The 69,920-nt window shown below is 51.8% G+C and overlaps 2 protein-coding genes across 2 annotated transcripts; both read left to right on the top strand.

The window, feature by feature from the left end:
• Positions 1-11,293: 11,293 nt before the first annotated feature.
• Positions 11,294-38,006, top strand: LOC138061810 (MAP7 domain-containing protein 1-like). The gene is made up of 16 exons (XM_068915830.1): positions 11,294-11,363; positions 13,067-13,125; positions 30,535-30,596; positions 31,184-31,331; positions 32,161-32,417; positions 32,861-32,946; positions 34,025-34,095; positions 34,200-34,317; positions 34,530-34,706; positions 34,908-35,008; positions 35,426-35,543; positions 35,785-35,899; positions 36,293-36,430; positions 36,979-37,059; positions 37,274-37,398; positions 37,697-38,006. The coding sequence occupies exons 3-16, from the start codon at positions 30,570-30,572 to the stop codon at positions 37,944-37,946; spliced, it is 1,812 nt and encodes a 603-aa protein (XP_068771931.1). The 5' UTR covers positions 11,294-11,363; positions 13,067-13,125; positions 30,535-30,569; the 3' UTR covers positions 37,947-38,006.
• A 10,318-nt stretch (positions 38,007-48,324) lies between these two features.
• LOC104153649 (guanylin) lies at positions 48,325-53,296 on the top strand. The gene is made up of 3 exons (XM_009689613.2): positions 48,325-48,550; positions 51,261-51,441; positions 52,313-53,296. The coding sequence occupies exons 1-3, from the start codon at positions 48,476-48,478 to the stop codon at positions 52,378-52,380; spliced, it is 324 nt and encodes a 107-aa protein (XP_009687908.1). The 5' UTR covers positions 48,325-48,475; the 3' UTR covers positions 52,381-53,296.
• The last annotated feature ends 16,624 nt before the right edge of the window (positions 53,297-69,920 follow it).

The raw sequence follows: 69,920 nt of genomic DNA on the forward strand, positions 1-69,920 counted from the left end.
GAGTACTCTCCTTTGCTCCAGTGTGCCCAGATCCATCCATGTGTGAATTCACATCTTGCCCTCCAGCTCGCTGGCACACCCTCCCAGATTCACGCTGTAGTGCTTGTAAAGAGGCCGCTCTGTACCCTCGGGTCATCAGGGGATGTGCTGCTCAGCAGTGCGCAGGACACTGTGCCAGGACCGAGCTCTGCAGAGCCCTGCTAGACACAGCCTCCCACTGGGCCAAGAAGTCCCTCCTCTTCCTCTCCGCCTTGCTCCCAGAAGGTGGCCTTTAGGACACCTTTCCTTCCCTGGAGTCTCCCAACAGACAGGGCAATGCCCCACACGGGACCTGCATAGGTCAGGTCTTGGACCCACCACTGCAGAGAGGCTGTGGCCACGCCCAGGACAACACACAGCCAAAAGCAGACACAGTCTTGACTTCACAGCTTTTGGCCATGTCTTGCCAAAGACAGGGAATGAGGAGGTGAAGCTTGATGAGAAAGGATGCCGACATTCCTCTCTCGGTCCAGTCTATGCTGCGAGTGAAAAACCACAGCACTCTTCCGCGTTGATCCAGGGGAGGCCTCTCCGAGGCCAAAAGAAGAAAGAGCAAGCAAGGAGTTGGCTGGGAGCCCTTCCGTTGGACCAGCTAGTCTTGAACGAGCTCACGAGCGGGCAAGCTCTGGCAATGCAGCACCACCAAGCAGGAGCTGAGAAGCTGCTCGCTTGCTCAGCCACGGGCTACACAAGCAAACATACTCACGTTGGCAGCACACGGATCCCCCCAGGACGCACAGGAAACGCAGCAGCGTCTTTGCCTGATAACACCCAATATTGTGTGCTTGGGTTCTGCAAAAAGGACAGAGACACGGGAGGTGAGGCCAAGGAAGGGATCGCATTACTCACAAAGGCCACAAAGCTTTCTGAGGGTGAGAGAGGCTGCCTCTGCCTCAGGGAAACTCTGCCCCAGGGATGTCTTTCACAAACAGGAGCCCTGCATTGCAACGGAGAGAAGCTGCGCAGCTGTGCAGGAAACTAGCCTCTTTCCCCAGGCCTTTGGGAACAGGACGCTAGGCTGCAAAGAGCTTGGGCTTCACCGCAGACAGCTCTTCCCAGCTTCTGCTACGCTGCCGAGAGCACCAAAGGCAAAGAGCAAGGAGCTCTACAGGGAGCTTGCATTGCTCTAGGTCACGTCTCTCCCAAGTGCTCCGCAGCAGGTCGAGAGACATCACCTTGAGAGTCCTCTGAGAGGAGCTTGGAAGGACTCTCGGGAGCCCGGGAGACAAATCTCAACTTACAGAGAGGAGACATTTCAATACAATTCCAGGGCCATCCACGGCAAGGAGAAACTCCTTGGAATATCTCATTGTGAGGCTCTTGTTTCGGCTCATCAGAAGACCGATGCCCTTGAAAACAAGGTCGTAATCCTCTCCGAGTCCCGCGCCCCAGCTGAACAGCACCACAATGTCATTCACGCACTCCTTCACTAGCTTCTCGGGAAGGGACGTCGCTGATGACAGCAGAGCATAGTCCAGGGGGACAATTTCAAGATCGTCTAGGAAACAGCAAAAGAGGAAGCCAGTTGGGTAGGGAGCAGCTGAAATACAGCTGGCGACAAGGGGAGACGTGGCCAGCTCCCATGGCCACGGGGAGGCTGCTGGGCCCACGCTGCATGCGTAAGAAGACTGCACAGCAGCCCTCAGGGTTAGTCTGGCCACCGCCAGCCCGTCCCCATGGAGCTGACCGTCAGATGTGCCAGCTTTGGCTGACCCCGCTCACAACCCCTGCACACTCCAACGCAAGGCCTCTGTGGCACACAGCCATCAACCAAGTCTAACTACAGCCACAGCCATGGCAGCAGGGAGCAGAAGGCCCAGGGAAATCTGGCCAGGGAAGGGCTTTGCACACACTCTTGCTCCCAGCTCGGGTGCAAGGCGCCTTACAGCTGACTTACACCCCCTTGGAACTGGCAGGAGGCTGTGAGAGCCAGCAGCAACACTGGCGTTTGCCTGCACAAGCTCTGGTGCAGTCTGCAGGGGCAGCACTGCTTTCCTCTCAGCTGGGGTAGAAACAGCCGCTCCAAAACATTTCCGTCAGACTGCAGTCATCCAACATGGCCTAAGAGTGACTGGTATGGAGGCAGCTCCAAAGCAGGACAGGGGCAGACAGTCTACGTGCATGCAGTGCTAGTAAACAAAAGAATACCCCAACGCCCTCTCGAGAGGTCACTACGTGGTGGGCAACAGTTGGGCTGGGACAAGGTGAAGTTGCTCTCAGGCCCTTTGGGAGGAATTTGCGATGCCTCTCCGTCAGTTCTGCATTGCGTTCAGCTCCCACCCCAGACATGTCCCAAGGGGAAGCAACGGCTTTGCTCTGCCGCCTTACCAGGAATGTCTCTGTTGACATAGCTGAGCCCATGAGTCTGTGCAACTCTCGGAGACAGGTGAAAGCGCGGGATAATCACCTCCCTGTTCACCTCACTGCAGTGCTTCCTCAGGACATAGAAAATGCCAAGCACATCGAGGGCCACGCCCTGGCACCCGGCGAGAAAAAAGGAACAAAGTGCTTTCAGGTGGGCAAATGGACTGAGGAGTCAGCAGGGCCAGAAGATGGTGCCTTGTTCCTCAGGAGATGGTGCCTTGTTCCTCTGGAGGAACAAGGGGGCTGGAGGGGCACTTGCAAAGCTTTGGAGAAGACGCCTTTGGGAGAAGGCCAGATTTTGTCCTCTCCCTCCTCTGCACCCTCTCAATGGTATGCAAAGTAAAAGCTGAACAAACGTTCCTGAGGGAAGAGACCTTCTCATCTACGTAAGGGCCAAGGGGTGGCCTGCAGTGGAGTCAGCCCTGCGGAGCGGCCCAGGCTTTGTGTCTGGTCTTTCCTTTGCAGCAGTGAGGACTGCAAATGCCCCAGAAAGGGGTGAAGCCTCTCTTCTCCCACAGCTGCCCTGGACCCTTTGGACCAGTGGACAAAGGAGCTGCTCTGTCACACCCTTGTGCACTTTGGGGACCTTCTCTCTTCTTCCCAAGGAGGGGACGCACAGCGCCACTGTGCATGGGGCCCGGGGCTGAGATGAGCAGGATGACAACCCACCTTGTTCAGCACAATCTGCTGTAGCATGTACTCCGACACGCTCTCCCAGATTCTCACGACCTCTGAAAAGCAAGGGAAAGACACATCAGGCTCTGAGCCAGCCAGCTCACCACGTTCGGCACGTACCCAGCCAGGACAGTGACAGATGCAGGTGTAATCACGCATGCAGCAGAATAAGCACAAGCAGGACGGGCTGCAGAGGCCAGGTTTTGGCTGCCTCTGGCCGCAGAGCGAGCACAGGAGAGGGCTGGAGCTCAAAGAGAGACAGCGGAAGGGTTTTGGACAAGGCCATGCCACCATCTCACATCTGCAGGGGGAGGGTGTGCCCCAGCTCCAAGCAGTGGCTGGACTCCCAGAAGAGAAGCCAGGCAGGGCTGGTCGAAAGGGAAGCGGCTGATTTCCAGCGCGGGCGTTTCAGGCGGTCTCCCAAGCCCCAAGAGAGGTGCACAACCCCTCCGCCTTCTTCGGACAGGAGTCCCCTTGCCTCCCACTTTCAGGTGCTGGTCTCGAAGGGCAGCCCCTCTCTCTGGGGAAAGGTGGCCATGGATTTCCCCATGGCCAGAGGACAGTGCTGTGCTCCACGGCAACCTTGGGCACCAAGAGCATCCCCAGGGGTCTCCCCACAGGGCCCAGCTCCCCCGTATTCGGTGCCTGCTTCCACAGGCTGCTCACGGCCACCTGAGCACCTCCAGCTCCTTGGCCCAGCCACGACTGCGGGTGGCCAGTGACCCTCAGTGGCCGGGACTCCTGCCTGGGGAACCAGGAGGGCAGGGGCAGAGCCAGGCCCTGCACCCAGGAGTCCTGGGCGGCCACCTCGATCCCTGATCCGCATGGGGCACTCAAGCAGGCTCCCATGGCAGCCACCAGCCCTCCCCACACAACGCTGGTTTGGGAGTTGGTGCCTACACGATCGCGCTCCTGGAAGAGCCCCTAAGGCCTCACCATCATGGCTGAGGAGCCTGAGCGCTGGCAGCTTCACAAACGGGAACCGCATGGTTGTGCCTGTAGTTCCCGCCTGGAAACTTCTCCTCCACTCTCCTCCTCCACTGCCTCCTCCTCCTCCTCCGCACTCCAGCGCAGTGTGGGGAGGGCTGGGCACACCCTGGGCAGAGGGGAGGTGTCACTGTGAGGCGGGATGTGCCACAGTGACCTCAGACCGTGTCACTGAGCGTGTCACAGAGGGGCTGCAGGGATCCCACCCCCAGACCTTGCTGGTGTGGGATCCCTAAAGCAGTGAGGGCAGCTGCCCTGGGTGGTTTAGGGTGCTGTCCCCACCCCACCACCCCCTGCCCCAGGGAGCTCTTTGCTAAGCCAGCAAGGATCAGCGCCAGCATCGGCCTTCAAGTCTTCCCTCACAGGCATCACATGGGGCATCTGAATGCTTGCGGGTTGCAAACATAGACATGGGTTCAAGGGGGTCCAACAAATGGGTACCGTGATGGTTCAGACACAGCTTCATGGCCCAGCTCCCATAACCGCAAAGTGCTGCAAATAAGGACAGTGTGTCAGAGGGGAAAAAAAAAATCATCATTCTCGGCTTTCCTTGCTTCTCTCACACCTTCCCTGAGCATCTGCTACAGGTCACTACTGAAGACAGGGCACTGGCTCAGGGGCACCGTCACTTGCACAAGGACGCAAGTGCCCCAAAGGGTAGAGGTCAGAGGTGGGACCTACAACAGAGAAACTCTATTTACCACGAGCCCGGGCCTACTTTGGATCCCAAAAGCCCAGGCAGCACAGGTTGCCTTCCGGCCAGGCAAATGCCACTTGAAGAGGAGATAACTTAAAAAAAACAAATTCTGTGTCTATTTGTCTACATGACTAAGAGTTCCAGCTTGTCCTTTGATGGACAGCAGGAGAGAGAACAACAGGGTACAATGTCCTTCCTCTACACGCACACACATACACACACACACACACACACAGACACTTCTTTTCTCTCACTGCACACCACCCTCCTCACCCAAGAAGCTGCGCAGGAAAGAAGGAGGCATTCCGGAGAAATGCTCTAACATGCAGAATCTCAGGACTGAGCTGGCAGCAACTGCAGGATGGTTCACAGCAGCAGCATGGCCACTCCTGCCACTTTGGGACCATCAGCCACTCTGTCCCCTCATCCAGGTCATTGATGAGTAAGTTAAACAGCATTGGAGCCAGTGTTGGGGTGCACCGCTAGTCACTGGCCTCCAGCTAAGACGCTGTGCTACTGATGACAACCTTCTGAGCTTGGCTGCTCAGCCAGTTTTCTGTCCACCTCACTGTCTGCTCAGCTAGCCTGTACTTCATCAGCTTGCTTGTGAGGATGTTAGGAGAGCCAGTGTCAAAAGCTTCCTTTTGCTGCTACTCACAATCTTATCTTTTGCAGCTACACAGTCCCATTCACAGGCTGGCTATGCTGCATACCCAGGCGTGGCATTGTCTGCTGGTGCTCTGCTAATAGCGGTCACTCTTCAGCATAGGGGGAATGGCCATCCTCAGCAAGGGAAACCGGGCTTCTCTTGTTTGGAGATGAAGACCCCTTTAAATTGGATCCATTCTTTCCTCAGGAACGTGGTTTCCTCATGCCTTTCTCTTGTTTGACTTTCAGCCACAGCAACTGGTCTGAAAAAGGAGATTATACTCTTCCCGCCCTCATTCCCAACCCAATAGCTGCTGGAGGGACGGCACCGCAGGGCACAAGCAAGCCCAGGCCGTCCCTGGAGACCATCGATGACAACCTCCTGATACAAGTTGAGAAAGGAGCCCCTGGGGAGAGCGGCTCTGCTTGACCTTGCACTTACCAACAGTGAAGGGCTCATTGGGGATGGGAAGGTCAAGGGCAACCTTGGCTGCAGTGGCCATGAGATGGTGGATGGGGTTCAGGATACTGAGAGGAGGGAGCAGGGCAAAAAAGCAGGATCACAACCCTGCACTTGAGGAGAGCAGACTTGGGCCTCTCCAGGGACCTGCCTGGAAGAATCCCATGGTGTGACTGCAAGGTGGGAAAGGGAGGGTCGGATACTGGCGTAGAGAGACAGTCAAGGTTCACGAGGGGTTAAGCAGCACAGATTTAAGAAAGAATTTACCCTCCAAACTGCGCGGGGAGCCCTGGGAACTGTGGACAAGGTGCGTACCTGCCTTTCACTCATTACCTTAATTAACAGCTGAGGAGTACAAGCAGCTACGTTGTACTACATCTATAGAGTACATTATAACATATAGGCACACAAAACTAGTCAGCCCAGAAGACCAGGAGTACAATGCGCTTTCCCCATAGTGCAAAATTTGACAGCCGTGATGACAGTCACTGCCACACTGATTCTTTGCACTTTCCGTCGTGCAGTACTTGGAGTAGGCTCATTAGCTTGTAGACGTTGGGTTTGATGCAATGATTTCCCCTCCCGACTGTCCGGGTTTAGTCAGATCAGGCACCCACACAGCACACCCTGTAGACCCCAAACCACCTGGCTGCTGGGTGGGCCGCAAGGAATCTCCTTCCGGGATTGTGAGGACCCCTATCCGCTCATACATCCGTTGGGCTATTTGGTCTCCCTGTGTACATCACAGGGCTTAGGATCCAGTGTAATGGATCACAACCTTCACCACCTCAAGCCAATTCAAGACAATGACCCCCTGCAATGATATCCACCCCCCTGGACAGCTACACTATTGCAGGGCACCAAGCAACCATACTAACCTTTATGTATGGCGACCGCCATCCCCATGCTCACAAGGTGACAGCTGTCTGGTTCCAGGGTTATTTCTTTGCGTGGCAATCGCAGAGCCAACCCTGAACTCCCGGGCATGGCTCGCATGGGGAGGTAGGCTTGGGGGCGCAGCCAGTGCACTCTAAGCACCTGTGGCCCCCTTGGCACATTTGAGCATATCGGGTAGAGCCATGGGGTGGGCGGTCCCTGAGGCAGACACCTGCCTGACAAATGTTTTTCCTCCAACCCCTGAGGGTACCAGGAGGGGACAGTTGGCACAGTTGCTCTCTGAGCAGTCTGTTCATTTGCCCCTTGCGGGTGGTGGGGTATGTGATAGGTCCAGGCTAGTCCTTGCTCTCCAGCCCAATTTTGAATGCCGTTCCCTGTTAAAGGAGTGCCCCGATCCCTTTGGATTTCCACCAGCAGCCACGTAACCCAATCACATCTTCTAACACTTTAATGGTGTGAGGCTGGGTAGCTGCAGAGCAAGAGTGGGTGCACAAGAGACCAGAGCAGGTTTCTCCAGTGGTCAGGACATATCTATGCTGCTGGCTTTCCAAGAAGGGTCCAATATAATCAACTTGCCACACCTCCCCAGGCTTTTGTCCTCTGTGGATAAACCCCTTTTGGGTCCGCAACTGCTGTGGAGCTAAGCGGGTGCAATGCTGCCTGGCCCCATTTGTGCCACTGGCAGATCCCCCTCCGTGCACACTGCTGGCCGGGCAGTGGGTGCCGCTGGTCCCCACCGCCCTCTCCAGGCTGCCTGCTGTGCTCCCCCACCCTCGAGGGCTGTGCATGCTGCTCTGGCTGAAGCTACAGCTACTGCTCGAGCAGCTTTGTCCACCTCCGCTCGCCGTCCACCTCCCACCATGGTATGCCGGCTTGCAGCAGGTCTCGGAACATAGTGCCGCAACTCGCCCTGTCTCTGTTTCATGTTTACCTGCCTCTTTCCTGACTTCCCATCTCTGCTCACAGAGGACACCGCTGCTAGCAGAGACAGCGGCACTGCCACTTCCCCCACGGTCACCGGCCCCCGTCCCTCACCCCCCAAAACAGGGAGCACCATCGCTTCAAAAGGTTGTTTCACAGCACCTGACTTTGGACCTAAGGTTTTGCTCATGGGGATCCAATCCAGTCAACTCGGCGGAATAAATGCCAGACAACATTCCGAACTGTCACAGCTAGTTTATGCCTGCTGCAATAGTAGTCCACTTGGTGAGCCAGCCATCAATGCCTGTGGCAGTCGGCCAAGTTAAACGTGCTGCACCCAGCACCCAGTCCATTAGGGAGGGGGAAACGCTTCAGTTTTGCTGCTGCGGGGTATGGAGGGTGTTGCACAGCCTAGGATCCTGGGGCAGAGCCCCCAGCCTATCAAGCTCCTCTCTAGTAAAGTAAAAGGCATCTGCCCCATCACCCCACAACCTTAACAGGCACTCAAAGAACCCTTCACAGGGCTGCTACCTGTAGCACCCTGCATATCCTGCACCTCTCATGCTTTACAATTGCAAACAGTTGTGGGCCCTTGCCAGTTGGCTGCATTTGCTCCGGTAAGCTGCTGCTCTGCCACCAGCCAGGCAGCTACCTTCCTCTCAGGCTCTGTGTCTGACTCTGAACTGTGGGCCTTGTCAGGGTCCCACATATTGCCACCCCAGGTTTCTGGATCCCCATCTGCTTTTTGCACCAGTGCCCGCACCACTAGGGGACAGACATCTCGCCGCCCCCTCTGTCACCACCAGCGATGTGCAATGCAGGCAGCCACAAGCAGCACATTGGTGCTCGAGCTTCTCAGCTCGATCCATGGTTGCAGTAGGCACATGGGTGCTCCAGCTTCTCAGCTTGAGCCGTGGTTGCATTTGCAACCTCTGGGGTCAGCTGGCGAGCGTCCTTAGCAGCTTCAGGAGCACTTTCCAACGGCCCAAGTCGCTGGACACAGCAGTATCCTGCCGACTACACCAAAGGTGTCCGCAAGGCAGGAAAGGGAGGGTCGGATACCAGCGCAGACAAACACTCAAGGGTGGCGAGGGGTTAAACAGGATAGATTTAATAAAGGATTTGCACTCCAAACTGCACAGGGAACCCTGGGGACCACACGGAGGGGTTGCTCATGGGACGTTGCTGGATGTACGGCTCGGACACCCAGGCGGGACTCACCTCGTACCCAAAGGCCCCCTCTTATCGACTACAACTATTTCCTTATCTCAGCTGTGCTAACTTTGAGGAGCTACCGGCCGGGAAGCAGCTAGACATTGTTGACAAAATGGAACACGCACGTCTGGCCTTGACAGGAATTCGGTCAGCGCGCAGAGAGCACACTCTGGCACTGCTCTCACCTACTCTGTCAGTCCCCTGACTCATTGCCACATCTTCCACAGGGGTTCTTGCTCCCCATGCTAAATGCAAATCTATTCCGATACAAATATATTGGCATTCGGCATGGTCTGGTATAGCAGAAGGTAAAACTCCGGAGGGCAACAAATGGCCTTCTCCTCCAGGTCAGCTTTTAGCACAACATAAGTCTCCATCGAGCTGTCTTCAGTCACTGCTTGCCAGCAGCAGCCTGCCAGCAGGACTTCCCCAGGCCCTTCTCCGCAGAGCTACCTTCCAGCAGGTCAGCCCCCAGCCTCTACTGGACCATGGGGTGTTTCCTCCCTAGCTGCAGGACTCTGCACTTGCCTTTCTTGCATTTCATGAGGCTCCTCTCCACCCATCTCTCCAGCATGTCCAGGTCCCTCTGAATGGAAGCACAGCCTTCTGCTGTGTCAGCCACTCCTCCCAGTTTAGTATCATCAGCCAACTTGCTGAGGGTGCACTCTGTCCCTACATCCAAGTCACTGATGTGCAAGTTAAACCATACTGGGCGCAGTATTGACCCCTGGGGGACACCGCTAGCTACAGGCCTCCAACTTGACTCTGCGCCATTGATGACAGCCCTCTGAGCTTTGCCATGCAGCCAGCTCTCAGTCCACCTCACCAGCCACTCATCCGTTCCGCACGTCCTGAGCTTACCTAGCAGGATGTGAATGCCTGGGGACCTTTGTAACAATTTGGTCCGAGACAACCAGAGGAGGAGGAAACTCCATATTAGTGCTGCTTAACCCTTGGCAGCGAGAATTACACTATGCTGCACCGACCACGGCCCTGTGGGGAAAAGCTAGCGCTAATTTGGGAAAGCATAGCCAATCCTACTCGTGAGGCTGTGCAAGCCCTTACCGCTGAACTATCAGCAATACAGCAAATGGCATTGTAAAATCAGGGGCACTCAGCTTCCTCCTAGCTGCCACAGGCACCTTTTGTACCCTGACTGGGGAAGACCGTTGTACCTTTATACCCCAAAATGACAATCAAGTGTTCCATGAGATTCAGAAAACACTTGGCGCTGTCAACACACTACATCACAGCGACCATTAGTCCCTGCGGACGTGGTTTTCTGGAAAGCTTGGGACACGGAGCTTCTCTTATTTCACAATGTATAATGTGTGTTGTCATCATTTTACTGTGTGCGGAGGGAACAGTTGTGTGCTCGTATGCTGATCTTGTTATGCAGTAAACAAGCTGTAAGACTGTAAGACTGCCATGTAGGAGCAAGCACTAAACACTTATAAGGGGGCAGCCGTGCTGCACCGGGAGTCCTTGCTCTTTACAGGTCCCTCAAGTTAGCGAACATCTGACAGCATGCTGGGCACGAGGCCATCCCTGGTGCAACGCCACATGGCCGTGCCCACCTCCCCGGTGCCGATAATGCGAGGGAGGGCAGGAGCCAGCATGGCCGGCCCCCGCGCACCCTGCGCATCCTCCCGTGTGTGCTGCTGCTCCCTGCCTGAAAGCACCACTCGGGCTCCCCTGGGGGCTCTCCGACAGCCCCTGCCCCCTGCCACAGCCCAGGCTTCGGGGCCCAGTCCCCTCCAGAGAGCCTCACAGGCCCCCCAGCAGAGCGGCCCAGCAGCAGCCGCTCCCAGGCAGGAGCCTTTCCCAGCAGAGGCTGCCCTGGCGGACAACTGCTCCCGGCCGGCCCAGCCCCGCCGCCCCCCACGCCCTCCCCACCCTCGGGCCCAGCGCCCAGGGAGCAGTCGCTGCCTCCCCGGCACACGAGCACGCCACAGGCTGCGGCATCGCTCGCGGCTCCCTGCGCGGCCGCCGGGAACGGCGCTTTCGGCCGCCGCGGCTTCTCCCGAGCCCCGAGAGCGGAGGCGCCGCCGGCCGGGGCCAGGGCCGAGCCAGCGGCAGCCGTGGCCGCCCAGGCCCCGCCCCCACGGCCTGGACGGGACGCCTCCCCCCCACAGACCCCGCCCCCTTCCGCCGCGCGCTCCCCATTGGCTCCCGCGGCTCGTGGGCTCCCGGGGCGGGACACGCCCCAGGGGGAGGGCGGCACTGCGCCTGCGCCTGCCCCGCGGGAGAGGGGGAGAGGGGGGGTGGGCGGGGGGAGCGGGGCTCTGGGCAGGCGGGGCTCTGGGCATGCGTGCTGGCGCGGAGGAGGGGCACTGAGGGCCGGGGCGGGGCCGGCTCTGCGCAGGCGCTGTGGCGGCACGGCCAGGCGGGGCCGGAGCGTGCGGCCCGCGGCTGCCCCGGCCCCGGCGCCGGCGCCGGCCAGGCGGCGTGTGCAGCCCGGTCAGGCCGCGCGCGGCGGGAGCCGATGGGGGAGCGCGGTGGGGCTGGGGGGAAGGGCCGTGGGGCGGGAGGCGTCACTTCCGGCGCAGGCGGGCGGGGGAGCAGGTGTGGCAATGGCTGCCGCCCGGCTGGGCCTGGCTGGGCCCGGTTCCCCCCCGCCGTCCCTCGGCCCCCTCCGCCGACGCCGACCCGCGTGGCGGCTGCCGAGCCGTCCCGCCGCCTGCCCCCGCCCCGCTGCCTGGCGGCGCCCCCGGCGCGGGGCGGGGGCGCTGCTGCCGGGGCTGCTGCGCAGCCTCGCCCCGGTGTCGCGGCTCGGGCACTGCGTGGTGCCCGCTGGTGGCCCTGGGCCCTCTGGGTCGCTGGGAGGAGTTTTGGAAGTAAACCCTGGGCTGTGGCGGGGGGCAGGGGCTGTCTGTGAGGCGCCCGGTGAGCCCGAGTGGTGCTTTCAGGCAGTGGTGCAGAAGTGCAGCGCTCAGTTGTTTGGATGGCTGTGCTGTGTGAGGAGTGCCCTGCTTCTTGTGCAGCTTGAAGTTGTGGGCCTGAAGAAGCTGTCCTGTCGGGGAAAGGGGAGAGGAGAGGGCTGTGAAAAGGGCAGGGCCGGAGCTTGGGGACGTAGGTGTAGAAGGAGAGTGTTTTCTTAAGGGCCCAGTGAGTGTGGGATAGCCAGAGAGTGTGTTGCAGGTGTGCCCTGTGAAAAGGGGTCTCTTTGGTGACAATGCAGATACTCCTTGGTGGAGGAGAAGGGATGTCTCGACAGGCAGCTTCAATGTCTGTGTAGTTTTAAGGAGGTGTCAACGCAGGGCAGCCCGAGCAGCCTGTAATACCTGTGTGTCTGGTGAGCTGGTGCGTAGAGCTCTGTGGGCACTGCCTCTTTGCCTGTCCTACCATGGAAGGAGCACCTGAGTAAGCTTGTGCTGATGCCCAGTGTTGCCGTAGCTGTGGGGGACCTGAGCGTCTTGTGTGCGTCCTCAGGAGCGCACAGAGACACGCGTGCGGTGGCCAAGGTTAGCCTGCGTACAAGAGAGGTCACGTGAGGCAGCTTGCTAGCTCCGTTGAGCAAGGAGTGGGGGTTGTCGGTCACGTGGCTTGGAAAGGGCTAAGGAAAGAAGGGTCTAGTGAAGCCTGGCGACTAATGCTGCAGAGTGAGGGAAACGGGTGTTGTTTGTACTTTGTTAGGCCAGCTTCAGCCAAGAAGGAGCTGCTGTGATGGTGAGAGGCGCTGCGGTTTCTTTGCCTTCCTTAAGGAGCCTGGGATGCCGGGAGGCCTGTTGCAGTGAGTCAGCTGCTCAGCACGGAGTTCTGATTGCCTGACTCCAGTGTGGTCACGTGCAGTTCCCCCTGTGTTGTCCAACTCCAGGTCAGCCGTGAGGAGCTCCACCCGCTAAGGAAGGTCGCCTGGGTCGAGGCTAAGGTATAACTTGCTGCAGCGCAGTGGTGTTCTCGTGCAGTGTGTATTGAAAAATACCCCTTGCCCAAGTATGTGAGGTCTCTTTTCCAAGTTGTGTGCTGACCCTTTTATGTGCCCCCAAGTCTCCAAAGCATCTGAGTGTGGGTTCTGTTTTTTCAGCCTTGAAGGGTTTGGTATTTCTGAAGGCAGGAGTCAGTCATGCTTTCTGCAGTGGCTCTGTGAGCACCTTCCTGCTGGCTGTTGCAAGGGCCTTTGTTGCCGCTTACTGAAGCCAGTGTCACCTTTTTGTTTCCAGGTTTGTGCATAAAGATGAGCAATCGGAAGAAGAATTCGCTGAGAAGGCCTGCCTAAAAGGTACTGTGGCAATGTGCTGATCCAGTGTAGAGATGCCAGAAGTGTGTTGGCCTCATAGGAACGTATCTTTCAGTCCTCCAGAGCTTGGAGAATGACAGCAGCCCCCAGGTGCGCTACCAGGGGGTGCAGACAATCTTCATCCTCCAAGCGCCCAGGAAAGTGCCCCCATCGGGCTTCTCCTGCTGAGGCCTGTGTGCCCGCCTGCCGAGAGCCTGGCAGCGATGGCACGCAGCTGTGGGCCCTGGGTCACCCTGAGCATCTGCAAATTGGGTGTCTCCAACTCTCCGATCCACCCGCTGTGCAGAGGACATGAAGTGAAGCAGGTGGCTCGGGGGCCACGTCCCGCTGGGCTTGCCCAAGGATGGAGACAGTGCAACCTGCCTGGGAAAGTTGTTCCCATGCCTGCCTACCCCCCTAGTCCTTTTTTTCCTCCCGTTTACCTGGAAGGCTGGGGCAGATAGGGCTGGCAAGGTGAGTGTATTGCGGGGAGCATGGGTGCCCGAGTTGGGCCCCGGAGAGGAGCTGCCTGCAGCTGGGAGCGCAAGTGGTGAGGTAGGGCATGGGAGCATGTGTGCGCTGTGGGGCCTGGCAGCGAATGCGAAGGCAAAGCTAGTGGCTGTTGCCCTCACAGTGACATTGCAGGCATTCCAAGGCCCACTGTTTGCCTGACTTCCTGTCTTCCTTTTGGTGGGCCCCAAGGCTCTCTGTGTCCTTCCTGGTGCATCCCAGCTGCCCCCATGTGCTTTTCCATGTGCTCAGGCCACTCGGGGTGCCTTTTGGTGCTCCCCAGTAGCCTGAGGACAGCATGTGCCCCCTCAGTGCGCTCGGTGCTGTGTGGGAGCTCTGTGGGGCCACATTCAGGGCATAGGGATGGCATGGCCAGTCCCCAGCACCCCAGTGAGCAGTAGCACACACAGAAGGATGGGCAGAGTGTGTGTGTGCCAGCCATGCTGACTCCTGCCCTCCCTCGCATTATCGGCACCGGGGAGGTGGGGAGGTGGGCACGGCCATGTGGCGTTGCACCAGGGATGGCCTCATGTCCAGCATGCTGTCAGATGTTTACTAACTTAAGGGGGCCTGTAAAGAGCAAGGACTCCCGGTGCAGCACGGCTGCCCCCTTATAAGTGTTTATTGCTTGCTCCTACATGGTAATCTTACAGGCTGCTTTGCTTTGGCCAAGCACTAAACTGTTATCCTTCACTCACCTTGGGCTCAAAACTAAGTTGCTGTCTTGGGGCTCCCGATGTCTCGATGCCTTGTCAGTCACGGAGGAATGGCAGTGTGGGCATCCCCTTCTCACCGACTGGTGTCCAGGGGGCAGTCCGGAGCAGGGTCTTTACCATATAGGGTGGCATTAACCTTTCATAATTCTCCCTGTTGTTCCCCCTGAAAGCAGCAGCTTAAACCCCTCCCCAGCTGTGTTTTATCCAACAACTTCCACTCCCTACAACTCCCTTTTCTACTTTTTGATCCCTAATTTCCCCACTGTTCCCCGGAAGTGGTGAGAGTTTCTGCGGTGTCATCCCCTTTTGCATCACTATGTTCCCCCACGGCTCTGCAGTGAGGTGCCTCAGGCCGGGGACACGCCAGGGGGTTGCCAACTGGAGGTAGGCACCAGCGCATGCTGCTGGCATGGGGGCTGTGCTCTCCAGGAGGCCCCGTCTTGCCTGCAGGCTGTGAGATTGTCCACCCTTTGACACTGTTGGAAACCTTTGTGATTTGAAATATGTAGAGCTCAGTTTTGCCCAAACCATTTTTCCAGGATTCATATGCAGGATACATTGGGATGGGAGGGGTGTGTGATGCAGCCTCAGCGTGTCTGAGTTGTGACAGTTGTTGTGTACTGCAGGACAAGATTAGCACATGAGCACACACCTGTTCCCTCCACACACAGTAAAATGATGACAACAAACATTATATGTTGTGAAGTAAGCTGCATGTCCCAAGCTTTCCAGAAAACCATGTCCACAGGGATTAATGTGCTTTATATTGTTACAAAGGTCCCCAGGCATTCACCGCTAAGTCCGAATCAGACTCTTATACAATGGTTTATTTCAGCTCGAGCTGGGTGCCTCCAAAGAGGGACCGAGAACAAAGAAATGTGGGGGTGATTATACTCCTTACAGTCTTATTTCCCCGCCTGCCAGTGACAGTCTCTTCCAGGCTTCTTTCCTGAGTGGGTGGTCTCTATCCTTTTGATTGGTTCGTGTCTACATCCCAGGACAGTTGCTGCTGTTCCTGCTTCACAGCGCCTTATCTTATCCGGAGGTTAACCGAGACCTCTGTCCATTGTGTGCTGTGTCTTTGAGGGCTGATTTGAGCTGGTTCTGCAGTTGTTCTGTCAGCAGTATGCCACAGGTTTGGTTAAAGTTCAAGCTTAGGCCTGCAGGCTTCACTGCTCCAAGCACTGATGCTAAGTTGAATCAAGGTTATGCCAATGGAAATGACAGTGGTTTTCTTACAAACCCCCCATTTGTTTTTCTGGCTGTTCGTCTTCGTAATCTATCCATTTTCCAAGGCGAGCAGCCCGCCTCCGAAATTTGATATACAATGCCAAGGTGAGTGCAAAGCACACGATGCCTAGACAGAGCAGAATCACTACAGGATGCAGCAAACAATTATGGAAGGCAGAAGCGGTGGGAGACCACCCAAACAAAGTTTCCCACCATTGACGTGCCGCGTCTTTTTTGACTCTTTCAAGTCTCATTTGAATTTGTTGTGTGTCATGCTCTACGGTCATCAGTGTGCTTTTCCCTGTTTCTTTGACCTTGTGGAGCATTGTCCGCATTGGTCATGGTGTAGTACTTCCTTCACTAGATGGAGATTCGTTCCAGTAGGTACTGGTGATCTCACAATTCATGACTCAATGAATAATTTTCCTGGAGTAACTGAGGAGTTGTTACTGGGCTTGGATAATTGCAGCCACGTGCCTTTAGCATTGTGAAGTTACACACGCGCAAATTTAAACTCTTATTGTGATCTAACATTACCCCATGCTTGTTGAATAGTGAGGACAAAAGCAGTTATCACTTTTTGCTCCTTACTGAATGTAAACTTAGGCATTTGCCACCCAGCTTGATATTTCCGTTCCGATACGGCACTCTTTTCCCATATTAATGTTTGGATTTCTGCTGGAAGCATACCATTCTCCCCTTCCCTTATTCCTGAGGCAGCTATTGTTTGTAGCCAAAGTTGGGCTTGAATGCAGCTAAGGGCAAGTGAGGTGTTTCCTTGAAGTACCCCTAACGTGTCTATTGTTAATCGGTGGTCTTGCTCATTAATCTCCTCCGTCCGAGGTAACAGGTCTGGTATCAGCCATTGTACTTTCCCTGCTGCGGTCAACGACGATGGCAACGGATGTTGCAGCTTAAACAAATCTGTTGTGGGTGCGCCCGATTTATTCATCAGCACTTCTGCATCGATACCATTTAATACACCTAGGCCAGTCCCCATCAGGCCCGTGATGTGTCGTTTTCTTAGGTTTTGTTCCCTGCTGTTTAACCATGTCTCCCATGCAACATATACGTTTTGCAAGAAAGGCGCACGTTGGGGCTTGAGCCCTGTGATGTTTACTTGCAAGCTGAGTTCTACTTGTTTGAAGGACCAAGTTGGATTAAGCAGCACGGTTTGTTGACCTCCTTTCTTCATCACGTACGGTCCTATTAGATATGTCCAAAGTTTTAGTTTAGGGGTGGGAGGTTGAGTAGTGGGAGTAATGCTACTAGTGATCGTAGGAGTAGTTAAGTCATGTTTTACCTGACACACAATGTGACCGTCCATAGAAATGTCATCAAGACTCGCATGAGCGTTCACAGGAACCTCTGTACAACATTGTTCAGCATGACAGGTCTTACTACAACAACGGCCCATTTCTTCTTCTCTTTCCAAAGTAACCGTTTTATCAGCAAAACAGCAAAAGATGTGCTTCTCTCTGCGACCCCTTGTCGAGGCTACCATAGTTACCCATGCAGTACGTGTGGCATTCTTGGTAGCAGCCTGTTGCCGTACCTAAGGATCTGTGGTGAGAGCCTCCCAGCGAATTGCTCTCCATCCTTCCATCGCTTCCAAACAACATCCTCTAATGAAGAAGACTCTTCCGATAAGCATTCTGGTGGATTGTGTGTTTTAGCATGCGAATGAGGAGCCCAGGATTGCCGCTCAGCAATTTTAACTGCAAAATAGGAAGACACAAGTACAGTGTACGCTCCTTCCCACTTTGGTTCCCATGTATGCTTTCGGATGTACCTTTTTATCAGTACCAAATCTCCTGGTACATAGGTATGGACTTGTAAGTCTAGAGATACAGGTAAATGGTTAATCGTGTTCTGAAGGTACATTACATTCCTCGTTACACGGTCATCCCCATCCACCAGTTCTTCTGATACAGGTAAATAAGTCCCTGGGACAGCCAAACGTCTACCAAATAGTATTTCTGCTGGGGTAAGACCAACGCTTTTCCGAGGTGTGTTTCTAATGTCCCATAGCACTAAACTTAAAACCTGTGGCCATTTTGGGTTAGGTTAGTTTCTGCACACACCTTTGCTCATTTTGTTTTTGCTGTCCTATTCATTGTGACATTGATCACAGCTGGATACTATTTACTTTGAAGCTGCATATCTCTCTGGAGCTGCCCAGGAGTCTTTTTATTTGTGCCGCAACACCTTCAATTCCGCCTTGTCCTTTTTCATGGAGCCATGGTGCCACAGGTAGCAGATCTTTCCTAGGCAATACAGGCTTACCTCCGATTGTCCAAATTCCAGTTTCGCCTCGTTCCCCTCCAAGCTGTTCCCACCTCTCCTTTTCTTCCTTGGTACATTCTTTGTCATGTATGTTGGATAGCTGGGACACGTCCATCCATCGCAGTGGGGCATAACAAAACACCCCATTGCAAGGCAGCTGCTCGGGCAGCTGAATCAGCAGAATTGTTCCCTTTTTCTACGGTGGGCCTACCTTGGTGATGTGCAGGGCAATGAGGAATAGCACTGTGTTTAGGATCTTGAATAGCATCCAGCAGTTTGCGGACTTGTGGGCCCTTTGCGATGTTCTTTCCGCCGGAGGTTAAGAACCCTCGCTCTTTCCATAGTGCCCCTACTGCATGACAAACTCCAAAAGCATACTTTGAATCAGTATAAATATTAACAGTTTTACCTGTAGAAAGCCTTGCTGCTCTTGCCAAAGCAACCAGTTCGGCCCCTCGCGCGCTCGTAGTGGGTTTTAGGGGCCGAGCTGCCAGTATGTCGAAATCAGATCCTACCGCGTAGCCACTTTGCCGCTTGTCCTCATGGTAAGAGGAAGATCCATCTACGTACAAAACTAAATCTGGGTTTGGGAAGGGAGTCTGTTGTAAGTCTTGGCGAGGTTTTTCCACAAGTTGCATTACCCTAGTGCGCTCACGGTAACGTTTTTCTCCGTTGCTGGGCAAGGGAAGCAGGGTAGCTGGACTCAATGTATTACAATGTTGTATAGTCACATTGTCCATCATTAAGAGAAGTAGTTCATATTTATGTGCTCGCTGTGGAGCTGGAACGTGAGACACAAAATTCTTCAATAACATTTCCACTTTGTGTGGGACGTGTGCTGTCAGAGGGTGTCCCAGAAGCATGGTTGGACATGTCTCAACAATGATTGCTGCAGCAGCCACTGCACGGATACGTCCAGGAGTCCCCAAAAGGATGGCATCCACTTGTACTAACTAATATGTGGCTGGTTTGGGTTGGGGACGTAGCATTGGAGTCAGCACTCCCCTGGCAACCCCTTGTTCCTGAATGTACGGCTGGGAAGGTTTTTTTATAATCAGGGAGCCCTAGAGCCAGCGCTTTCCTTAATGCCTCCTTAATTTTTTTCAATGCCAAATCTCTCTGAGGTGTCCACTTTACAGGTTCTCAGGTGCACCCCTCTGAGTGTGCACTGCAGAAAGATTCCAGGATTGCTGTAGAGATGCAGGAAATGCAAAATCGACCACTGGTGAGGGGACACTGCGAGCGGTTCAGGAGATGCAAGCGTTGAGGAGAGACATGAAGTCAAGTTGCTGCTGTTAGTGCTTTGTCCAGGCTCCTGCCAAGGTTTCTTAGGAAGGCAGAGATGCCCCACACGCTCGTGGCCGCAGTCACTTTGCATGGGGCATTCTCCTGCACCTGGAGACACTGGCTTTAAGACACGTGTTTGGTGAAAGTCCCTCATGTCATGTCGTGTCGTGCAAGAGATGCCAGAGTCCTGCCGCTTTTCCATAGTGGGAAAGAGTCTGATTGTGGGGGCCCAGTCCGACAAGCAGCTGTGCACAGACACACTCTTGCCTTGCCTCGTAGCCCAGCTGACTGAGCCCAGTTGCCCTGGGACCCCATGCATGTGTGCGCATGATGGTGCTTGGTGGCAGTGCTGCCGCCTTGGTGCTGCAGGACCTTTTGGGAGCAGGGCCTTTGTGAAGGTCTGGCCCAGGTTAGTCCCTCCCTTCTTGTGCGTTCCTCTCTCGCTGTGGCTCCAAAGACACTACCTCTCCACTGAGGAAGACCGAACTAACTGTGAACTAAGGCTCCTGTAACTGCCCTAAGACTACTGGAACAGTGACTAAATACACACTAAGACTACTGTAACCAACTCGAAGCTACCTAGCCTAATGCTACCCTATACCGTGAACTACCCTACAGGAAGGAAGAAGAAGAACTCATAAGAATAACTAAGACTAATACCTATAACGAATAACTGTAATGCTACTAGGAACAGAAGTAATAACTCTACCTAATGATAGTAATGAGAAGAACTGTGCCCTACACATAGAATATTCACTGTGAACTAAGAATCCTCTACCTAACTGAAACTAACTGTCCATAACTACACACTAAAAATAGACTAACCAACCCTACACTAAGAAATCTTACTACTAAGAACCTTAATGCTCCTAGAGTAACCCTAATGCTAAATGCTATAATACTCCTACTCCTAAAAAAATCTATCCTATAACCTAACCTGTAGCCTAAACAGAGCTGTGGCAGGGTGGTGGGAGCTGTTCCCGGGCGCTGTCTCCGTCCCGCAGTAGAGGTGGAGGGGAGTCGTGGGAGGGATGTGTCCCCGCGGTGGGCCCTGTCTCTGCCGGTCAGATGTTGGTGCGCAGCAGCCCAGGGCAGTCCAGGAGGCGACGGGTGGCCCGGTGATCCTCGGCGTGCCCCGGCTGGTGGGCTCAGCTCCCCGTGGCTGGGTGCTGGCAGCAGCCTGGTGATGCTGGGGGGGCAGTGCCGCAGCTGGTGGTCAGCGGGGTGCCTCCTGCCAGGCTAGCACCTCCTCCTCCTCTTTGGTCCCTGCGGCAGGTCCACGAGGCACAGGGCGAGCTGCCCCTCTGTGGGGTCCACCTCCATGGGCTCCTCCTCCTCCTCCACGGGCTCCGAGGCGGCTGGGGCACTCTGGAGGAGGGCGGCGCGGCGGTCCCAGACGGTGGCACCCACCTTCCTCTTGATGCGCAGCGCCGCCTTCCTCCTGGCCCACAGTCGCTCCGGCTGGCTCATGGCAGGCAGGAGTGGAGAGCGCGATCCCGGGTCGTGTCCCACCACCGGCCTCTTGACAGCTCTGGGACAGTGGCGCTGAGGTCACTGTTGACACGGGGAGGCCGTGGTGACGGCACACCTGACCCGCTCCCCAGTTGCGGGGGCCCTACCTGGCTGTGCCCCGCAGGGGGATGGTGGGGGCTGGAGGGTGCCCCCGTGGGCAGGGGACCATGGGGCTGCAGGCTGCTCTCCTTGGCCTCCTTTGCGTGGGCCCTCGAGCTTACTTGTGGGAAGAGCTGCTCTTGCGCCAGGGAGGTGGTCTTGGCCTCCCCGCGGGGGCTGTGTGCTCCAGCCCCTTTGCGGCCTGGGCCCCCTTTGCCAGAGTCGCTCCCGGGTGTCCCTGCGTGTGCTGGAGCGCTGGGGAGCCCCTGCTGGGACCAAGCCCTGCTGGCACGGTCTCCTCAGTGCCCAGCAGAGGGGCAGCCCCACTGCCCTCGACCTGCTGGCTGCACGCCCAGGCCACCCGGGAGGTGGCCCTCCTTCCTGCAGGGCGTTTTCCCACCACTCTTTCTTCTGACTTCCCCTTCCCACCAGCTTCTTGGGAATGGTTCTGGGCAGCACAAGACTTTCCTTCCCTTCATGACTGCTCAGCCTCTTCAGGAACCTCCCCTGTCGGACGCTGCCTGTTCTGCAGGAAACCCTTGGAGGTGTTAAAACACCAGTTGTTGTCAGGAGCAGCTTTTCAGGAGCAGCAGGAGTTTTCCGGAGGAGGAAAGGCAGGCCCTCCCTGGCTGTCTTTGCTGCTGAGTTTGTAGCCATCTGGTGCAGCACTGCAGCTGGGTGAGCGGTCTCACGCCAGCCCACGTTCGCCAAGGATGCTGCTGCTGCGTGACCACAGGCAGAGCCTGAGTTCCTCCAGCTTGTTTCCAGGCTGTGTGCATTGGAGTGCAGAGACTTGTGGCAGGTGTGCTTTTGCCCTCTTTGGTCCTTCCCTCGCATTTATTGCTATGGCCTGACGTAGCAGTTGTGAAAGACCAGGGCCTGTGCGTGCCATGCCTGTGTGGTTCCCCCGGCCACTGTAGACAACCTCCTGCCTGGGAGCAGCTGCTGCTGGGCCCAGCTCTGCTGGGGGGCTTGTGTGACTCTCTGGAAGGGGATTGGGCACCGAAGCCTGGGCTGTGGCAGGGGGCAGGGGCTGTCTGAGAGCCCTCAGGTGAGCCCGAGTGGTGCTTTCAGGCAGTGTTGCAGCAGGGCGGGTGCAGAAAGGCCTGGAGCCATGAGAACCCCATTGGCTAGTCAGAGTCAGGGCAGCAGGTGCAGCGTGCAAGGAAGAGAGCAGCTGCTTTCTGTGCCGCTTCTGCGCAGTGCTGTTCTCCCCTCTTGGGAAGAGGGAGGGCTCTGGGCCTGGCTGGGGAAACTGATGGGGAAGGGAGATGGGTGTTAGCAGCTGTTGTGCTGTGCTGCAGTAGCACAGCATTCAGTCGTTTGGAGGAACATGTGAATAGTGGACTTCTTGTTGTCCAGCTTGAAGTCATGGGCCTGAACAAGCTGTCCTCTCTGGGAAAGGGGAGAAAAGAGGGCTGTGAAAAGAACAGGGCCTGGGTTTACATGTGTATTCAGCAGGCATTCACCAAAGGGAAATGATGCTTAACCAACCTGACAGCCTTCTCTGATGGGACAACTGGCTGGCTAGCTGAGGGCAGAGCAGTGGATGTTGTCCAGCTGGACTTCAGCAAGGCTTTTGACGCTGTCTCCCACAACATCCTGCTAGGTAAGCTCAGGACGTGCAGAACGGATGAGTGGCTGGTGAGGTGGACTGAGAGCTGGCTGCATGGCAAAGCTCAGAGGGCTGTCATCAATGGCGCAGAGTCAAGTTGGAGGCCTGTAGCTAGTGGTGTCCCCCAGGGGTCAATGCTGCACCCAGTATTGTTTAACTTGCACATCAGTGACTTGGATGTAGGGACAGAGTGCACCCTCAGCAAGTTGGCTGATGATACTAAACTGGGAGGAGTGGCTGACACAGCAGAAGGCTGTGCTGCCATTCAGAGGGACCTGGACATGCTGGAGAGATGGGTGGAGAGGAACCTCATGAAATGCAAGAAAGGCAAGTGCAGAGTCCTGCAGCTAGGGAGGAAACACCCCATGGTCCAGTAGAGGCTGGGGGCTGACCTGCTGGAAGGTAGCTCTGCGGAGAAGGGCCTGGGGGAGTCTCGGTGGAGAACAAGTTGAGCACTAGCCAGCACTGTGCCCTTGTGGGCAGGAAGGCCAATGCTGTCCTGGTTCGCATTAGGCAGAGTGTTGCCAGCAGGTCGAGGGAGGTAATCCTCCCCCTCTCCTCAGCCCTGGTGAGGCCTCAGCTTCTCCCCAGCAGAAGAGAGACATGGAGCTCCTGAAGCAAGTCCAGCAGTTGATGAAGGGACTGGCGTGTCTCTGCTATGAGGAAAGGCTGAGGGAGCTGGGCCTCTGCAGCCTGGAGAAGAGAAGACTGAGCAGGGATCAGGGAGCAGTGGGCATAAGTATCGGAAGGGAAGGTGTCAAGAGGATGGGGCCAGACTCTTCTCCGCGGTGTGCAGCGATAGGATGAGACCTGAAATGCACAAACGGAAATGCAGGCAGTTCTGTCTGAACAGGAGGAAAATCTTCTTGACTGGGAGGGTGACTGAGCACTGGCACAGGTTGCCCAGAGAGGTTCTGGAGTCTCCTTCCCTGGAGAGATTCAGAAGCCGCCTGGACGCAGTCCTGGGCAATGTGCTCTAGGTGCCCCTGCTTGAGCAGGGGGTTTGGACTAGATGATCTCCAGGGGGCCCTTCCAGCCTCAACCAGTCTGTGGTTCTGTGCTTCTGTGATAGGTAGAGTTGTAGCGCTTTCTTGGTAGCTTCCTTTTGTCCTGCATTTGCTAAGGAGGAAGGTAAGTGGGTGGCCAGGAATGGGCACTGTCCCTGCTAGAGGAAGGAAAAGGAGGTGAGCAGAGCCCTGCATGGAGAGCGTTTTCAAGTGCTCTACAGGTTAGAGCCTGTTTTTTCAGTGTGTTTCCAATATTCCTCGACACCAGTGTCCTTACTGCTTTCTGCCAGGCCCTTGCCTAAACCTAGATGGTAAAGCCAGAGCGTAATCCTCTCACTGAGGTGTGCACTGCTGTTGGAGGTGGAGGTGTCTAAGCCTAGGTTCATATTTCCTTGCTTCTGCCTTCTGTCCCTCTGTGTTTCTTGGCTGTGGCTGCTGTAGAAAGTCCAAGGTTTCCCCGCTTGTTTCTGAATGAGGAAGAGGAAATGGCTCTTGCTGTGTGACTGAGCTACTTCTCACTCGCCAAGGGTTTGACAAAGAAGGACAGAACAAGAGTCTCATGGATGGTGAGTGCTTTCCTAAAGCTGGAGAAAGGTGCGCGTCTGTAGAAGAGCGAGTCTTGTTACCATAGCCAGGTAGTGAAACTGTAGTTATCCCTGAGTGTGCTGTTGAGAAGACGGAACTGTACTTGCTCTCTGCTGGCAGGCTGCTGCTGGCAAGTTGTGACTGAAGACAGCTCGATGGAGACTTATGTTGTGCTAAAAGCTGACCTGGAGGAGATGGCCATTTGTTGCCCTCCGGAGTTTTACCTTCTGCTACACCAGACCATGCCGAATGCCAATATATTTGTATAGGAATAGAACTATAGGAAATAGTTGTAGTCGATAAGAGGGGGCCTTTGGGTATGAGGTGAGTCCCGCCTGGGTGTCCGAGCCATACATCCAGCAACGTCCCATGAGCAACCCCTCCGTGTGGTCCCCAGGGCTCCCTGTGCAGTTTGGAGTGCAAATCCTTTATTAAATCTATCCTGTTTAACCCCTCGCCACCCTTGAGTGTTTGTCTGCGCTGGTATCCGACCCTCCCTTTCCTGCCTTGCGGACACCTTTGGTGTAGTCGGCAGGATACTGCTGTGTCCAGCGACTTGGGCCGTTGGAAAGTGCTCCTGAAGCTGCTAAGGACGCTCGCCAGCTGACCCCAGAGGTTGCAAATGCAACCGCGGCTCAAGCTGAGAAGCTGGAGCACCCATGTGCCTACTGCAACCATGGATCGAGCTGAGAAGCTCGAGCACCAATGTGCTGCTTGTGGCTGCCTGCATTGCACATTGCCGGCAGTGACAGAGGGGGCGGCGAGATGTCTGTCCCCTGGTGGTGTGGGCACTGGTGCAAAAAGCAGATGGGGATCCAGAAACCTGGGGTGGCAATATGTGGGACCCTGACAAGGCCCACAGTTCAGAGTCAGACACAGAGCCTGAGAGGAAGGTAGCTGCCCGGCTGGTGGCAGAGCAGCAGCTTACCGGAGCAAATGCAGCCAACTGGCAAGGGCCCACAACTGTTTGCAATTGTAAAGCATGAGAGGTGCAGGATATGCAGGGTGCTACAGGTAGCAGCCCTGTGAAGGGTTCTTTGAGTGCCTGTTAAGGTTGTGGGGTGATGGGGCAGATGCCTTTTACTTTACTAGAGAGGAGCTTGATAGGCTGGGGGCTCTGCCCCAGGATCCTAGGCTGTGCAACACCCTCCATACCCCGCAGCAGCAAAAATGAAGCGTTTCCCCCTCCCTAACGGACTGGGTGCTGGGTGCAGCACGTTTAACTTGGCCGACTGCCACAGGCATTGATGGCTGGCTCACCAAGTGGACTACTATTGCAGCAGGCATAAACTAGCTGTGACAGTTCGGAATGTTGTCTGGCATTTATTCCGCCGAGTTGACTGGATTGGATCCCCACGAGCAAAACCTTAGGTCCAAAGTCAGGTGCTGTGAAACAACCTTTTGAAGCGATGGTGCTCCCTGTTTTGGGGGGTGAGGGATGGGGGCCGGTGACTGTGGGGGAAGTGGCAGTGCCGCTGTCTCTGCTAGCAGCGGTGTCCTCTGTGAGCAGAGATGGGAAGTCAGGAAAGAGGCAGGTAAACATGAAACAGAGACAGGGCGAGTTGCGGCACTATGTTCCGAGACCTGCTGCAAGCCAGCATACCATGGTGGGAGGTGGACGGCGAGCGGAGGTGGACAAAGCTGCTCGAGCAGTAGCTGCAGCTTCAGCCAGAGCAGCATGCACAGCCCTCGAGGGTGGGGGAGCACAGCAGGCAGCCTGGAGAGGGCGGCGGGGACCAGCAGCACCCACTGCCCGGCCAGCAGTGTGCACGGAGGGGGATCTGCCAGTGGCACAAATGGGGCCAGGCAGCATTGCACCCGCTTAGCTCCACAGCAGTTGCAGACCCAAAAGGGGTATATCCGCAGAGGACAAAAGCCTGGGGAGGTGTGGCAAGTTGATTATATTGGACCCTTCTTGGAAAGCCAGCAGCATAGATATGTCCTGACCACTGGAGAAACCTGCTCTGGTCTCTTGTACACCCACTCTTGCTCTGCAGCTACCCAGCCTCACACCATTAAAGTGTTAGAAGATGTGATTGGGTTACGTGGCTGCTGGTGGAAATCCAAAGGGATCGGGGCCCTCCTTTAACAGGGAACGGCATTCAAAATTGGGCTGGAGAGCAAGGACTAGCCTGGACCTATCACATATCCCATAGTGTCAAGAGGATGAGGCCAGTCTCTTCTCCATGGTGCCCAGCAACAGGACAAGAGGCAATGGGCAGAAACTGAACCACAGGCAGTTCCATCTGAACCTGAGAAAAAATTTCTTGACTGTGAGGGTGACAGAGCATTGGAACAGGTTGCCCAGAGAGGTAGTGGATTCTCCTTCCCTGGAGATATTCAAAACCCGTCTGGATGTGATCCTGGGCAATATGCTTTAGAGGACCCTGCTTGAGCAGGGAGGTTGGACTAGATGATCTCCAGAGGTCCCTTCCAACCTAAACGATTCTGTGATTCTGTGTGATACCCCACCACCCGCAAGGGGCAAATGAACAGACTGCTCAGAGAGCAACTGTGCCAACTGTCCCCTCCTGGTACCCTCAGGGGTTGGAGTAAAAACATTTGTCAGGCAGCTGCCTGCCTCAGGGACCGCCCACCCCATGGCTCTACCCGATATGCTCAAATGTGCCAAGGGGGCCACAGGTGCTTAGAGTGCACCGGCTGCGCCCCCCAAGCCTACCACCCCATGCAAGCCATGCCCGGGAGTTCAGGGTTGGCTCTGTGATTGCCACGCAAAGAAATAACCCTGGAACCAGGCAGCTGTCACCTTGTGAGCATGGGGATGGCGGTCGCCATACATAAAGGGTAGTATGGTTGCTTGGTGCCCTGCAATAGTGTAGCTGTCCAGGGGGGTGGATATCATTGCAGGGGGTCATTGACTTGAATTAGCTTGAGGTGGTGAAGGTTGCGATCCATTACACTGGTTCCTAAGCCCTGTGAAGTACACAGGGAGACCAAATAGCCCAACGGATGTATGAGCGGATAGGGGTCCTCACAATCCCGGAAGGAGATTCCTTGCAGCCCACCCAGCAGCCAGGTGGTTTGGGGTCTACAGGGTGTGCTGTGTGGGTGCCTGATCTGACTAAACCCGGACAGTCGGGAGGGGAAATCATTGCATCAAACCCAACGTCTACAAGCTAATGAGCCTACTCCAAGTACTGCACGACGGAAAGTGCAAAGAATCAGCGTGGGACAACCCCTGGCAGTGACTGTCGTCACGGCTGTCAAATTTTGCACTATGGGGAAAGCGCATTGTACTCCTGGCCTATATGTTATAATGTACTCTATAGATGTAGTACAACGTAGCTGCTTGTACTCCTCAGCTGTTAATTAAGGTAATGAGTGAAAGGCAGGTACGCACCTTGTCCACAGTTCCCAGGGCTCCCCACGCAGTTTGGAGGGTAAATTCTCTCTTAAATCTGTGCTGCTTAACCCCTCGTGAACCTTGACTGTCTCTCTACGCCAGTATCCGACCCTCCCTTTCCCACCTTGCAGTCACACCATGGGATTCGAGGGTAAATTCTTTCTTAAATCTATGCTGCTTAACCCCTCATGAACCTTGACAGTCTCTCTACGCCAGTATCCGACCCTCCCTTTCCCACCTTGCAGTCACACCACGGGATTCTTCCAGGTAGGTCCCTGGAGAGGCCCAAGTCTGCTCTCCTCAAGTGCAGGGTTGTGATCCTGCTTTTTTGCCCTGCTCCCTCCTCTCAGTATCCTGAACCCCATCCACCATCTCATGGCCACTGCAGCCAAGGTTGCCCTTGACCTTCCCATCCCCAACGAGCCCTTCACTGTTGGTAAGTGCAAGGTCAAGCAGAGCCGCTCTCCCCAGGGGCTCCTTTGTCAACTTGTATCAGGAGGTTGTCATCGATGGTCTCCAGGGACGGCCTGGGCTTGCTTGTGCCCTGCGGTGCTGTCCCTCCAGCAGCTATTGGGGTGGGAATGAGGGCGGGAAGAGTATAATCTCCTTTTTCAGACCAGTTGCTGTGGCTGAAAGTCAAACAAGAGAAAGGCATGAGGAAACCACGTTCCTGAGGAAAGAATGGATCCAATTTAAAGGGGTCTTCATCTCCAAACAAGAGAAGCCCGGTTTCCCTTGCTGAGGATGGCCATTCCCCCTATGCTGAAGAGTGACCGCTATTAGCAGAGCACCAGCAGACAATGCCACGCCTGGGTATGCAGCATAGCCAGCCTGTGAATGGGACTGTGTAGCTGCAAAAGATAAGACTGTGAGTAGCAGCAAAAGGAAGCTTTTGACACTGGCTCTCCTAACATCCTCACAAGCAAGCTGATGAAGTTCAGGCTAGCTGAGCAGACAGTGAGGTGGACAGAAAACTGGCTGAGCAGCCAAGCTCAGAAGGTTGTCATCAGTAGCACAGCGTCTTAGCTGGAGGCCAGTGACTAGTGGTGCACCCCAACACTGGCTCCAATGCTGTTTAACTTACTCATCAATGACCTGGATGAGGGGACAGAGTGGCTGATGGTCCCAAAGTGGCAGGAGTGGCCATGCTGCTGCTGTGAACCATCCTGCAGTTGCTGCCAGCTCAGTCCTGAGATTCTGCATGTTAGAGCATTTCTCCGGAATGCCTCCTTCTTTCCTGCGCAGCTTCTTGGGTGAGGAGGGTGGTGTGCAGTGAGAGAAAAGAAGTGTCTGTGTGTGTGTGTGAGTGCGTGTATGTGTGTGCGTGTAGAGGAAGGACGTTGTTCCTGGTTGTTCTCTCTCCTGCTGTCCATCAAAGGACAAGCTGGAACTCTTAGTCATGTAGACAAATAGACACAGAATTTGTTTTTTTAAGTTATCTCCTCTTCAAGTGGCATTTGCCTGGCCGGAAGGCAACCTGTGCTGCCTGGGCTTTTGGGATCCAAAGTAGGCCCGGGCTTGTGGTAAATAAGAGTTTCTCTGTTGTAGGTCCCACCTCTGATCTCTACCCTTTGGGGCACTTGCGTCCTTGTGCCCCAGAGCCAGTGCCCTGTCTTCAGTAGTGACCTGTAGCAGATGCTCAGGGAAGGTGTGAGAGAAGCAAGGAAAGCCGAGAATGATGATTTTTTTTTCCCCTCTGACACACTGTCCTTATTTGCAGCACTTTGCGGTTATGGGAGCTGGGCCATGAAGCCGTGTCTGAACCATCGCGGTACCCATTTGTTGGTCCCCCTTGAACCCATGTCTATGTTTGCAATCCACAAGCATTCAGATGCCCCATGTGATGCCTGTGAGGGAGGACTTGAAGGCCGATGCTGGCGCTGATCCTTGCTGGCTTAGCAAAGAGCTCCCTGGGGCAGAGGGTGGTGGGGTGGGGGCACCCTAAACCACCCAGGGCAGCTGCCCTCACTGCTGTAGGGCCCACACCAGCAAGGTCTGGGGGTGGGATCCCTGCAGCCCCTCTGTGACACGCTCTGTGACACAGTCTGAGGTCACTGTGGCATATCCCACCTCACAGTGACACCTCCCCTCTGCCCAGGGTGTGCCCAGCCCTCCCCACACTGCGCTGGAGTGCGGAGGAGGAGGAGGCAGCGGAGGAGGAGAGTGGAGGAGAAGTTTCCAGGCAGGAACTACAGGCACAACCATGCGGTTCCCGTTTGTGAAGCTGCCAGCGCTCAGGCTCCTCAGCCATGATGGTGAGGCCTTAGGGGCTCTTCCAGGAGCGCGATCGTGTAGGACACCAACTCCCAAACCAGCGTTGTGTGGGGAGGGCTGGTGGCTGCCATGGGAGCCTGCCTGAGTGCCCCGTGCGGATCAGGGATCGAGGTGGCCGCCCAGGACTCCTGGGTGCAGGGCCTGGCTCTGCCCCTGCCCTCCTGGTTCCCCAGGCAGGAGTCCCGGCCACCGAGGGTCACTGCTTGCCTCACAGGGCCACTGGCCACCCGCAGTCGTGGCTGGGCCAAGGAGCTGGAGGTGCTCAGGTGGCTGTGAGCAGCCTGTGGAAGCAGGCACCGAATACTGGGGAGCTGGGCCCTGTGGGGAGACCCCTGGGGATGCTCTTGGTGCCCAAGGCTGCTGTGGAGCACAGCACTGTCCTCTGGCCATGGGGAAATCCATGGCCACCTTTCCCCAGAGAGAGGGGCTGCCCTTGGAGACCAGCACCTGAAAGCGGGAGGCAAGGGGACTCCTGTCTGAAGAAGGCGGAGGGGTTGTGCACCTCTCTTGGGGCTTGAAACGCTTGAAACGCCCGCGTTGGAAATCAGCCGCTTCCCTTTCACTTTCTGCCTGGCTTCTCTTCTGGGAGTCCAGTCACTGCCTCAGGCTTTTCCCCATGGGCTCCTCTTGTCTTTCTGATGGGGAGACGCAGGCATGGAGCTGGGGCACACCCTCCCCCTGCAGATGTGAGATGGTGGCATGGCCTTGTCCAAAACCCTTCCGCTGTCTCTTTTGAGCTCCAGCCCTCTCCTGTGCTCGCTCTGCGGCCAGAGGCAGCCAAGACTGGCCTATGCAGCCCGCCCTGCGTGTGCTTATTCTGCTGCATGCGTGATTACACCTGCATCTGTCACTGTCCTGGCTGGGAACGTGCCGAACGTGGTGAGCTGGCTGGCTCAGAGCCTGATGTGTGTTTCCCTTGCTTTTCAGAGGTCGTGAGAATCTGGGAGAGCGTGTCGGAGTACATGCTACAGCAGATTGTGCTGAACAAGGTGGGTTGTCATCCTGCTCCTCCCCTCTGGCCGGGATGCTTTCAGCAGCGCTGGCAGCCCCGGGCCCCATGCACAGTGTCGCTGTGCGTCCCCTCCTTGGGAAGAAGAGAGAAGGTCCCCAAAGTGCACAAGGGTGTGACAGAGCAGCTCCTTTGTCCACTGGTCCAAAGGGTCCAGGGCAGCTGTGGGAGAAGAGAGGCTTCACCCCTTTCTGGGGCATTTGCAGTCCTCACTGCTGCAAAGGAAAGACCAGACACAAAGCCTGGGTGCTCTGCAGGGCTGACTCCACTGCAGGCCACCCCTTGGCCCTTACGTAGATGCGAAGGTCTCTTCCCTCAGGAACGTTTGTTCAGCTTTTACTTTGCATACCATTGAGAGGGTGCAGAGGAGGGAGAGGACAAAATCTGGCCTTCTCCCAAAGGCGTCTTCTCCAAAGCTTTGCAAGTGCCCCTCCAGCCCCCTTGTTCCTCCAGAGGAACAAGGCATCATCTCCTGAGGAACAAGGCACCATCTTCTGGCCCTGCTGACTCCTCAGTCCATTTGCCCACCTGAAAGCACTTTGTTCCTTTTTTCTCGCCGGGTGCCAGGGCGTGGCCCTCGATGTGCTTGGCATTTTCTATGTCCTGAGGAAGCACTGCAGTGAGGTGAACAGGGAGGTGATTATCCCGCGCTTTCACCTGTCTCCGAGAGTTGCACAGACTCATGGGCTCAGCTATGTCAACAGAGACATTCCTGGTAAGGCAGCAGAGCAAAGCCGTTGCTTCCCCTTGGGACATGTCTGGGGTGGGAGCTGAACGCAATGCAGAACTGACGGAGAGGCATCGCAAATTCCTCCCAAAGGGCCTGAGAGCAACTTCACCTTGTCCCAGCCCAACTGTTGCCCACCACGTAGTGACCTCTCGAGAGGGCGTTGGGGTATTCTTTTGTTTACTAGCACTGCATGCACGTAGACTGTCTGCCCCTGTCCTGCTTTGGAGCTGCCTCCATACCAGTCACTCTTAGGCCATGTTGGATGACTGCAGTCTGACGGAAATGTTTTGGAGCGGTTGTTTCTACCCCAGCTGAGAGGAAAGCAGTGCTGCCCCTGCAGACTGCACCAGAGCTTGTGCAGGCAAACGCCAGTGTTGCTGCTGGCTCTCACAGCCTCCTGCCAGTTCCAAGGGGGTGTAAGTCAGCTGTAAGGCGCCTTGCACCCGAGCTGGGAGCAAGAGTGTGTGCAAAGCCCCTCCCTGGCCAGATTTCCCTGGGCCTTCTGCTCCCTGCTGCCATGGCTGTGGCTGTAGTTAGACTTGGTTGATGGCTGTGTGCCACAGAGGCCTTGCGTTGGAGTGTGCAGGGGTTGTGAGCGGGGTCCGCCAAAGCTGGCACATCTGACGGTCAGCTCCGCGGGGACGGGCTGGCGGTGGCCAGACTAACCCTGAGGGCTGCTGTGCAGTCTTCTACGCATGCAGCGTGGGCCCAGCAGCCTCCCCGTGGCCATGGGAGCTGGCCACGTCTCCCCTTGTCGCCAGCTGTATTTCAGCTGCTCCCTACCCAACTGGCTTCCTCTTTTGCTGTTTCCTAGACGATCTTGAAATTGTCCCCCTGGACTATGCTCTGCTGTCATCAGCGACGTCCCTTCCCGAGAAGCTAGTGAAGGAGTGCGTGAATGACATTGTGGTGCTGTTCAGCTGGGGCGCGGGACTCGGAGAGGATTACGACCTTGTTTTCAAGGGCATCGGTCTTCTGATGAGCCGAAACAAGAGCCTCACAATGAGATATTCCAAGGAGTTTCTCCTTGCCGTGGATGGCCCTGGAATTGTATTGAAAAGTCTCCTCTCTGTAAGTTGAGATTTGTCTCCCAGGCTCCCGAGAGTCCTTCCAAGCTCCTCTCAGAGGACTCTCAAGGTGATGTCTCTCGACCTGCTGCGGAGCACTTGGGAGAGAGGTGACCTAGAGCAATGCAAGCTCCCTGTAGAGCTCCTTGCTCTTTGCCTTTGGTGCTCTCGGCAGCGTAGCAGAAGCTGGGAAGAGCTGTCTGCGGTGAAGCCCAAGCTCTTTGCAGCCTAGCGTCCTGTTCCCAAAGGCCTGGGGAAAGAGGCTAGTTTCCTGCACAGCTGCGCAGCTTCTCTCCATTGCAATGCAGGGCTCCTGTTTGTGAAAGAAATCCCTGGGGCAGAGTTTCCCTGAGGCAGCCTCTCTCACCCTCAGAAAGCTTTGTGGCCTTTGTGAGTAATGCGATCCCTTCCTTGGCCTCACCTCCCGTGTCTCTGTCCTTTTTGCAGAACCCAAGCACAGAATATTGGGTGTTATCAGGCAAAGACGCTGCTGCGTTTCCTGTGCTTCCTGGGGGGATCCGTGTGCTGCCAACGTGAGTATGTTTGCTTGTGTAGCCCGTGGCTGAGCAAGCGAGCAGCTTCTCAGCTCCTGCTTGGTGGTGCTGCATTGCCAGAGCTTGCCCGCTCGTGAGCTCGTTCAAGACTAGCTGGTCCAACGGAAGGGCTTCCAGCCAACTCCTTGCTTGCTCTTTCTTCTTTTGGCCTCGGAGAGGCCTCCCCTGGATTAACGTGGAAGAGTGCTGGGGTTTTACACTCGCAGCATAGACTGGACCGAGAGAGGAATGTCGGCATCCTTTCTCATCAAGCTTCACCTCCTCATTCCCTGTCTTTGGCAAGACATGGCAAAAAGCTGTGAAGTCAAGACTGTGTCTGCTTTTGGCTGTGTGTTGTCCTGGGCGTGGCCACAGCCTCTCTGCAGTGGTGGGTCCAAGACCTGACCTATGCAGGTCCCGTGTGGGGCATTGCCCTGTCTGTTGGGAGACTCCAGGGAAGGAAAGGTGTCCTAAAGGCCGCCTTCTGGGAGCAAGGCGGAGAGGAAGAGGAGGGACTTCTTGGCCCAGTGGGAGGCTGTGTCTAGCAGGGCTCTGCAGAGCTTGGTCCTGGCACAGTGTCCTGCGCACTGCTGAGCAGCACATCCCCTGACGACCCGAGGGTACAGAGCTGCCTCTTTACAAGCACTACAGCGTGAATCTGGGAGGGTGTGCCAGCGAGCTGGAGGGCAAGATGTGAATTCACACATGGATGGATCTGGGCACACTGGAGCAAAGGAGAGTACTCTGCTCTCCGTGGGCTCTGTGGAGGCGAGAGGAGAGAGTGTCAGAAGTGGCAGCCAGGAGGACTTGTGTTAGCATACCCTTGCTCCCAGGAAGGCAAACAAAGCACTGGGACCAGCCCCTGGCAACTGCTCGGCCCATCGAGGCAGGAGCTCTTGGCTGTGTCATGTGCTTGCCTGAAATGGGCCTCCACGGTGTTGAAGCATCTGCACCTTCTGCTCTGGAAAAGTAGAGACCGTGCAGGGACTCTCATCGCTCTCTGAGCCTGCATGCTCCGCGCAAGCGGCAAAGGCAACGTGGAGTCCTTTCTTGCAGCTGGGGGTCTTCTTGTTTCTAGGTTTGAGATTAAGCCAGGGCCTGGGGGAAAAGCCAAAGAGCCTGGCCCCGAGGGATCCAAGCAGAGAGAAGGTAAAGGACCGTGCAGCTCCCAAGGCAGGACCGAGCAGGTCTGCGCACCCTCTTGCTGGAGAGCTCCCAAGCATGCTGTTCTGACGAGGTTTCTTGGTGCACAGTTACAGGGAGTGCTCCGCAGCAGCCTGACCACCGTCGAAAGAGGCGTTCTCCGGGCCAGGCCAAAGGGGCCAAGGAAGGAAAAGGGCAGCAGGGCAGCAGAAAGAAGCCTCTTGACAAGTGAGGCTCTTGGGGAAGTGGAGGAGGGCAACGGGAGGGTCCCGTCCTTGTGGGAGGCAGAGGTTTCCGTTGCACACGCTGTCTGCATTAGCTCTGAAGGGCTCTTAACACCTCTCCCAAAGGCTGGTGTTTCCTGGCTGGACAGCAAGTGTACAGCAGGTCCTTGTGCGACTTTGTTGTCAGCTCCATGTTCTTGTTCATCTTCTTCCCAGGGAAGATTTTAGCCCCCTCTTATCCAGCATGAGAGGAAATCTGCAGTCGGCTACCGAGGACAAGCTGGGAGAAGACCTGGCTACAGAGAGAAGGAGGCTTTCGCCTGTGAAGCTACCTGGGCTCAACATGGACGCCAGCCTGGCTCAGCAATGCCTGGGCATGCAGCCCTCCGAGAGGTGAGGCATGTGGAGAATGGGGCTGGGGCAGCGATGCGCTCTTGTCCTTGTGGCAATGAGAGATTTCCGTTGGACACATTGCTCTCAAAGGCCCTTCACGTGTGTCCCAAGGGCCGGCACTGTCTTGCTGGAGGGCAAGTTTGCAGCAGCATTTTGTGAATCTCTACTGACCGCTTCTTTCTGTTATCTTCTTGTTCACAGATCAAAGGTTTCACGAGCACACTCGGCCACTGAGGGCTCCTTCAAGGCTCTCCAAGAACGACAACCCAAAGGAGGCATGTCGAAGGAGAGTGGGAAAGGAGGTAAAGTAATGGATGAGTCCTGAGACAGGCTTGCAGGTCACCTCTATGTCCTTACTGCCAGGGAATTAAAGGCAAAGTCACAAAGTGAAGCCTGGGACAGGAAATCATCCCTCCTGTGGCTCTGTTTGGTGGCAGCCGTTACCCTTCAGGGGCTCGTAATGGCAGCCTGGTGCTCCAAGTTGCAGCTGATCTGCTGAAGGACACTGCCCCACTGCACTCCATTCCCTCGCCTGTAGTGCCAAGGGCTCTTTCCTTCCAGCACTGACAGAAAGTGCAGCGGGGAAACGGGACTCCGAGGGAATCGGGACTACTGCCCCAGACAGTTCCCTACCAGGACGGAGCAGCCCTGCAAGTGCTTCTTGCCTGAGCTGCCTCAAAGAGGCTCTTGTGAAGAGCTGTCTCATGTCACACCTGCAGGGAGTCCTGCTGAGAAGCGCCTCCTTGCTCGAAGAAGGCTTTCGCCCGTGAAGTTACCTGGGCTCAGAATGGACACCAGCGTGGCTCAGCAAGGCCTGGGCGTGCAGCCCCCCAAAAGGTGAGGCGTGTGGAGAATGGGGCTGAGGCAGTGGTGTGCTCTGCTCCTTGTGGCAGTGAGATGTGCCAAAGCTCAGGGCATCTCTTGCTCTGGGGATGCTAATGCAACTTGTCAAACACACCCACATCTGCTGCAGAACCACCTGCTGCTGCAGAACCACCTTCTGCCCAGCTTGAGAGCACAGGGGGCAGAGCACACTCATGCTGTGCTGCTACAGACTCTGCCTGCTCTGTATTCTTAGGGTGCTACCAGCAACTGAGGGGAGAGCCTCGAAAAAAGATAAGAGCAAAACAGCTCAGCCAGGCAGCCACAAAGCGGAAAGCCCTGTTTGCAAAGGGTATCGCACCACAGGGCAGGTACGTGATCTGGCCCCATGTCACCACTGTGTCCTAGGGCACTGTGGAAACGTGGCGCCCTGTGGATACAACTTCCCCCAAGAGCCCTTGCTAGGTGTTGACCTGCACATTCCGTGGCTTCTTGTGGATCTTGCTATAGAAGACACAAGTTACTCTTGAGTCCCTCCTCACACCACTGTCTCCGGGCTGCTGCCCCTGGAAAGGGGAAAAGTTAGGCTTTCCCGGGAGAGAAAAGAGACTGGTGCTTTCTAGGGCCTTGGTCATAGCAGGAGGGCTTTTCAGGGCTGGCATTAGGCCCAGGCTATTGCTGTGAGCAAGGCTGAGGGCAAGGGGCAGGAAAACTGCCAGCGGCTGTGATTCCTGCTGCCTGCTGTGCCTGTCTCTGCCCTCCAGGAAGTCTGCTACCTCTGCATGCAGCAGGAGGAACGACGCCTCCAGGCAGCGCGGCGGGAAGAGCTGGAGAGGCAAGAAAGGGCCGAGTGGGCAGAGCACCTGGCCTGCCAGGCAAAGACAGCTGCCCTCAATGCCCAGGTACTGGAAGCGTTTTCAGCTGCTCCAAGAAACCACCTTTCCCTCTCCCAGGCACCACTGGAGGTGTGCTGGTCTGGTCTCCTCGGCATTGTTGTACTGTTGCCTCCCAGGCGTGGGGCAGGTGACTTGTCTTTGCAGCTCAGCTGCTCATTCCCATGATGGGAGACTTTGTCAGTGAAAACTACGGGACCCAAAGAGCAATCTGCTGTGCTGCGGGCACATGGTCCTGACGCCTGCCTCGAGCTCCAGGACACCCCCCGGCCAGGGTGCCTGCCCTTTGAGGTGGGACACGAGCTCTGCTCATTTTTAACCGATGCCTCAGGGCACGCTGCCCACCCCCCGACATGAGAGGTAATGCCATCTTCCTGGGCTTCAGTGGCTGAAGGATGAAGCCTTTCTGGTTCCCGTGCTCGGGAAGAGCAGGCGAGGACTGAGTATGCTGAGAAAGGCTGCAGAGTGCCCGGGTGCCTTGCATGCTGTGCAGGGAGGGATACTTCCTTCAGTGGCACCTCAAGCTACTACACACACTTTTCTCCCTTGTGCAACAGAGGAGACACCGGGCTCAACTGGAAGCCAATATTTCTAAAACAGAGAAAAAGAAGACTACAGAAGAAAGCAGAGAGTCCCTGGTAAGAACTTTGGACAGAAGAAAACCTCCGCCACCTGGGAAGCCAGCCCCTGGTTGAACACTGGCATCTCCACGGGGATGTGCTGCGTTCATTCTCCTGATGTCCGCGCTGTGGCTGCAGTGTCCCTGCCGAGTATCCCCCATGGCCTTGCTGTTGTAGGACACAGACCCATGCATTTACCCACTGCTTGATAAGCCTCTCTCTTGCCTTTCAGAGATCCTACTGCCCCACTCCTCCAGCCTCCGTCAGGAGAAGGCAGTATGACAGAGAGCTCCAGGAGAGGAAAGAGGCATGGGGAAAGGAGCCAAAGCGTAAACCGGCGCAGCTCTCCCTCCAGCAGTAAGTGTGCACAGCCCCAGCGTGGACAGGCGCAGCTTAACGCCGGGGATCCAGGAGCAGGTCAAAGACGCGGAGCTGTGGGGCTGCATAGGACATCCTCTGATTTCTCCTGGCCAGGGAATGCCCTGCATTAGCCCTTGACTCCGAGTTCCTCTCCAGAGCCCCAAGCGACTGCTTTGGGCTTGGCCTGAGCTGAGGACTGGGGGTGCAGATGGGACTGTGGGGGTGCAGGGCTGGGCTGGGCTGGGCACAAAGGGTCTCAGCAGGGCTGAGCGCGACCTTGTCCCTGCCGTTGCAGCCACAAGTCCCTGCCAGCAAGGCAGAGCCACCGTCGGCTAGAGGTGGCTAAAGCCTGGTGGCAGGAGCCGAAGAACAGGGGAGAGCAAAACCCCTGCAAGGCTCACAGTGAGGAGCAGCTGCTCTGGTATGTATGTCTGAGCAGGTCTGGGGCTTTTCCTGCCTGCGTTGCCCTGCCTTCCCTGGCTAGCAGCCCTGGGGACACCGGGGCTGTCACTGGCACCACCACCGCTGAGACGGGGCACGTTTGAGCTTGGCCGTGAACCAGGCACCCTGACACCCAAGGGGACGTGCCTACACCTAACACTGAATACCTCTCCTTTGGCCTCCCTAGCACTGGCGAGAAGAGACCCTTGCAGCCCCGGAGGAGAAATCACTAGCAACTGCTGCTGTGTGAAGGGGAGACCAGCCTCTGCCTGAGATGGTTTTATCTGCAGGGAATAAAAAGGGAGGTGTTGCTCTGAACCCTGTGTGCAATGCCAGAGTGATTTTTAGGGACAGAAGGGAATAACATCTGTAGACACCAAGCTAGACACCCACCCACAACACCAGAGCTAGTCCCTTGCGACACCATAGGTTGCCTCTGGCTGCCAACGGGGTCACCTGGGACCTCCACACCCCTCTGCTGCTGGGATGGCTTTTACTCTTGTGTCCAGAGTGCTCTTATATGGGAGGGGGGCGGGAGAGAGGGGAGGTTGCCTCCTAAACTGGAAGAAGATCCATCTATTTCCTATCCCTGCTAGACCCATGCAATAGGTAGCTGGGAGTAGCAAGCAGCTTAGCTCAGCCTGGACATGCTTGCAGAGCTGGTGAGGCAGCTGGGGTGGGCTTTGCTGGCCAGGCACTGGTCATGTGAGTGGGCCTCTCACCCTCCTTGGCACAGGCTGATCCTCCACACTGCTGCCGCCTGCCACCTGTCCTCTCTCACTTCCATTTCCAGCCATTATTCACCTCCATTTCTAGCTCTTTCCCGGGTGTGGGGGGTTCTCTCTCCTGTGTGCACATCTGTGCAGGGAGGGCTGAGTGCTAGCCATGGAGAAGAGGCCAGAGTCACTGGGGCCTGTGTATCTGCCGTGCCAGCAACTGGAGAGAGCAGAGCGCCTGCACCCTGCGGGGGTGTGCATGGCAGTGTGCCCCCTCGCTAGCAGACACCAGGCCAGACTAGCTGGCGAGTAGAGAAAGAGGCTTGGGAGACAAATCTTGGAGTGACCGTGAGTGTAGGCTGCACCCTGCAGCGAGCAGGAGGGTCAGAGAGTTGGCTGCTGGAGGCACTCGAGGGTCTGGGACAGCAAGTGGAGAGATCAGGAGCCTGGAGGTCGCCTACGGGCAAGGTCAGAAGAGTGGACCAGCAAGCGGAGACACCCATCCGTGAGTGTGCGTGTGGCTGTGCGTGAGGCAACCAGGAAAAGAGGGCATCCAGGGCCAGCTACAGCACAGATGGAGTGTCTAAGCCCAGCTTCTGGAGGGATCCATAATATATACGTGTATGTTTTCCACTCACAGGCTTCATACTGACCCGCCAGCGAGGGGAGCAGGATGAGGCCGCTGGGGCAGTTTGTGCGTGCATGAGTGCTGTGTTTGCCCATGCTGACCTGTGTGGCTGGCCGTTATGCATGTACCATGCCCTGTGTGCGTGCATGCACGTGTGCCTACTGGGAACACAGGCACTGTGTCGCTACCGGCTGGCCATGGAGCAGTATCAGCCTCGCCTCCGCTGGGCTGTGGGATTTGGCAACTCCTGACACGGCAGCATTTTTTCAATAGCCCCTGGTCCCTCACTCTGCAGCGCACACGTACGCTTCCTCTGGAGGGGAAAGAAGCAACTGCTGGATGTCACGGTGACGTGCTCCCATGCTGTTGTTTCTAGCCTATCGTCTTCAGCAGCAGGAAGCACCTCAGAAGCAGTTTCACCACAAGCTGTTCTGCTTCTGTTCCTGCAATGAGCTGCTCGGATTGAAGTCAAGTTACCCTCACTTTGCTGGCCTTGTACCTGCTGCTGGCCTATCAGGTACTCAGCCAGAAGCGACCTCACAATCAGCAGTGAAGCCATGAACCTGGTTCTAGCCTATCAGCAGCAGAAACGGGGGTGACTTCACAAGAACCTACATCACCAAGAGCCTGCTGTTGTCCTATCAGCTCAAGAGAAAGAAGTCACCTCACAGCCTGTATCAAACCCCTGGGTCTGCTGCTGGCTGTCAGGGCTGGCTGAGCCAGAAGTGACCTCACAAGCACCTGCCCCAGCCATGTGCTTCCTCATGGGCCTTCAGGTACTCCCACAGAAGGTCCCTCACATCTAACAGCCAAGCCACGTGCCTCCTCGCGGCCTAAGTTTGTTTCTGGCCTAGCAGCTGTGGAGAAAGAAGTAACGTCACAAGCATGTTCACCTGCCAGAGCCTGAGGTTGGCCTGCAACGTGCAGACAAAGGAGTCACCCCACAACCATGGACCACAGCCATGTGCCTCCAGCTTGCCTGTTAGGTACTTGCCAGAAGTGACCTCACAACAAACAACCAGGTCAGGTGCCAAGCACAACCAGCAGTATCCTGGCACCCAGGGCTCTCGGCACAACTCAAACCCTGCAGGGCAAGGGGGACCACGACACCAGCCAACCTTGCTCAGCAGCAGCTCTTCCAGCATGTCACTGGACACCATGTCCCAAATAGCAACAGGCTCTAAAAAGCAAGGAGAGATGTGTCAGGCCCCACATCAGCCACCTCATGACCTCTCAGCAAGCTCCTAACCCAGGGGATGACAGAGGCAGGCATAGGCTAACCCTCCAAAAGACCACTGCCCTCACTCCCAAGCTGGACTTTGCCCCATTTTCAGGCTGCCAGCCTTAGTCTGAGCCCAGAGGGGCTCCGGAGCGGAAACAGGGGCCTGGGAAGGATGCAGTGCCTCTCTGACCCCTGCAAGGGATGCCACCTCCAAGCCAAAACATCATCTGCCCACTGGAGTCAGAAGACAATCCAGTGGGAAGAAACAGAGGTTCTCCCAAATGAGAAGCCAACTTGGATTTTTTAAAAGGCAAAGGATTCATTTCCAACACAGGCATTTCTGGCAGGCACTGGAGGCACCTGTGGGAGCTCCAGGACATGCCAGCCTTGGGGAGGCAGGGCCCCATCCCTTCCAGAGACACTTCCCAAAGGGGGACCTGCTTCCAGGCACAGTTGGCCCTGGGCTGCCACCCCATGAAGGGGTGGAGCCGGGCCCTCAGGAGCCTCTGGGTGCAGGGCAGCCCCAGCACCAAGCCCCAGGAGTCCTCGTTCCATTTTGTCCCCCACAGTGGGCCACTGTCAAAGCTGCTTCTACCCGCCCTGCACTGACAAGCCTTTGCACTGGGCAACCTTTTGCAGGAAGCTGGGGGTTGAGGGGGGAGGGTTCACTCTAGGCTTTGGCCTTTTTCAAAGATGGCATCAAAGTCACGTGGGACGCAACAGCCCAAAGTGCAGCCACGGGCTGAGATGCATAGCTGAGCCTCAACGCTGCATTTGAGTGTGGGTCACTCATTTTGTAGAAGTGGAATGTGCTCCCTGTAGGGAAATGTGGGGCAGGACAGCACAGGGCTGTCCTCCTGCAGGCATCAAACGAGGCTCTTTGTTTTTTCAGATTCTCTGCAAGGTTTCTCAGCCTGTGGTGCTTAAGATAGAGATGAAGAAGGGAGAGAAGAGTAAACACACCCTTCACATACATTGTCTTGAGGGCTTCTGGTCCCATCTGGATTATTAGGCCATGAGCTAGGCCAGGAGGGCAAATCTGGGGCAGTTTTCCCATTTCCTATAGCTTTTGAGCAGCTTTGCTACTGAGTGAATCTGGGGCAAGCCATTTCTCAGCTCTGGGTCTCGGGCTTTTCAGGGTCTCCCCAGGGCAATGCTTCTCCCCTGGCAGGTCTCTCCAGCCACCCACAATACCCACCCCCTACTTGGGACACAGGGCTTCTCCAGTCATACCTGGGAGCCCTGACAGCCAGATGGCAGGTCTTGGGTACCGCATGACACCACCTCACCCTCTCCGAGCCCTGCCTGCTCCCATGGACCCTCGGGGTTGGGGAGGGGGAGGCTGAACCCAAGGGCTGAGCTCTGCTTGAAGGGAAGGAGGAGGGCGTTGTGGCCGGCCAGCAGGACCGGGTGGGGGAAGCTGTGCTGCTGAGGACAGGCTGGGGAGGGGGATTTGTGAAGGACTGTGTGTGCCTCGGGCTGGTTGCGTGGCACAGGAAGGACCAGAGCCAGGACAACCTGCAGGATATCTGCAAAGGTGAGTGAGGGCAGCAAGGTGTCACCCAGGGCTGGTGGGGAAGGGGAAAGACCCAGCAGTGAGCAACAATTCCTGCCATGCCCCAGGCGAGGGGGCTGTGCTCCCCATGTGTCTGTGTGTGCATGCATGTGCATGAGCATGCATGCGTGTGCATGGGTGGAGGAGGGTATTCCAGGGACATTTGGGGCATTCCTGATGAGCAATATCCATCTGGTCCTGCTGCCCCCTCCTCCCCGCCAGCTCCCTCCTGGCCCTCGGTGAGCTGGGCGAGCCTGGCCCTGTGCGGAGGGGAGGCTGGGGGCTCACAGGGTCAGGGGTTCATCTCTGCTCTCTCCCAGCCCTTGGAGGCTTGAAGAAGGACACCAGCCCCTCGGCCTCTTCCCTGGCTACCCAACCCGCCTCCATCCAGAGCGGTCAACGTGCACCTGCAGCCCACAAGCGCTGCGCTACCGGCTCTGCAGAGCGGGCAGGAGGTGGCACCCTTGGCTGCTGCCGCAGCCAGAGCCAGTCCTGCAGGCGGCCGCCAGGAGGCACCGCAGGGACGGACACGCGCACACACACGCACACACATGCATGCATGCACACACACACGCACAAACACTTGTAGGCATGGGTGTGTACGTGCATGCACATGTGTTTGTACACTTGTGTGCATGTGTGTTTTGGCATGTATGTACGTGTGTTTGTGCCTGCAGGTGCATGCCTGTTTGCGCACATGACTGCACATATGTGTGTACATGTGTGAATTTGTGTGCATTTGCTCCTGTGTGTTCCTGTGTGTGCGCATGTGTTTGCCCTTGGTTTGCATGTGCATGTGTGTGAGTGCGTATGTGTGGGCATGGGCATACATGTGCATATGTATCTCTGTGTACATGTGCATGTGAATTTGCATGTGTGTGTATGTCTGCGTGTGCATGTGCATGCACCTCTGCTTCCAAGCATCTGTGCGTGTGTTCACTCATGTGTGTGTGCATGTGGATGTGCATGTGAGTCTGCACACTACTGCATGTGTGTGCATCTTTGCATGTGTGTGCACAAGTGTATGTGTCAGGGCTGCATAAGGAAGAGCATTACCAGCAAGTCAAGGGAGGTGATCCTTCCTCTTGACCAGCCATGGGGAGGCCACCCCTGGAGTGCTGTGTCCACTGCTGGGCTCCTCAGTTAAAGAAAAAAAAAAGTCTGTGGGAGTGCTTCTGTGTGTGTAGTATGTCTGTGTGCATGTGAGTGTCCATGAGTGTGTACATGTGTGTGCATGAATGTCCATGTGTGTGCATGTGTGCATGTGTAGGTGCTTGTGTGTGCACGTGTGCTTGATCCTTTGCATGCACGGCTGTGTGCATGCATGTTTGCACGTGTGTGTGTATGTGTGTTTGCGTGCATGTGTGTGCATATGAGCATGTGAATGTGCATGTGTGTGCACACATGTGCATTTTTGCCTCTGTGTGTGCGCGCACATGCGTCTGTGCAGATAGGGTGGGGCATTGCCAGCCACTCGAGGGAGGTAACCCTTCCCCTGGACTCAGCCCTGGGGAGGCCACCCCTGGAGTGCTGTGTCCACTGCCGGGCTCCCCAGTGGGGAGAGGGGGGGAGGAAAAAAAGACATGGACCTGTTTGTCTTTCCAGCACAGCTGAAGCGCTACCTGCTCTCAAAAATCCTTTTACAAATCTTCTCTTCAGCTGTCAGCTTTCTCTTGGGTAACCTCAGGAAGCTGACAGGTTTAGCACAAAAAGCATTTAGGGGCCTAGTTCAGGCTCTATGCTTGCTGTACGCCTTCTCATTCAAAGGCACCATGGAGAAAAAGTCATTCCTGGAGGTGACAGCACCCATGTGGTGCCTCCCTTTCTGTTTGTACAGACCCTTTGGGCTCCGGCATCACTCCTGCACGTGCCCCGAGCTGCCCAGGCCAAGCAGCTGGGAACAGAGCTCTCGCTTCAGCTCTGCCTTCAGCCTGGCACAGCTGTAGAGCAGGCCTGCAGCACGCCCACTGCGCTGAACTCAGAACCATCCAACAAGCAGAGCCACTTTCCATTAGAAATGACTGCAGGAAAAGCGGTGCGAGGACAAAACCGCCTGCAGTCGGCTCCAGCAGGCACTGCCCTCTGGCGAGGAAATGGGAGCAGCCGGAAAAACCCCCAGGCTGCCTGCAGTGGTCCTTCGGTGCTAATCAGAGCTACCTGCAAGGCAGAGTAAAGCCCACTCCTCCCCTCCGCCCAGCAAAGGGTAGAGGGAAATCCACCTTGACTCACATCGCTGGCAGGTTAGGGAGGATAGCACAAGACTAGCGTAGACTAGCTGAGGTTGGAGGTACATCACCTGGTCCAACCCCCCCGGCTCAACTAGGGTCTCCTAGAGCAGGTTGCCCAGGACTGTGTCCAGACGGCTTTTGAATACCGCCAAGGATGGAGAATCCACAACCTCTCTGGGCAACCTGTTCCAGTGTTCAGCCACCCTCACAGTGCAGAAGTGCTTCCTTGCGTTCAGGTGGAATTTTCTGTGTTTCCGTTTGTGCCCATGGCCTCTCTTCCTGTCATTGGGCACCACTGAGAAGAGGCCGGCCCCATCCTCTTGACACCTGCCCCGCTCTTCTCCAGGCCAAACAGGCCCAGCTCTCTCAGCCTCTCCTCATACGACAGGTGCTCCAGGCCCTTAATCAGCTCAGTGGCCTTGGCTGGACTTGCTCCAGGAAGACCATGTCTTTCTTGGACTGGGGAGCCCGCCACTGGACACAGCACTCCAGAGGTGGCCTCCTGAGGTCCGAGTTGACAGGAAGGGTCACCTCCTTCAGCTTGCTGGCATCACCCTCCCTAATGCACCTCAGGATACTGTTGACTTTTGCCACGAGGGCACATTCCTGGCTCCTGTCCAGCTTGCCTACCAGGACGCCCAGGCCCTTCTCTGCAGAGCTGCTTTCCAGCAGGTCAGCCCCCTGCCTGTACTGGTCAAGGGGGCTATTCCTGCCCAGCCGGAGCGCTTTGCACTTCCCTTTGTTGAACGTCATGAGGTTCTTCTTGGTGCATTTCTCCAGTCTGCCAAGGGGCCTCCGAATGGCAGCCCAGCCTCCTGGTATAGCAGCAACGCCTCTCAGTTTTGTGTCACCTGCAAACTTGCTGAGGATGCCTTCAAGCCCATCATCCAGGTCATTAGTGAAGATATTAGAGGGGAAAGAGAAGGCGAAGGGCAACAAAATGCGTCAGGGCAGGGGGAACTCCCGCGCTGCTATGCCTACTGACTGCTAGCGGGAATTCACTGGTGGTTTTAAGTGCTGATACCTAAGGCAGGAGCGCAAAGAGCTGCTCTGATGTCTCACACTCGACACTACTACCTCCTCCACAGCAGCACGGTCCCTGCCCTTGAAGCCCTCCGAGGGGACCACAGAAGCTGTAAGCAAGATGTTTTCTCTGAAGGCAACCTTGCTTTGAGGTGCCTTTCTCTTCTCGCCTTTGCTTCTCAGCACCTCTTTCTTGGCCTGCTGTGAAGCTGTAAAGCTCTCCTCCCCCTTTCCGAGAGGCCATGAGTTGAGCTGAGGTACAAGGAAAGTGCTAGAGAACACTTCTGGGTGGCTAATGAAGCTTGCCACAGGTGTCCTTCTGGACTATTACAGCCAGTAAGTCTTTTTCTCCAGTTCTGTGGTGCTATCCGCAGTCCCACTGAGCAGGCACAGGATCAGGGCAAGTCAGTCCACCCACAGAAAGAAACCCAGGGAGCTCTATGTAAGTCTCTGCTGTCCTGCTTGTCTTGACTTGGCTGGCACCAGGACGTCCCCCTGAGCAGGAATGCGGTCTCCCAGGGAGGGCTTCTTGGCTTTTCTGCAGGGAAAAAGGGCACGCTGCGCGCCAGAGACACCTCGAGCGCCTTCTTCTATGGCAGACTACCTGGAGGCTCTCAGTGTCACCCCACGCTTGGAAAAAAAAGAGGAACTCAGGTTCGAGCTCTCATCTTCGGACATGTCTTTTCTGAGACCTCCTGCAGGAAGAGGCTCCCCCCCACCCATTCCCACCTCTGGAGTGACTTTGCTGATGGACGAGGCCCTGAGTTACACTCGCCTCCTGCACTCAGAGCCAGCAAGGGCAGCTTGGCCACACAGGAGTTTCTCAGGCCACTAGGGAGCAGCTTACTACTTTGAGAAAGGTCCCAGATGTCTGTCTACAGAAAGCCATGAGAAGCATGCATTTTTACAGAAATATCTATTGATCCTAGCCACTACAGGGGCTGATTACAGTGGGACACCCCTTCCTCACAATAGTGAGGAGCAGAGATCCAAGCAAGGGAAATGCATGATCTGAGTTTTGGCAGGGAGTCTTTTTTCCTAGGTACTTGGCAGTTTGGGGTTTCAAAACTTATAAGTAGACAGGATGAATTCAAACAATAAAGTGTAATAGTGCCACTCAAAGATTTATTAACATAACAGGCATTATCTTAATGTTACCCAAGCAAAGAGAAGAATGAGGAATGTGATATAATGGACCAAAACTGGCCTATCAGAACTTGATATAACTATTAGATAAAGTGGAAAGCAAAGGTGTAAGCCAGCCACCATTCTCTCTGAAGGTGTTTAAAAGATTAGCTCAGCAAGAGTTTCTACCTCTCTCCTGTCAGAAGAAAACTGAATGAAGAACAAGGAGATTTTCCATCATGGCATGCCATCAGGATGTCTCGGTTCAAGCATGACGCTGATGAAATGTCATAATCCATCCTCTGACAGGCATCTTGCCCCTGTGGTGTTGGGAACCAGGTGTGTCATGGGACGTGGGGTTTTGATTGCCTCTTTCATGTTCCTCAGTATGCCCTTTTTATTCCCTATATTTAGTTCCTTTCTTACCTTTGACTTCCTCTAGATAGATTTCAGGCACGCCAGTCTCCTCTGACACTTCTGCAAAGCTTCCAGAGCTTCTAGTAAGAGGCCGTTGAGTGCTTTGCTGCTATAACCTTGATCAGCGTTGGAGTAACTAGGCCCACAGGCTTGAGTCGTGAAAAACAGCATAAAAACAGAGCCTAAATTTTCTAGCTTTTCTGTCCATTTCTGTTCTCTCTCATGTGTGCTTGTCTCATTTCATGTTCAAAGGATTAGGATCACTGTTTTACAATGGCGTAACTGCCCATCTTATCTGGACTTTTCCCTTTTGCAGTGAAGACGTCTGCTACCGTCTTTAGCATCACTTAAATGAATGTTAGACAAGAGGAATTCCATTATAAAGTCCTCCTGTAGCTAAAGGGAAAGAGAATTAAAAACGTTATCAAAATGAATGATGTGCTTAATAATTCAATCTCAAGCATGCTAGTTGCCTTCCTTCTTTTTTCCTGTACCTGTAGTGGAAAGTTTGAACTATTTAAAAAAAAAAATTGTCATGAGCCAAAGTTAGTGGTCTTTTCCAACTGTCCAGTATTACACAGAGCAAGGTCACGTTAACATCCTTAGCTCTTTATTTGTTCCTTAGACTTCACTGCAATCCTAGCAACGTATTGGGATATGGTGAGAACTCATTATTATCCTTTGCCAGCACAAAACATTGCTGAGATTTGAGAAGGCTCAATCATTTTGTTCCTGGCTCCTGCCCTCTATTCTGCTGGGGGCTGATGGCAGGAAAAGCGTTCCATGTGACAGCTGCTGTTCCTCGAAAGCCATAACGTGCCAGAAATCATTTATGGATTGAAGGGGTTCAGAGGACCTGAGCTTGATGAGCAGAACTGAACTGAGCTGAGTCAAGCATGTCAATGCTTCTCCATCATTGTGACATTATGACGTTTCAAGATATAACTGAAAGTGACAAGAGAAATAGATTTGATTCCTAGCGGCCTTTATTTATAATGGTAATCCCTGTATATTTAAATATATGCTTTTTAATAAGGTGCTGCAAAGTGCAGCAGCAAGAGGACACTGTAGATCTGCTCCTATGCAGGCACACACTATGTCCAGCTGCACCTGGCCCATTGCTGCTGCGCTGGTATTTGGAGTTCCCAGAAGAGGGAAATGCCTGGCCAGGGTACAATGCAAGTGATCAAATATTTGCTATCTCCTTCCAAATCTCTTTCGTTCTCACAGCTTTGCAGGAAGTGGCCAGCAACCGGAGGGCATTCCCTGTATAGTTTCAGGCTTTGTGCTAGAGCTAAGCCCATCTTCTACCATTTATCACAGGCGATGCTAATGTTTTGTAATTGTAATGTCACTGGTAATGTTTTGCTTGTCTGAGTTATAGCCACTTTCTCAAACTAGGAGAGACTCATAAACACCAGGATCTGCCTGGGTGTAACTGTCCTCTTCTGCCAATGAGTAGATAACTGGAACGCCACTCAGGGGTTATTGTATGTCAATAAAGAGTTTAGATTAATGAATTACCAAGCAAATGCTGTGTGAAGGCTTTATAAAGCTTCTCTTTGCACTGGGAAGACAGAGCTCTGATTGCTAGAAGTGCCGAGCGCTCAGAAGAAGAGGGAGAAGGAGTCCAATAGACACAAAAAAAGGGCACTTAAGGTCAAATCAGAAGAAAAGTAAAGATATTCAGATTAGGAGAGGCTACACTTTGCAGCTGATATGAACGGCTTGCTTTCCTTTACAATCCTTGTGCTCCTCTCACTGGTGCACAGCTCCCAGACAGTCTATGTTCAGGTGAGTTTTCTGCTCTTTATTTTATTAGTATTACAAGTTCAGCAAAATACTGAGCTTATATGAGGAGGTGTGACTGAAACAGAAATCTTAAACTGAACTGGTAGAGCTAAATTTTGCCTTGCTCCGGCTTGATATGTGACGTCCTCTTCCGGTGTTTCGATTTCTCTCTCTGTAAAATAGGTCATATATTTCTAACAGACCGCTGCCGCTTGGTGTCACTTCATTAGCCACATCACTGCTCTGAAATCCCCTACTGAGTGAGGCACCATTTTTTCCAGAGTTTTCTTGTGCAAGTAACCCCATGTGTTGTGAAGCTGCATTACTTAGGGACATCTCTAACTTTACAGGAGGGTGTAAACAAGCTGAGACCAAAGAGAGTATGTCTTGTCTCATCTGCTTGTGGGTGGGAAGTTCGTTCTGAAAATGATCTGCAGGCTTATGTGACAGAGTCTACACGTATCACACATAAAAAAGAGAAAGGAGTGATTAGATAGACACAAAGGAATATTAATGGGCAGATAAGCTATAGGAGAAGGAGAAAAAAGTTAATATCAAGTTTTACAAGTTACATAGCATCCATGATTGAGGTTACATGCAATGAGGAATAAGTTGGGTAGATCATTCAGCACTCCAGTCTGTACCTGGCAGTGTTAGATCTGTTTGTACTCGCTCCTTAGAAATGATTTGGGAGACCTTAGTTTTATTGCAGTGTAAATAACTTCCTTGGAGTACCAAGGCAGCTAATATTTCTTAAACAAGTTGATTCTTTCTATGCATGTACAGGAGGTTTCCAGGGAGTGATAAGGTACCAGGCTTGTGCTTTGAAATAACCTCTTTTTCTCCTTTGGGTGTCAGAGGCTGCAGGTTTCAGCTACTCCTTTCTTTCAAACCTTTCATTAGCACTGAGAGTCTCTGGTGCTATCTAGCTTTCTGTTAAATGAAAAAATCTCTATTTTCCCCTTAGAGCTGTAAAAAATAACTAAATGAGAATACCTGTTTCTAGGAGGGACGAAGGTGTAGAAAGTTCAGCTCTGAAGCTTTAGCTCCTGGACACTTTCTGGCACAAATCTTGAGTGAATGCAATGGAAGTCTGTGGAAGATGCTTTGCTAATTGTGCTAATTATTACAAGCAGAGAAATTACAGAGAGGGATTATTCTGCCTTGCAATATTTCTGTAATAAGATCTGGTGGTTTAGCAGCACAATATGCATTTTCAACTTGGAGGGAAGTTGCTGGTCAGTTTGAGTGCTCTCTTGAAAACATCATTCTTACTTCAGATGACAGGGCTTTTTTGTTACCAGGATGTACACATGTCTTAGGGCTTATTCCTGCTAGGTAGTGATATTAGGTAGGGGAAATCCCAAGAATGAATGAAGAAATAAAGTTCATTTCATCCCTTTTTGGTTTCTGTGGAGCTGTATTTGTGGAAATCCTTCCCTTTTTTGTTCTATCTTATGCGTCTATAGTCTGTGACCAATAACTGAATCTGGAATTGCATTTCTACAGGAACGATTAATTTTTCATAGACAACCATGACTGATAAGTTAATCTGAGAAAAATCATAAACTGATTGGAAGTAGAAGAGGGTTTGACTCTTGATAAGTAAATGCATGCCCACAGTTTGGGGTTTATTTGGATACTATAACCGGAGAATAAGTGTCTCATGCAATTCCACATCAGGCTAATGAGACTATGAAGCAGTGTTTCGTGCCCTAAGGAGTCTCACTTCAATTTATTTCTTTGAATGAGTAGGTGAATGTGATTATACTGTTGACTATCTATTCGTCACTGAACCACGTAAAACAAATACTAAAAGTCAGTTGGAAAATGCCTATTCCTGTTCTAGACCAAACTCTGATTCTGTGCAGATGTGTACAAATCCTATGCACCTAACATAACAATTGCAACGTCTGCAATTTAAGTTTATGAACCTATTAGTGTGATTCACTCAAAACCATGCGGGAATAACCATTAACAGATGCACATGAAAAATCTAGAACAAGGAGTAATACTTCCCAGAATACTCTCCAGCCTCCAGAAGTTTTTGTCAGGACCTTTGAGTTGGAAACGTCCTGTTTAGTAGCTCTCAATAAACTTGTCTTCATTAAATGCATGGACACGTCTTAAACTCGTGGAAACTAGCCACAATATCTTGGGGAGAAGGCTTTCAGCTCTTAACAACATTGTGTGTGAAGGAATAGCTCCTTAAGTTTGTTTTGAGCCTGCCATGTGACAGCAACACTTGAAGGTCTCTACTGGTGTGCTGGAAGAAAGAGTGAACAAAATAAATCCCCACTCACTTCCATTCAACTTGTGATTTTGTAGATCTGTACCATATGCTGCCCAGTTATCTCCTTTCTAGGCTGAGGACTGACAGCCCATATCTTTCTAGCCCAGATGACATGGGTCTCTCTCAAGGGGGTGAGAAGTGCCCTAGTTCTGCTGTTGCCTCAGTCCAGTGTGCTGCACAGCAAAAGCCCTGACAAGCCAGCCTCGTATCACAGATGGTCTGAAAGGTGTCTGAATTGAAGAGCTGATCATTTTGCCTTCAGTGAGCGCTGGTTTTCTCTTGGCTTTGTCTCATCAACAGCCTCTTTTTCCCATAGTGTAGTTCTTTGGAGAGCTCACAATTGAACAGACTTCAGTTGGAAGGAATGCATTTGGCTAAGGACTGACTTCCTGGTGCCTTTTTTCTATTCTGTCTACATAGGATGGAGACTTGAAATTCTCTCTTGAGTCCGTGAAGAAGCTAAAGGAGCTCATGGACAAAGACACAGACATTAACCCTCGCATGAAGGTTATCTGGTCTCCATGTAAAGAAAAAGATCTCCCTGAAGAGTTCCAGTCTGTGTGTGAAAGAAAAGATGCACCCGTGATTTTTGAAAGGCTGAGTATGTAGTTTGCATTGCCAAGTCCTCAGTTTTTATTGTGCTTTTCAACCTTAAATGTTCAAATAGGAGCAAAGAAAAGTACTTTTCTATCCCTTCTAAAGCAGCTGAGAGAGTTCATGCTACCTTTACCCTCCCCACCACAAGGGTTGAACTGCAGTAGCTATGAGCCTCCACAACAAGACCTGCACTGTACTGAGCTCAGCTGCAGCATGGGGTGGGATTTCTGCAGTGGAACGTACTCCTGCATATCCTCCCTCTACATATCAGGCTACTGCAGCTGTGAAAAAGCTTCCTCCAAGCAGATAACAACAACTGATGCAATTTAAAGTGGGAGGGCCCATGACTGAGTCTGATGTGCAGAAAAGGAAGGATTATATCACTCTAGCTAGCTACAAGATGGGAGCAGGTTTAAACTTTTCTCTACTCAGTGCAAGGGGAAGTGCATTTCCAGGTAGCCTAAAATAGGTATGAGATGTAGATGCAGTGAATCAATCTTTGACACTGTCCATGTCCAAGGCATGCACAGCTGTTCTCAAACTGGCTGCTACAATGTCTGCTCTTTTTATTTTACTATCTTGTGTTCATTTACTCTCCAATACTATGGATACTTTAGGAAGAAATGCCACTGATATAACTAAGGCTGTGGTTCTGCAAGCCACTTCAGAGGGTTTAAGGCCACGTTCCTCCCAGCTCTCCCAGCAGAAGTCCTTTTTTTCTCTTGCCTCTACATGTTCCCATTGATAACTTAAATGAACATCAGATGTCATAAAGCACTAGTGGGAAGGGGCCTCCAAATCACTTGATGTGTGGCTCTGCTCTCCGAGAAGTTCCCTTGCAAGCTCACTGAAACTCTCTCTTTTATCCCTAACAGACATGGCTGTCACAGAGATCGATCTGTGTGAAATCTGTGTCAATGCAGCCTGTGCAGGCTGCTTTTGAAGAAGGATGAAACAACGTAAAAAAGATACATCGAGCCAGGAACCTCGTGCTTTTGTCTTGCAACATCACGTATGATCACAAATCTATATTTAGGCTCCATCTCCACTTCAGTCAAAGGGAAACTGCTAGCTCATGTAGACATACCAGAGGTAACCTTGAAACAGCTGGATCCGGTACCACCAGCAGTGCAGTTGTGGCAACAAGACCGTAAACCTCGTCCGAGAGGCTGGGGACTGGTCCTGCATGTTGTCCCGCCGTGACTCGGCCTGAGCTGTGCATCTGTCTACATGAGCTGCAGGACACTTGACTGGAGTGAAGATACTCTAGGCTCAGTGTTTCACTTTCCACGATTTTACCTGGATTGGAAGATGGAACAGAGTAGTCTCCTGTAGCCTTTCTAGTATCTAAATCTGCCTGTGATTGGGCCTCCCCCGCACATGTACACCTAGCGGCATAGGGTTACCATCTTTTCCAGCTCGCGCTTTCCAAGCACAGTGGGTAAATGTCGCTGTACATGTAGTTCTGCATGTGGCATGCATGTGTTTGCAACACAGCCACAGCATTTAACCCGGGAACAAGTTACAAGTGTCTAGCAACACTTTCATTGAGCCAGAAATTTGTCAATCTGTTACTCATACTCATAGTTTGTTTGCCAATGTACTGAATGGATGCAGAGGAACACAGGCGCTAGGATCCCTTTCCACATGGCTGTAGGGAAGTTCACTTCTGTTGATAGATATTCATGTTCAGGAAGTTCTGCTTAGGAGGAAGGAGGACTATGCTGCCGTATTGGCATCACTCTGAAATGAAAACATCGTCAATTGTTTTTATTTATTGGTGGCAAGGATGTGAAGGAAGAGTCTGCCCATGTTTATATGCTACTAGACATGAAATAAAAGCTATCAATTAAAATTTTTGTGAAACTCTGCCTACTCCCTTTTCTCCTATACAAGGTCTTTCATGTTTGGGTCTTCCCTAGAGAAAATGTTATCTTGTTAATGTAGGCCTGAAGTCAAAACAATTTGCTTTTCCATTTGTGGTCCCTGTATGGGTCATAAAGATATAAGACTACTTCAAAGCCTATAAATTATTCCCTCTCACTATTAATCTCTTCAGTTATTCTCTCCATTTCATATATGGGGCCCTCAACTCAGCAGCCAGATTTACAGAGGAATGTTAATGCTATAAAGCTAAGCGCTTGTCTACAGAACTAGGTTATCCCCAAAGTCACACTAGATGTGTAAATTCTGGATTCGTATGAGAGAAAAGCTAGGTGGGTGCAGAAAGGGCTTGCCCATATCCAGTATGATGACTGCTGCCATTCCAAAGGCATCCAACAGCAAATGCAAAAGAGAGGTCCCACACCAACGCACCTTGAAACAGTCACCTCAGGGAAACTGGATTTCCTCTCTCAAAAATCCTATGATGTGGGCTTATTTTGACACCAGGGTTGTTTCTACGCATATAGAAAGTGACTTCTTTTCTCTTAAACCACATTTGACAAATCACTAACCCTTAGCACAATAGCCTTGTGTGGCTTGCCCAGAGGGCACAGCTTATGCCTTTTGCAATGAAGAATTACTGGCGGCAAGACCTATAAGCAGGCTCTCACTACTGATATGCTGCAGAGGTCCACACTGGGCTACTAGGCGGGACCGGGCACCCTCTCACATGTTCTCCTGCTGCCTCACAAACCTTGTGCTCTTCCACTGACAGCACCCTGCCTTTGCCAGCTGTATCGTGGCCTGGTACTGGCCTGGCTCACAACATGCCACACAGAGCACTGCCTTAGCGTACAGAAGAAGGGGGCGAGAGAAGGGAAGCAAACCTGTTTTGCACTTCCTCGGTGAGATTCCTAAGAGCTGGGGGATTATACAAGAAGACGGTTTCATCCCTGAGGGACAGCTGATAAAAGAAACAATTGAACAAGTCAAGAAAAAAAGAGGCAGAAGTGCCCGCAATTCCCAGTTTTGTAGAAGGCTGTAGAAATTCCCCTGGAGACACTGCTTTTTGAGCATTGCATTTCCCAACAACCTCAGGGCCATGGGGACCGGTCAGTGTGGTCAGAGCAGAGCAGGGGGTCTCATCAGCCTGAGTTATCATCCCAGCCACCGACCCACTGCCTGCCTGCATGCGATCTACAAGAAACAGATACCCTGCAGGTGTCACACTCTTGCAGAAACCCCAAGCTGACATGCTAAACTGCCAATGTTGAGTTACTAGGCATAACGACCATCACAGGCATGCGTGTGTTAACTAGTAAGGTGTTATTACTTTAGTGTAGAAGCTTCACTTGCTTTAAGAAGAAACCCCTTTGGCAAATGCTAAAAGTTTGCCACAGTAAAGCCGTTCTCTCCATCCCTGAGCCTGGACTCATCAGCATTACCTTCAAGGCCTATGTAGTAAACTCACACAAAGAAAGGGAGAAGGAAGGAAAACCAAGATACATTTCAGACAAATATCCTCTAGTTTTAATTACCTGTATTGACAAAGATCAATTCAGCTAATTCAGCTATTCAGCTAACCCCTACCCTTTTGCTCAGGGGCAGTAAGCTGCCTGCTCATTATCTCAGCTTAATGCACTTTAGCAGGGAGAGCAGAAAACCCTCCTAAACTGTAACGCTAGCCAATATGCTCAGGCAAGTGTCACAGCCCTTGAGATTAGCAACATACTTCTGGTCTGTTTTCTCTCCCACAACCTGATCTCAAAGTGTGCTCAAAGTCAAGCAGACTTTGCCTATTGGCTGGTGTATACGTGTTCAAAGCCCTGCCAATGCCCAGAGAGCAGCATCTGCACAGACGTCTTGCTTCTGACAGCACAGGCCGAAGCAACATTCATGTACGAACAACATTTGCCACATCAGACTCGAGAACTACCTCGTATCCCTGCTTAAATGAAAGCATAGACATGGCCCAGAAAGCTGTCTGGGACCTTTGTAGCTTGGCATAAAAAAATCCCAAATTTTAGCACAATTGGTTGTATTTGAGTCTGGGAAAAGAAAAGGTGTTAAGAAAACTTCCTATAACCTCTTTCTAATCCGATGGTCTGCATGAAGAAATTCTAATCCGGCGATTACTCTATACTGAAAAAGCACATTTCAAGGTAAGGATGGAGCACAATTGCCTGGAAAAAACCACACTGACCTCACTTCAGAAAAAAAAGATAATTGCACTCTATATGCCTCTGTTCTTATCCATTTTGACTTACAAGTATCCACGGCCAGAAATGCAAGTTAAAGAACACGAGTTTTTGAGGACATTTGTGATGCAGGATCTTAGCCTAACACAAAATGAGATCTTACGTAGAGTAAAGTTCCATTGTGTTTATATCAGAAATCAGTGTAACCAAACTGTATGAAGACTGGTGCTCTAAACTGATTCCAGTAGCCCTGATCATGCTAAGAAATAAATGAACTTGTAGCCAACGCCCCCTCTCTCTCCCAAGACTCTTTTCAGGACTATTGCCATAACTTTAAACCTGTGTAAAATGTAGTATGAGCCTTAAATAGAACCAAGAAATAGGAACTAAAAATATTCAGGTGCTAAGTAAGGCGATCTGCCTCTGAATGAGCAGTGTCAGATGGATTCAAGAATGAAGAGCTGGAACTTATTTCTGGCTTTTCTTCCTTCCATGACTAAGTTGAAGGGAGCCTGTTCAGAGCACGTATGCTACACAAATTTAGTCTTGAGTTTTATTATTTCTTCTCCCTAACTGAATAACTTTTGACTTTAGGAAAACATTGCAGAGGGCAATTTTATGTGAATGTCCCGAAGAGATATACTAAAAGCCAATCAGTAAGCCCAGTAGCAGGACTAGACCTGCTGCCTTTGGAAATTTCTGTTTGTAGCAACTCATAATTGCTTCTTCAGTCCCAGGCATCCACTTTGACTTATTCATGAAGGACATGTAGAAAGTTTGACTCAGGGAACTGGCATTTTGGAGGAAAGAGAAGTCTACTATTCTCATAGCATGTATATACTGACCTTCCACAGGGCACTGTGGGCACCAGTACAGTGAACTTTATTAGAACTACATAATGTCTCATTCCTGATTTATGTATCTTACTGCAAATTGGAAATGTCACTTTTGCTCTGCTCTCTGATGGTGATGCTGAAGGACAAGCTATTGAAACAGCAAATGGGAACTCATTATTGAAAGCTGTATTAATCTCACGAATTTCCTGGTATAAGCTCTTCTAACTATGTTTCTAGTACTTTTATTTCCTGTCTGCATCGTTTGAGAACAAATTTTACTATGCTATTTAATTTTGATCATAAGAGGTGACTTTTAATTTTGGCTTAACACTGGATTTTAAAAACTTATGAGAAAACACCCAAGAAATATTCATTTTGATGCTAGGCTATGAAAATGAAAGAATATTCATTTTCATATATGGCAGGAGCTGCCTGCTGTACACCACAAATATGTGCAGAGAGCAGAGCCTCTGCTCCAAGGCCTCCAAGAAAGAAAACATGGAGAAATGGTCCCCTGTCCTGCAGCCACAGGAGTCATACTACCACCTCCAGGCTTACCCTGTTCACCTCAGGTGGGCGCTGTGGGCAGAGCCCGGGTTGCTGAGGCCCCTGCCCACCTGACTGTGTTTTTGTGCTCGTTCCCAGGGTCCCCATCCCCCAGGAAGCAGCCAGACCTTGCCCCCCTCTAGCAATGGGCAACAATGTGTGAGGGTGAACCACAATCCTCAGGCAAGTTCACTGTGATGAGATAGGTCTGAGGTCAAGCTGGAAAGTCAGCCCATGGCTTAGGCTCAGGTCTGGTGATGACAATCAGGGTAAGACACAGTCCAGTAATCACCAGGCAGGTCCATAGTGATGGGACAGGTCCGAGGTTAAGCTGGGAAGTCAATCCAAGGTGTTTGGGTCCAGATCTGCAGGGTCCATGGCTGGGCATAGGCATGGCTGTGGCTGTGGCTGTGGCTGTGCTGGAGATCAGACTCCTATGGCGTAGCTTGGGCAGGGATGGAGGACCCAGGGCTGAACTGAAATGGGTCTCCTGGGCCCATGAGCACTGGGTGCATGTGGAGGCCCCAGGTGAGGCTGATTAGGGTGATTTCAGCCTATTTAGTGCCCTCAGGGCTCTGATGCTATCTATATCCATAAGGCCTTTCAACTTTTTCACAGATTCCAGCAACTGAGAGCTCTCCCATTTGCAAGGGAGAAATGGGTATTAAACCTCACATCTCTTAATACTCTACAATAGTTTGGGCATCCCCATGTTTTGTGTATGAACAAGGCTAGGCATAGAGAAACCGGTTCAGCAGCTCAGTTCCTAGCCAAGGGCCCCATGCAGCCATTTCTCATCATATTAAACAGTACTTTAATTCACAGTGATTCCTCTTTTTTTTTTCAGTAATAGCACTTAGCATATGTGACACCCCAGAGTTAAAGTGGAGGGACAGACCTCATCCCTTAGACACAGGCTTATCTTACACAGGTGAGGGTCTCAAGAAAATTTCGCAGTTGCTGTCAGCCATTGACCTTTGCTCCTCAAACTACTGAAACGTCTTCATGGTCAAGGGCACACAGAAAACTATGATCCAAGTGGAGAGCTAGAGCTGGTCACCAATTTAACATTTCTCAGATGGCTCACACAGATTCACAGCAATCCTTTGCTTTGGCCAGCTCCCATGTATGCGATGTCCACCATGTTACGTGCATACATACCATTTCCTGCTCAGAAGGTAGTCTGTGCTCTTTGTTCAGTTATTTGCTTCAGTTATGTTAAGAGTCCACAAGAGTCGCATGACAGGCCCTGTCTGCTGTAATTAACCAGAAACTTCTCTGTAAGTACCTCTCCTCTTCTTTTTTTCTGATGAATAGCCATTATTTTCCAAAGAGGCAAGATACAATGAGCTTTAAAATGGGTTGTGCTCTTAGGAGAAGCCAGGACTGCCACCTGCTATCATTTATTGGCTGCGTATTTCTTTCATTTCCTGACTCCTATTTACAATGTAATAAAAGTTATTGAGTTATGATACAAATTATCATCATTTCTGATTGCTTGAGTTTATTATGAATGAAGAACAAATAAGGGTTCTTTTTCTGAAGATAAAAATGATGATTACATTGTCATGACACACAATACCTTTCCTTTCAGATAATGTCTTTCATTCGTCTGAGAGAAGCTGCGATGAGTATTCCTGTCTCCAGTCAGCACTTCTCAAACTGAGCCTCAGAAGCTGAGATGAGTTGACTGTATCCTTTCTGTACTATTTTAAGTACCTACTGTCTTTATGCTAATATCAAGCAAACATTCAAAGCTGGATTCGGGATTATGGAACCATGCTCAATGCTAAAAGGGAACGCAGTCCAAATATATCTAGGAAATATGGCTGAAAATGGTGAACCGCTGAATCAGGAAGAAGAATATCACAGAGATCATCTTCTGTAAGCTATTTGTCTTTGCTCTGCATACATATAGGCATATGCATATATGGCAGACATTCCACACTGTCTGTGGTGCAGAAGAAAGGCAGATAGCAGCATGTCTTTGAGTGACTGTAAGGCTTAATACCTCAAGCTACACGTGGATTCAGGGAAATGACCTTCATTGTGCTCAGTTAGGAAACAGTCAGACCTTATAAGCTCTGAGCATTCAGATCTGTGCCTCTGAGCAGGGGGTTAGCAAAATCAGCACCATGAGCAAAATCCTACAAAAAAAATTAAATTTGTTTCACAAGTGTGGCAGGTCTTCTGTACAGAGACTGATTTCCAACCGCATACAGTATTCCCATTAAGTACCATGCAGATGGAAAGGGAAGGAAAAAGGATAAGGGGAGAAAGGATCCTTCTCTAGCAGAATGGTGGGATCAGCCCTGCAAGTTGATGAGGTCATGTAAGATGTGTTAGTGCACTGTTTCTTGAAGGTCTGGACAGCTTAATGGGTTCGTTACACTGATACAGTTTAATGGCTACATTCAAGACATCTATGTGAAAATTGCCCCGTACGTTTAACAATAAGAACAAGAACAGTAAAGTTGTCTGTGGGGATTTCATACTCTGCAAGTTTGGGAGGGAAAGGCATGAGAAATGATCACTTTTGCTTTCTAATAGAGATTGTTAACTTGTAAATGCTCAGACGGGCTCTTGGTCATGGAAACAAAGTCAGACACCGCAGGCTGAGCAGTGCTATCTCCCTGCTGTAACCCTGGTCCTTGGAGCCCAGTGCCATAACAGGGGCCATATGACTATATTTTGTCTGGAACTGCAGGCCTTAAGCCAAACTTGCCTCTGCTGGCTGCTGGAAGGTGGTGGAGCCTTAGGGTAGAGCAGACACTAGCATTTTCCATGCTGCAAATGCTTCCCCAGGAGGGCGCAGGGGACTCTTCCTATAGAGAAAAGACTGAGTAGCTCTTCACGTACCTCCTTCCACCACAGGATATGCAAAGGAGCCTCTTCCTGAGGTGGTGATTTTCTGCATCTGAGTCAGATTTAATTAGTGTGAGATGTCTGCTCTCTGTATGATCAAGTTTCACATTCATTCACCTATCTGTTGGTGGACATCTCCCATAGGTGATGTCTACACTATCACGTTGCACAAGCTGAACTGCTCTTTACTTGCCTTACAGCCATTGGCCAGCAGAGGAAATGGGTTCATGGGCAACACAAACGTCATTTCCAATTGCTTTAGTGCCCAAAATAAGTAGGAGGAGACAAAGAGGATAGGGAGGTGTAGGATAAGAGCTAAACAATAAGGTCCTGTAGAAATCCAACGCAAAGCCTTTTTTTACAACATACTCAGTGGATTACAAGGATACATAGTCCAAATAACACTGAAATGCTGTCAGTGTTATAAATAAAGACGTCTTTTGAGAAGCAAATAATGTAAACCTTTCCACAGCCACAGTCTCTCAAATTTCTCAACGCAACTCACAGTTTTGTGACTCCATATACCTATGAGACTTTATACACACACATATACATATATGGGATAATATACAGCCTAGTATGTGCATTATATATGATTATATATGACTCCTACATCCATCTGTGGCACTTTTTGACCTTTCAAATACCTCTCTGTGCCTGGCGAGCAGAACGTCCCTTCAGTATTTAGCATACCCTGAGCATCTCATATCTCTCTCACCACATTGTCAGGACTCTGTGGAAATGATGCAGAGGCACCCAGAGGTGACTCATTGCTAAATGACAGCATTTTTAACAAGAATATGTTAGCTACTGTCAGCAAGGTCCATTCTCAAAAGAGACAAAGACCAGTGTAAAACCAGACAGTGGTACGCTTCTCAGGATGGTCTGAACTGCGAAAGATCAAGTGAGGAGTATTTTTTCCCATGTAGGTAACTGGGTAGAAATGAGACATACTTTCACACTTGCTGATACCACATTAATAAGTAGACATAGCTAAGATTAAGTATTCTGGCTGGTTGTGATTAGTGGCTGAAGAAAGGGGATGATTGCTGGAAGTTTCTCACAGCAGGTTTGGTATCCAGTTTACTTCCTTTCTCTATATTGTTAGCATATTTCCAGTAAGATACAAGCAAAGTTGCAAAGCTGCTGCTATATAAACATATAAAAAGAGTTCCTATAAAGAGCAAGCAGCAATTAAGCAGCCATAAAAATACTTCTTGGGTAAATTCAGAGGAGAGCAGAACAATAAATCAGTGTGAAAAATACTTTTGACTAGCTGTGCTTGTGTTTGATGCTCTGCCTATTTTATTTGCAAGGGCATGATACAGGAGTTGTATGTCATGAACAGTATGTGCTGCATATGGCAACAAATATGCAATAACTTACCCAAGGGTATGATATAAGAGTAGAATATAACATTGCCCATTGCTGCAGGCCTGAGCAGCATGGAAACTCATGCAAAAGAGCTTCTCTTGATGTGTCTTACAGCATGTTCTTTATGATCTTCTCTGAGCCCTTAGGGGAAAGAGATACGTGATCTTAGAAGGATGAGCCATAAGTTAATGATTGTCGGATTGTGTTCATGCTTAACCTTGAGAAAAAGGCAGCCAAACACATGTAAACTGTCTTGACTTAAATATCCTTCACTCTAGGAACTGGACACCTTCTTCAATTCCTTTTCTCCAGCTCAATCAGTGACTTTTCAAAATGTTCCTTAACGAAATGCTCAAGTTTCAAAAATGAGCGGCAGCTCCTCAGTGAAGGGAATGTGCAAGAAGTGAAGGGAAATTTTAAAAACTAGTTTCAATACAAGTATTTTGAAATTTAAAAAGCAATTATGTCTTTATTACATAAGTATAATAAGGTTGCCATATCATATATTAACTGTTACGCAAGCTTTTGCTTCAAGGGCAAAAAGTTCTGTAAGAGGATTAAGAATGGATTTCAAAGTCTGGGGCTGATAGCTACAGCTTGGAGTTGTCCCTGCACATTTCTTCATAGCATCTTGTATATCCTGCCAAGACCACAGGAATGTGCTCCCATCTTCATACTCTCTTTTTTTTTTTTCAGTGACAGCTGGGCTTTGAACAAATCTTGGAGATCAACACTGTCCTTACAGGACCATTTAACCATCCTGGGCGGCTTAGGAGGCAAATTCTCAGGATATATCTCTGCATTGCAGTCCAGCATAACTACCTCTGCCATTCCCAGGCTGTTCTAGGTGAGAGAATGGTGGCATCTACATTTTGGTAATGATTAACCACTAACAGCAATATAGATGTCGACCCGTGGCTGATATCTTTCACTCCTCATCTTATGGGTTTTACAGCCAATCATCTCTTGGCCCAGAGCTCTAGTTAGTAAAATCTGTATCACATTTCTGCACTGCTGCAGGTAATAAGCATGCATATCATGTAACGAGAAGGTAAAGGGTGTCACATGACCAAAAAAAATCATATAGGAGTGCTGTGAACAGATCCTCCAAAGAATCAGTAGGATGTTTCCATGCTGCTTTATGCTATCTATCCCACATTCTTAGCCACACTCCAGACTGGATCACTGAGGTCCTCTCTGCAGTGCTAAACTCTTCAAGGCCCAGTAAGTTTCACCATCTGTGAGTTCTAACAGAGAAGAGTTGGCAGGGTTTAATCAATATTATGAGGAAAGCCAGTGAATCAGAAGGACCCACAATTTAGATGTTAATCACACTTTATTGCCCATGTCATCAAATCAATAACCATTAAATCAGAATACTAAGTTCAAAGAGCACCACAAGAAGAGCAGCAGACTTCAAGGGTAAACATATTTACCAGCTGAAAGGCCTAGCCTTCTGCAGATTGCACTTTCAGAAGACTAATTACATTAGTATTGACACAATCATATTTTAACTACTCTAGCTATTCACAGAACTTTTTTCTTCTTATTCTTTTATACATTTTTTCTTACTTTTATATGCATTCACACATGTCATTGGTGACAGAGAGATATCAATCAGCCCAGCGCACCTCTACTGGATCAGCAAGCTCTAGTTTTCCCCAGTCATAAGATTTATATACAAGTCTAGTCCAAGTGAACTTGCTCTAATCTAAAGGATGCTTTTCAGGAAGCATAACAAAACAATGTCCACACTAATCAACATAAATGCATCTGAACACCTTGTTCCTGAGGGCACATGCAGCACAGTCATTTTTACAGGGGTTAAGCTAAAGTGGGATTACAGGAATGCAGACTCCACAGCAAAAAAAAAAAAAAAAAAAAAAAAAAAGGAATTTTCTGCTTTCCACTTGCTGGTTCCTGAAAGTCTCCTATCCCTATTTATAGCAATAAGGGCTTGAGACAATTCGGGGTGTCAGAAATAAATAGGAGATGTAGGGCCATGCCCCAAATAAAGACTATAGGATAAAGATTTCAAAATGTTAAACTGATTGTGGTAGTGGGTGGTCCTCTTCTGCTGGAGTCCAAAGTCCTCTGCCCTGCCTACCAAGACAGCTCAGACTCTTCTTCCTTCATTCTGTAATGCTGGGCAGGTGACAACATCCCAGAGGTAGTGGGCCTTAGAACTGCAGCATCAAATCACAGAATAGCAGACTAGCTGGGGTTGGAAGGGACCCCCCTGGCTCAAGCAGGGTCACCTAGAGCAGGGTGCCCAGGACTGTGCCCCGACGACTTTTGAATACCACAAAAGGAGGATGGAGACTCCACAACCTCTCTGGGCAACCTGCTCCAGTGTTCAGCCACCCTCACAGTGAAGATGTGTTTTCTGGTGTTCCAGTGGAATTGTCTGTGTTTCCGTTTGGGGCCATCAGCTCTCCTCCTGTCACTGGGCACCACCGAGAAGAGGCCAGCCCCATCCTCTTGACATCTACCCCAATCCGATAGGTCTACACGTTGAGGAGGTCCCCCCTGAGCCTTGTCTTCTCCAGGCCAAACAGTCCCAGCTCTCTCAGCCTCTCCTCACATGAGAGGCTCCTTAATCAGGCCCTTAATCAGCTTTGTGGCCTTGGCTGGACTTGCTCCAGGAGGTCCGTGTCTGTCTCGGACTGGGGAGCCCACCACTGGGCACAGCACTCCAGAGGCGGCCTCACCAGGTCTGAGTTGAGGGGAAGGATCGCCTCCCTTGACTCGCTGGCAACGCTCTTCCCTAATGCAGCCCACTGGCCTTCTTTGCAATGAGAGTGCATGGCTAACTTCTGTCCACCTTCGTGTCCACCAGGACGCCCAGGTCCTTCTCCGCAGAGCTGCTCTCTAGCTGGTCAGGCCGCAGTCTTTACTGGTGCATGAGCTCATTCCTCCCTAGGTGTAGGACTTTGCACTTCCCTCTGTTGAGCATCATGAGGTTCTTCTTTGCCCATTTCTCCAGCCTCTCTGAGTGGCAGTGCAACCATCTGGTGTATCAGCCACTCCTCCTAGTTGTGTATGGTCTGTGAGCTTGCTGAGCATGCATTCAAGCCCATCATCCAGGTCATTGATCCGGGTCTTAAACAGTACGAAACCTCTCCTGAATGATATGATCTTTCAAAGATGATTGAGAGTGGCCCCATAATAAGGTTAGCCAACTCCCTCAGCACTTACTATCCTTTCAATTTCTTTGAGTCAATGTTCCCAACATACTGCAACACCTTCTGTGCGCTCTTCTCCAGGAAGCAGCCTGGGCCCAGTCATCCTGTGTCCAGAGTGTCAGGCAGTGTGGTCACATAACCACTGCATAGTGCTTAGAGCTGAGATTATTCTTAATGAAAAGACACTGGCAACTATCTCACCTGCGTACTTTGAGACAGCTTCCTACCAAGGCATCTTCTGGGAGATTGTTTCTCTCTCCATTGGCTATGGTTTCTAGTGACCCTGATGTAGTCACTGTAACACCCCTGTTGTAGATGGATCAGAGATACTTCCCTAGATATAAGCTTTGGGTACCATCTTTTGGCTCTCATACACCTTCTAGTAAAAAGGGATTTAGGAAGAGTAAGTGGCAGCAGAATGTATCCTCACCCACAGGGATCATTCATTAGGTAGAGATTTGGCCTTAGATGTGTTTGAAGATCCTGTCATCAAAGTGATTCAAATCACTCAAATCAGAGATGGCGAAGGTCATATGCAGTCAGTGTACAAGCTAACTCCCAGCAGGAGTGGTTTGGAGAACAGGAGATAATTTGGAGGCAGAAGAAGGAATGGATTGATACACAGCAGACACCCTAGAGGGCTATTCTCCATTTCACTGGTAACAGAGATGCGGCCAGCAATGTGGTTGTCAAAGATCATAAGTAAGATCAGGTAGCCTGATGTTCAGCTGGGTTAAATCAGGGTCTGCAGCAGCCCTGCCCCATTTCTCTGGTTGGGGAGGGAAAGCATACCAGGAACCGAACGACACGGGTGACCTGGGCAAGGCACCTGATACTATGGCAGTCAGTGAGCACAGGTGCAGCATTGATCCCTGCCTCCCAGTAGGGAAAATGAGGGGGTTCATTCTTCCCTTAGCTCTTGTCAGGCCTCTTGTCAGTTCTCTGTCAATTACCCTCAGGAATTTTGGCTTGAATCATTCTTTCACCTGAGCTACTCCCCTGTTTATATGTGAAACCGTTTTTCTCCAGAAGGATATCAGCCAGCTCCTATCTGCCAGCTATGTGTCACTCTGCACCTAAACTTTCCAGATGTGGGATCTCTGCAATGAGGTACAATTTTAAACTGTTTGTTTCTCTTTGCTTGGCTCATATGGGCCAGGGACCATGCATCTGTTCTCCATCCGTGTTCTTCACACCAGTTCAGCCAGCAAAGACATTGCTCAGGAAATAATGCCTGAAAGAGCCTGTTGCTTCTCAAAAATCAGCCAAGCGTTTCTCTGTGTAATGGAGGCTTTTCCACTTTCCTGTAGAGGATGAAATGCTCTTTACTTTCTGTTTCAAGAGCACTTTTCAGCCTGCAATATGAAGTACCTATCTGGAGAACACATGCTGTCATAAGAGTGGACCTGATGGACCTTGTACTTTCAGGTCCAGATATGTCTGTGGCATCCTTCCCAAAACGCACCCACAAACGTGACCTCCCTTATGCACTATCTTGTCTCTTGTGGGGTTGACTCTAAGTTCTACTTCCAGTGATATCCATGAACGGCTTACAAACACATAAACAAACTACCATCATCACTAGCTAATGCTGCCATTTTGATCCTGCTGGTATACTAGCTGGAAAATTTAGTCCACCAGCTGGCATAATAATGTGCTACATAGGCAAATGTGCTACATAGGCAAAAAAGTATCGTTCAGGAAAGAAACATGGCCACAAGGCTACCCTTTCATGTAGCTGTCTCATTCAGCATGGGAAGAGCATAAGTACAGCAAGTATAGAAAGAGAGCTTATCCATCCATTCATCTGAAGTTGCATTGGCTTTCTGAAAGTTGTTACAAAGTCCCTCCACCAGCCTCATCTATAGAGCTCTGTAGGGGACTGGATCCACTGGAAGTTGACCCACTGACAAAAAATGGTTATTTTCTATGAAATCAGTTCCCCAGGGTTGCTCACTGAGCAGCTACACATGCACTAAGGAGAGGCAGAAGCAAGTATTTATAGAGAGGGATGGGTCAGCAGCAGCAAGGAAACCCTCTTAGCAGCTACGTGGAACTCTGCCAGATTATAGCATTGCCTGCCATTGATTGCAGTTCTTCTTAAACCTGTTCCTGCTAGAATGATCCTGGATATGGGAAATGAGCCATAGTTAGTGTTTAATAAGCATAACCTACTTTATCAAAGAGAAGATTAAGAGATGATTTCATTACACAGTCAGATATTTGCACAGAGGAAAAGATAACTGATAAATAGTAGGATTTGATGTCAAGGACGTAACAAAATCCTAGTCAGATAAATTCAAACTTTTAGATACAATTTCTCTTTAGAGTGGGTAATTAAATATTGGAGCAGCTTGCAAGAGAGGTTGAGTTTCTGCTGCTGAGAATATTGCCAGAATTTTCTTTCTTAAACGCATACTTCCTTACTCACGTACATAGCTTTCCTTAACACATACGTATCTTTGTTTAACACATAGTTAAATCCAAAATCAGACTAAAGAGTCAAGATGGTCTTTTAGGCTTTTGAATCTGTGAATTCTTGTGTCCAAATCTTCACCCTCTTCCTTTACAGTCAGTGAGAAGGACCTGTATTTGCCTTAAAATTCTGAGTCTTGCACCTTAGCAATAATAAGATTCACAATGTCTGTTACGGTATTTTGAGCATTATTCTAGATCCTCTGCTTAGTTTTAAAAAAACTTTCTTTCAGCTTTAATCATCAAACTAATGTGCTTCATGGGGAAAATTCCCTTGTCTATTGTGTTAATAAAAACATCAAGAACTTCAGAATGGATGCACTTGTCCCAGGTGCCAAATGTCTCTGTTAGTTGTGACCAGAGTCTTGCAGAGCTGCTTCTGCTGCCACGGATGGCTGTCTCTGGCGGCTCCAGGGTATGGCTGCGAGATATGTCGTCAAGCTACAGAAGTGTAAAAATCTTGCCAAGCTTCGGGTTACTGTCCTTGCATGAGGTAAAGTAATTGGTTGTATTTGCTCCATCTTTGTTGAGAGGCAAAGTAAAATTCTGTGTTCCCTGAATTTACACAGTGGGTCAGAGATGTTTTCTGTTGTGGTTTCTAGTTTTTCAATAAAAATTCCTAACACTGGACTTTTTTTTTCGAACTGACAAGCACTGAGATGACACATTCAATGAACTATGTAATTCCAAGAGCTTCTTCTTAAAGCACTGCTTAGTTCAGAGACTCTTGGCATGATTGCTCTTCCCTGTGTTCATCACTTTACACATACAGGCTCTGATTTCCACCTGCCATTTTATTACTCAGTAATTCAGTATTATGAAATCCACCTGTAACTATGCAATATAGTCAACAACTTGTATTATCCCAGGATTTACCCTTTCCTCACTATTACAGGAGTTATTACAGACTTTTCTGCATGCTCTCCCCAAAACTGACCTCATCTTTCCCTCAACATTTCTCTAACCCTCCTTATTGTGACAAACAATATGGAAAAGACTGAGGTACCGAATGCCTTCTTTGCTTCAGTCTTTACTTATAAGAGCATTTCATAAAACCCTTCAGGAATCTCAGGCCCTGGAGACCAGGAAGAAAGTCTGAAGAAAGGAAGACTTTTCCATGGTGGAGGAAGATCAGGCTAGCAATTACTAAGTAAACTGGACATACACAAGTCCATGGGCCCTGAACGGATGCACTCACAAGTGCTGAGGGAACTGGCTGATGTTACTGGAAGGCCACCCTGAATCATCTTGGAAAGGTCATGCTGATCAGGAGAGGTGCCTGAGGATGGGAAGAAAGCTAATATCACTCCAGTCTTCAAAATGGGAAAGCAGGAGGACCCAGTCAGCCTCACGTCAGTCCCTGGGAAGGTCATGGAACAGCTCATCCTGGATACCATTTCCAAGCACATGGAGGAAAAGAAGGTGATCGGGAGCAGTCAGCATGGATTCACCAAGGGCAAATCATGCTTGACCAACCTGATGACCTTCTATGATGGAATGACTGGCTGGGTAGATGGGGAGAGAGCACTGGATGCTGTCTACATTGATCTCAGTAAGGCTTTTGACACTGTCTCTCATAACATCCTCATAAGCCAGCTGATGAAGTACAGGCTAGCTGAGCAGACAGTGAGGTGGACTGAAAACTGGCTGAGCAGCCAAGCTCAGAAGGCTGTGATTAGTGGTGCAAAGTCTTAGCTGGAGACCAGTAACTAGCGGTGTCTCCCAGGGGTTGATACTGGATCCAGTACTGTTTAAGACCCGGATCAATGACCTGGATGATGGGCTTGAATGCATGCTCAGCAAGCTCACAGACCATACACAACTAGGAGGAGTGGCTGATACACCAGATGGTTGCACTGCCACTCAGAGAGGCTGGAGAAATGGGCAAAGAAGAACCTCATGATGCTCAACAGAGGGAAGTGCAAAGTCCTACACCTAGGGAGGAATGAGCTCATGCACCAGTAAAGACTGCGGCCTGACCAGCTAGAGAGCAGCTCTGCGGAGAAGGACCTGGGCGTCCTGGTGGACACGAAGGTGGACAGAAGTTAGCCATGCACTCTCATTGCAAAGAAGGCCAGTGGGCTGCATTAGGGAAGAGCGTTGCCAGCGAGTCAAGGGAGGCGATCCTTCCCCTCAACTCAGACCTGGTGAGGCCGCCTCTGGAGTGCTGTGCCCAGTGGTGGGCTCCCCAGTCCGAGACAGACACGGACCTCCTGGAGCAAGTCCAGCCAAGGCCACAAAGCTGATTAAGGGCCTGGAGCACCTCTCATGTGAGGAGAGGCTGAGAGAGCTGGGACTGTTTGGCCTGGAGAAGACAAGGCTCAGGGGGACCTCCTCAACGTGTAGGCCTATCGGATTGGGGTAGATGTCAAGAGGATGGGGCTGGCCTCTTCTCGGTGGTGCCCAGTGACAGGAGGAGAGCTGATGGCCCCAAACGGAAACACAGACAATTCCACTGGAACACCAGAAAACACATCTTCACTGTGAGGGTGGCTGAACACTGGAGCAGGTTGCCCAGAGAGGTTGTGGAGTCTCCATCCTCCTTTTGTGGTATTCAAAAGTCGTCGGGGCACAGTCCTGGGCACCCTGCTCTAGGTGACCCTGCTTGAGCCAGGGGAGTTGGACCAGATGATCTCCAGAGGACCTTTCCAACCCCAACTGTTCTCTGATTCTCTCATTCTGTGATTGCCCTCTCAGCTCTTCCAGATTTTTGCATTAATCTCCAGGTCTTGTTTGACATATACTTTTCTCCTAATTATTGGCTTCTTAGGGATTTCCATGTTACGCCTTCCTACTGACACCCAGTCTCCATTTTCATTACTTTAGCTTCTTTTCTAAATTCTACACTGTGACTCTTTCTCCAAATTTCTTTATTCCCTTCCTTCCATTCCTGCTCCAGGTCTTTCCTTCTCCTTATATAATTTGTTACCCTATTCCTTATTTTATTCTTGCTGAAGCTCAGGATTCTCTGGGATAAGATGTTTTTCACTTTTTTCTAGCTTAAAAGTTATAATTTTCTACAGATTTCTCATAGTTTTGTTTTCTCCCTCATTCTGACTATCAGTTTTCTCATCTATTCAGCTTTAGAACCCATTCAAATTCTAATCTCATCATTTATTT

Source organism: Struthio camelus, chromosome 21 (assembly GCF_040807025.1).
Source record: "Struthio camelus isolate bStrCam1 chromosome 21, bStrCam1.hap1, whole genome shotgun sequence".
In the NCBI taxonomy this organism is placed as follows: Eukaryota; Metazoa; Chordata; class Aves; order Struthioniformes; family Struthionidae; genus Struthio; species Struthio camelus.

What these genes read in the sequence shown, in the direction of transcription:
- LOC138061810 (XM_068915830.1), top strand. Translation starts at nt 30,570, where the DNA reads ATGCTACAGCAGATTGTGCTGAACAAG. An exon ending in GGGATCCGTGTGCTGCCAAC is followed by an intron (nt 32,947 to 34,024) that starts GTGAGTATGTTT and finishes TCTTGTTTCTAG; the next exon opens with GTTTGAGATTAAGCCAGGGC. An exon ending in GGCGTGCAGCCCCCCAAAAG is followed by an intron (nt 35,544 to 35,784) that starts GTGAGGCGTGTG and finishes CTGTATTCTTAG; the next exon opens with GGTGCTACCAGCAACTGAGG.
- LOC104153649 (XM_009689613.2), top strand. Translation starts at nt 48,476, where the DNA reads ATGAACGGCTTGCTTTCCTTTACAATCCTTGTGCTCCTCTCACTGGTG. An exon ending in CCCAGACAGTCTATGTTCAG is followed by an intron (nt 48,551 to 51,260) that starts GTGAGTTTTCTG and finishes CTGTCTACATAG; the next exon opens with GATGGAGACTTGAAATTCTC. An exon ending in CGTGATTTTTGAAAGGCTGA is followed by an intron (nt 51,442 to 52,312) that starts GTATGTAGTTTG and finishes TATCCCTAACAG; the next exon opens with ACATGGCTGTCACAGAGATC.